This window comes from Myotis myotis, unplaced genomic scaffold, assembly GCF_014108235.1.
Source record: "Myotis myotis isolate mMyoMyo1 unplaced genomic scaffold, mMyoMyo1.p scaffold_m19_p_8, whole genome shotgun sequence".
NCBI classification, from domain to species: domain Eukaryota; kingdom Metazoa; phylum Chordata; class Mammalia; order Chiroptera; family Vespertilionidae; genus Myotis; species Myotis myotis.
Window position 1 is genome coordinate 85783613 of NW_023416390.1, and position 70337 is coordinate 85853949.

At 51.4% G+C, this 70337-nt stretch overlaps 1 protein-coding gene across 2 annotated transcripts; it reads left to right on the forward strand.

Annotated features, from left to right (window-relative positions):
* The first annotated feature begins 728 nt into the window (after window positions 1-728).
* Window positions 729-40506, forward strand: RALB (RAS like proto-oncogene B). Of its 2 annotated transcripts, none has more exons than XM_036319801.1 (5): window positions 729-892; window positions 24452-24616; window positions 32458-32666; window positions 35729-35906; window positions 38980-40506. In XM_036319801.1, exons 2-5 carry the CDS (start codon window positions 24503-24505, stop codon window positions 39097-39099), a joined length of 621 nt encoding a protein of 206 aa, XP_036175694.1. In that variant the 5' UTR covers window positions 729-892; window positions 24452-24502; the 3' UTR covers window positions 39100-40506. The 2 variants fall into 2 exon arrangements, with proteins under 2 accessions (XP_036175694.1, XP_036175695.1); XM_036319802.1 differs by lacking the exon at window positions 729-892 and adding an exon at window positions 1549-1718.
* Window positions 40507-70337: the final 29831 nt, after the last annotated feature.

Consider the following 70337-nt stretch of genomic DNA (forward strand, 5'->3'; position numbering starts at 1 on the left):
AAAATCAACCCGAGGGGAGGCCCTATTGGATAGAAAGTTGCAATTTCCCGGGCTTTGCAGGACGATGACAGGGGCAGGTTGTGGGAGAAAAACCTGTGGCCATGAGCTTTCCCACTGCACTTCCTGCACCAAGGCCAGGGCTGGGGTTCGGATTCTTAACTTGTGACCTGGGTCAAGTACCTTCAGGAATTGGTCAAGCAACTCCATTACTGCTAAAGGGACGTCTCATCAACCAAGCGAGTGGTGGCGGCTGGCGGAGGTCCCTTCTTAGGGGACCCTCCCTCCCCCGCTTTGCCCCCCCCCCACAGCCGCGGGGACCCTCCGACACCCGCGCGCCGCATTGTAACTTCCCTTGGTTTTCTGCCTCGGGACTGCCCTTCCCTTTAGCTTTCCACTACTTTGGCCTTGCCCTCACCTCAGTCCACTAGGGGGGGCACCCTCCGCCCGCCCACGCCCGCACCCCAGACCAGGTCCACACTCTCCACTGCAGCATCGGTCACGTGCAGCGCGCACGGCGACCAGAGGAGGAAATGGAGGGGGCGGGGCCGACGTGCCGAGCCCGCCCCTCCCGCCTGAGGCGGCTCATCATTGGCCAAGCGTAGCCCTCTGCCTCCCGAGGCTTGGCAGATCCTCTTCAGATTGGCTAATAGGCGCCCAGTGGGCGTGGTCTCCAGGAGTGGGGGCGGAAGGGAGGGCGCGCTCCCGAGAGGCGGGGTTGCCGGGGCGACGCCGGGGGCGCGCTCAGGGGTGGGGAAGCGACCCGGCAGCTCAATGACAAATCGGCTGGGGACTGCTGGGGTCCGGCCGGGAAGGAGGCCCAGGAGAGGGCGGGGCGGGCTTAAGAGCGGCGTGCGGGTCGCGCACGGCCGAGGCGGCGCCGGACGTGTCCCAGGTGAGACTGCTCGGCCCGGCGGGACCCCCGCGGGGCGGTCTGGGGCGCGGGCTGAGGAAGTGGGGTGCGCCGCCCGGCGCTCGGTGGCCTCTTGCCCCCGCGCTCCCCGCGCAGGGCTGTGGCGAGCGGTCGGACACGTCGCGCTCGAGGCCGGCGGAGGGCGCCGCGGGAGCCGTGGCCCGGGCAGATCCGCGGAGGAAGCCTGCGGGCCGCCTAGCCCGGCTCGGAGCAAAGGCGATGGGGGCGGCGCCCCGGCCTCTCGCTTTTCGCCGCTCCTTCTCTTTCCCACAAATGGCCTCTGCCTCCACTTCCTGCCCTTCGGGGCCTCCAGCCCGAGGACGTCCACTTCCTCAGTCCCGTGGTTGCCGCCGTGGGCAGGGGAAGAGCTAAAAAGTGTTGCAAAAACTTGTAAGCGTCTTCAGAACTTCCACTTGGACTCAACAGGGGCCACGCTCCAGAAGTTGCTTGGTCTGATTTTGGTCCTGCCTTGAAAATGAGCGTGAAGCTGTTTCTTTGCCCCCGCCCGCCCCTGCCCCTGCCCCTGCCCCTTTAGTTTCTTTCTGATGGGGGCTGGCTCGGAACGTGGCCTCCGATAGGAAGGAGCACCGCGGACTGAGCACCCGCTCCTGCGCTCGGGTGGGTCTGTGAGTCCATCCGCCTGCCTGGTCCGGGACTGCGGCTGGGTCTGTGAGTCCATCCGCCTGCCTGGTCCGGGACTGCGGGTGGGTCTGTGAGTCCATCCGCCTGCCTGGTCCGGGACTGCTGGTGGCCGAGGTAGCCGCCCAGGCTGCTGGCTGGAGCGGCGTCCTTCCTGTGCGAATTTCAGGTGAGTCCGGGAAACGCTGTAGCTGGGATGTTGCTATCAGGAGAGCCCTCGGGAGAAGCTGTGTTTGGCGGACTGACTTAGAATTGCCTGTGGAAGAGGCTTGACTGATGGATTTGAGTCATCTGTGCCTTGATTTCAGCCCCTGTGGAGCTGAACTTGCTACTCTGTCCTGGTTTCCTAACCTCATTTCTCTTTAAGTTTTGGGCGTGGGCGGTGGGCACGGGTGATCTATCAGAGAGGACAGGGTAGGGTATCTTTTAGATGCGTAAGTGAGCCGCGTTCTAAGCCGAGCAGCAAGATTCTTGAATGTCAAAGCGTGCAGCAGGTCAAGAGCAGGTCTGGAGCAGTAGAATTAGAATATCAGAGAGCCCAGAAGCGGGATGGCTGTGAGCGGCAGCATTGACTGTTGGGAAGAATTGGAGGGCAGGGTGTGAAGACCTAGGTTTGGTGCTGGTTCTGAAACTTGGTGAGTGGTGTGAGCGTGAGTATGGCTTTCAGCGGAGTCCACTGCTATAAAAAGGTGGTAATTAAGTTGTCCTACTTGTCAGGGTTCAATGAAGTCAGGACTGTTGCAGGAGTTTGGGGAGTGGGGGTGGGATGGAGGTAGGGATGGGAGTAAGGCCAGCGATGTACTACATCTCGTGTGTGTGGTTTTAGTCCCGTCAGCTCGTCTACTTTCTTCTGACCACCACTGGGCTCTTCCTTCTGTTTCTGTTCACGTTATTTATCTTTGGAAAGTGGGTACTGTTATGTGAGACCTCAGCAAGGGTCCCCTATGCCTGAGAGGTAGAATCTTTCTCGGGATTTCATGTGGAAATAAGTGGGAATATAAGTTACTAGGTATCTTTTGGGAATATGGGACCCAGACACATGAAGATAGGAAAGCAAGAACGGGATCTAAACGGGGCTTGGTAGAAGGTGGAAGAAGTGAGAAAGGGTTAAATCCTTGCCGTAATTCTTCACGGCTCTTGCCTCCGCTGAAGATGGCTTGAGACTGGAAATTTTAAACCAGAGTTGAGATCATCCTTTGTGCCACATCACCCAGCCCTACACATCTTTTTGCATATCGAATTTGGGAACGTCATTGGCAACCTTTTCCGAAAGCTAAATTAGGAGACAATATAACAACTTACAACTAACTACTGTGTTGGAAGAGATCTTGGTGAACGCTTCTGACATTTCCAGTGTATTTGTCTCAAGATGTGCACGAGTCCCACTTTTCACTGGCTCCAAATACTTCTAAACCAGTGGTTCTCAACCTTGGCTGCACATTAGAATCACCTGGGCATCTTTTAAAAATCCTGATTTCTGGGCCTCATCCTCCGGAAATTCTGTTTCTTTGTTATGAGGTGGGGCCACAACATTAGTAACAAAGAAACAGAATTTCCGGAGGACGGGGCCCAGAAATCAGGATTTTAAAAAGATGCCCAGGTGATTCTAATGTGCAGCCAAGGTTGAGAACCACTGTTCTAAATAAACAGCTCCTGCTCTTAGCTATGCAAGACACCTGGATTTGTCTTTTTTTTTTTTTTTTAAAGTGAATTCATGTGGCTGAGAAGTTTGAATCAGAAAGCCAGAGTACTAGAGAAAATGGAAGCCAGGTGGAGGGGGATGGGGTGCGGAAGGAGGAAGAGGGGAGCTGATGTTTATTGAGCATCAGCTCTCTGCTTGGCACAGACCCACAGATCTAACCAATACCAGCTAAATATCTGGCCTTGGAGATAGTATTTGACCTTGAGCCATCTCCTTTAGCTCTTCAGTTCTTTTGGAACCTAGGAATACAAGTATGGGTGTATATGTGTATGTTCTCAGGTGTTTTGAAAGTAGAGGGGCCAGTAGGCCAGAGGGTGTACGAGCCTTTGATTGGGTGAGAGTGGAAGCTGAGTATCAAAACCAAGTATGTGGTTACTACAGCAACTACAAAATGCCAGCCAGGTCTCAAGTCCAAGTTTGTTACTTTTAAAAAGAGTAACTGGTTATAAGTTTCCTGAGTGATCTCTATTATTGTTGTAGACAAATCTTCAAGGATTTCTTGCTTTTTTAGTCATTGAAATCTAAGTTCAGCAAAAGGTGCTATTAATTACTAATATATTATTGTAATTGTTGCTTTTGTTATTGTTTTGTGGGCAACTTATATATAGCATGTTTTAGGTCCACTAGATTAGGAATTGACAGAGAAAATACTAAGGTCTGACCCAAATGAAAATAGTTATGTACTTCTGCTTAGCATGGGGCATGAGTTAAAGGAGATACAGTTGTTTGATCCTTTAAAGCAGTGGTTCTCAACCTTCTGGCCCTTTAAATACAGTTCCTCATGTTGTGACCCAACCATAAAATTATTTTCGTTGCTACTTCATAACTGTAATGTTGCTACTGTTATGAATCGTAATGTAAATATCTGATATGCAGGATGGTCTTAGGCGATCCCTGTGAAAGGGTCATTCAACCACCAAAGGGGTTGCGACCCACAGGTTGAGAACCGCAGCTTTAAAGTTTGTCTTTTGAATGAATCTTCTATTACTGTGTCATAAATTATCCCAAACTTTGTAGCTTAAAACAACAGACATTTATTATCTCACAGTTTCTGAAGTTCTGCAATCTGGGAGGGCTTGGTTGGATGCTTCTGCTCAGGGTCTCTCTAGAGCAGTGGTTCCCAACCTTGGCTGCACATTAGAATCACCTGGGAATCTTTTTAAAATCCTGATTTCTGGGCCTCACCCTCCGGAAATTCTGTTTCTTTGTTGTGAGGTGAGGCCACAACATTAGTAACAAAGAAACAATTTCCGGAGGATGAGGCCCAGAAATCAAGCTTTTTAAAAGATTCCCAGGTGATTCTAAGGTGCAGCCAAGGTTGAGAACCACTGCTCTAGAGGTTGGAGCCATCTGAAGGTTTGACGGTTGGAGAATCGGCTTCCAAGGCGGCTCACTCACATGGCTCTCTGCCGGAGGCCTCAGTTCCTCACCGTTGGGCCTCTCCCCAGGACTCTCCACAACAGGCATGTCACACTCGCGGCCCACAACGAATGTTTTTGCAGCCTAGCCAAAATATCGGTATGTAAGAAACGTTTTAATAAAAATTTTGTAAGTTTTTTACAATATCCTGTTATACATAATTATTTTTTTATTTTTTGGTGAAATTGAACTCTTTTTAAAAAAAATTATATATTTTCTTTATTGATTAAGGTATTACATATGTGTCCTTATCCCCTCATTGCCCCCACACACATCTCTTCCTCCATCCCCCCCTCTCTGCTCATGCCCTCACCCTCCTAGTGTCTGTGTCCATTGGTTAGGCTTATATGCATACATACAAGTCCTTTGGTTGCTCTCTCCCCCTTCCCCTCACCCTCCCTTGCCTTCCCTCTGAGGTTTGACGGTCTGATCGATGCTTCTGTCTCTGGATCTGTTTTTGTTCATCAGTTTATGTTGTTCATTATATTCCACAAATGAGTGAGATCATGTGATATTTATCTTTCCCTGACTGATTTATTTCGCTTAACATAATGCTCTCCATTATACATAATTATTAATGAACTACAATGTTTGCTAATGATCGATTACTATAATTGTGTTGCATTCATTTCTCTTATGTGCCTTATGCGCAGGTGCACCATTTCTCTCCACTAATACTAGCAGCGAATATTTTAGCAGCTGATTGCCATGTCATTACAGTGGGGCCTTGACTTACGAGTTTAATTCATTTCCCTGACAGAGCTCCTTAAGGAGCTCGTTAACTCAAATTACTCTGTCAACTCAAAGCAAAAAATCAGCAGCTGTATCTCGGAAAAACTTGTTAGTTGGGACACTGGTAAGTCAAGGCCCCACTGTAGTCTTGTACTGACTTATTTGGTGTACCAACAGGAAATATTTTGCTTTTGGAGAACAAGAAAAATAGGTTTACTTATGTTATTCTTATTGTGCAGTTAGTCAGTGTCTGGTAAGTTAATGTTCAAGAAAAAATATTAATTTTTATTAAAATGTTCTATTATTTTATGTTAACGATGACTCATTTATTTCAGCCCTTTGTATTCAGCATGTCTCTATCAAAATATACCTACATTTCTATGAAAATTCAAGCTTTTGTTTTTTTGCGGCCACATAAACTTAAACCTTGCTTATTTGGCCCATGTTAGACTTTGAGTTTGACATGCTTGCTGTACAACATGGCAGCTAACTTTTTCCCCAGAGCAAGTGATCAAAGAGCGAGAGAGAGAGAGAGAGAGCAAGAGAGTGAGAAAGAGAGAGAGAGGATAATCAAGATATAAACTTCTGTCTCTTGGTATCTAATCTTGGAAGTTGACGTAACATAACTTTTACTGGCACGTAGACCAAACCTGGTACAGTGTGGGAGGGGAGCCTGAGCACCACTGGCATTCTTGGGTGCTCGCTCCCACAATTTCTTTTTTAAGGTTGTTTAGACCAGATGTTATTGAGAAAATCTTTGTTTCATAAGCTTATTAAAGTATGTGCTGTAGGAGATGAAAATACAGCTGGAACTTTTACTATTCTAGAAACTTTTAATTTTACACAGGAAACCTTGTTATTTCTCTGGTTCTTCACTGTCAGATGGTAGAATTAATTAGCCAAATATGCAGTAAGTTAGGAAATTAGAAATTTAAATCTTGCTCATCCTTTGACCAAATGGAGCAGCTGAGTTTTTTTTTAAATCCTAAAACAAATTGGTAAAAAATTATTGCCACAATGATCTCCTTGATGAGCAGCTTAAACTTAGTCATTAATCATCTGTGCATCTGTGTATTTAAAAAAATATATTTTTATTGATTTCAGAGAGGAAAGGAGAGGGAGAGAGAGACAGAAATATCATGATGAGAGAGAATCATTGATTGGTTGCCTCCTGCACACCCCACACTGGGGTTGGAGCCTGCAGCCCGGGCATGTGCCCGACTGGGAATCGAACTGTGACCTCCTGGTTCATAGGTCGATGCTCAACCGCTGAGCCATGCTGGCTGGGCCATTTGTGTATTTTTGAAAAATAAAACTCACTGGCAAAGTGACTGAAAAAAATCTTGGTGAACCCAAATCAACCCCCCCCCCCCCCGTTATTTTAAATCTTTGGACAGTAAATATTTATTTGCTTAGCAATTCTTAATTTCTCTTTTGAAACCCTGATACATTTTAATTATCCACATGGATAGAAGGGCTTCATTCTTTCAGCTTCTAGATGAACTCTTGCTGAAGTGTCTGTAGGTAGAAAGAAGAGTTTAGGAACCCTGAGCCTGAAGCCTCATTAAATGACCTCTCAGTCTCTTCCATCTCTAAAAATGCTGTGGGTCTAATATTTTCATGTAACAAATATCCTTTGAATCCAGCATGTTTATAACAAGAGCTCATAAATGATGTTAAACTGTAACGTCAGATAATAAAGTCTGAGAATCATTTTTGTTCATCCTGACCCAGTTGAAGACTTGAAATGTCAGCAAAATTGATTTCCTTTCTTCCGGTTTGTGGCCCTTTTCCCATTCACTGCCCTAATTTATGATCTCATATCTTTCTTTTCTTTCATCCTTCCTCTCCCCTCATCCCCTTCCTTCCTCCCCCCTGCCCCCTAAAAAAACCAGGAAAGGGTTGATGGACAGTCATTTATTGTAGACTAGTTGATCCTGTTATTAGGAGAGGGTTTTAGCTAATGTGCTTCTATTTGCATAGTAAGCCTTTAAAAAAAAATCTCAAATTATATTTAGTAAGTTCTGCCACATTTTTAAAAACTTCGAAAAGGGTTTTATATTCAATTTCAATGTGATATGTGTTTATATATGGGGTGGGATTCTCCACACCACCAAGTAATTCTCAGACACCAGCGGGGTGCCTACAATTAAACTCAATCCTGACACTGTCTATCCGGAGACATCATCGTATTCTGCAGGCTGAGGGCTCAGCCCCATAAGACTGCCCTCCACTTCAGATGCCAGTTATACTAGGAATCTCAGGTTGTTACCGTGCTTTTGACCAACTGGCTACTGATTGGAGGTTCCCATGACCCCTTCCTTGGATCTCAGATGCCGGTCTCCAGCTCAGGTTGTTACATGAACTTCCTGACCCATGACTGGCTATAAATCAGAGGTTCTCACAGCTTCTTCCTTGGGTTCCATTAATTTGCTAGAGCAGCTCACAGAAGTCAGGAGACTGGTTTACTCACTAGATTACCGATTTATGGCAAAGGATATTAAGGGACACGAGTCAACAGCCAGAAGAAGAGATGCATAGGGTGAGGTTCCCAAAAAGGGGCTCCGTCCTTGAGGAGCTGGGCCCAGGTGGCGGCCTGAGGAAGCGATCTGGGTCCCCAGCCTGCAAACTCTCCGAAGCTCCTGGGTGCACAGTCCTGACTGAAGGAATCATTGGCCGCTGGTGACTGATTCAACCCCAGCCTCCTGCTCCCCAGGAATCGGGTGGGGCTGAAAGTTCCAGCCCCAGTTCAAGGGCCAACCAGCCCCTCTTAGGTGCTTTCCAAACTTCACTCATTAGCATAGCAAACCCAGTTGTGGGAAAGGGCCTGTTATGAATAATGAGACCATCTCCCCTTTATGACTCAGGCCTTTTCAGGAACTCAGGGAGGAGGAGACACTAAGTATTAGAACCAGAGATGCTCCCACTGCTCTCATCACTCAGGGCGTTCCAGGGGTTTGGGGAGTTGCAAGCAGGAACTATGGCCCAAGATAAAATATATTTCTTATAAATCACACTATTGCAGCCTCCTAAATAGCGTAAAAATCTAGGTAGGTTTCCTGTCCGCTGTCATCCCCGGGCCACCCTTGCCTCTGGCCTGGCCTGCTGCATCTTCCACATCTGCTCGAGGCCTCTCTGTTTTTCACACTATATTTAGAATGGTCTTCTCAACATGCAAGCCTAATTATGCCACTTATTTGCTTGAAACACTTCAGTGGCTCTCCAGTCCTCTCAGTAAAACGCCTAAAACCCCTAAACTACAGGACTTACTGGGCGGTAAATGACCTCGCCATTACTTTCCTCTAGTTTCATCTCATACCATATTCTGCCTTTTTCTTCTGCTCCAGGCAACCACAAAAAACTTTTTTCAGTTTCTTGATGGCACCTTGCTTCCTCTTGCTTCAGGCCTTCCCACAGGCAAGAGAACAGAGCCCGTGAAAGGGATCGGCTCACTTGGCATACCCATGGAGCTGGCAGAAGACAGAGCTGGCTAGAGAATGGTCGCTGTACGGCAAGCACGTCCAACTCAAAGGCTCACATGGGCCAAATAAGCAAGGTTTAAGTGTATGTGGGCCGCAAAAAAATGAAAGCTTCAATTTTCATAGGAATGTAGGTTTATTTCAATAGAGACATGCTGGATACAAAGGGCTGAAATAAAAGTAATCATCAACGTAAAATAATAGAACATTTTAATAAAAATTAATATTTTTTTCTTGAACATTAACTTACCAGACACTGAATAACTGCACAGATTATTAATAAGCGTAATATAAATAAACCTATTTTTCTTGTTCACTGAAAGTGAAATATTTCCTGTTGCGTACACCAAATGAGTCGGTACAAGACTAATGACGTGGCAATCGGCTGCTAGAATATTCGCTGCTGGTATTAGTGGAGAGAAATCGTGCACCTGTGCGTAAGGCGCATAAGGTGAGTAAGGGAAATGAATGCAACACGATTATAGTAGTCAGTCATTATGTATAACAGGATATTGTAAAAATTAAGTTACAAAATTTTTATTAAAACGTTTCTTACTTGCTGTTATATTGGCTGGGCACAAAAATATTCAGTGTGGGCCGCATGTGGCCCGTGGGCCTGGAGCTTGACATGCTTGGTGTAGGGTTTTATAGGCCATGGTGAATAGAGGGTTTGGATTTTACTCATGGTGAGCCATTTACAGGCTTTAAGCACACTTTTTAAAAAATCCTCACCTGAGGAAATGGATTTGAGAGAGAGAGAGAAAGAGAGAGACAGAGACATCAACATCAATGTGAGAAACATCGATTGGTGGCCTCCCCTATCCGTGATTGAGCCCACAACCTAGGTATGCGCCCTGACTGGGAATCAAACCCACAGCTTTTGGTGTATAGGACGATGCTCCAAACACTGAGCCCCCGGCCAGAGCAGCACACTTTTATTTGCATTTTTAGAAAGTTCACAGTCAGGGCTCTGTGAAGAACAGATGGAAGAGAAGCTGATGTGGCACTGAGAAGTCAGTCAGGGAGTTATGGCTGTTCACGGGTTGGTGGCTGCGACTCAGGTGTAGCAGAGGAGATGGATTTAAAAAGTGTTTTGGAGATGGAATCAGTAGAATTGCACTGGAAAGGGACTAGGACCGAGGTGGGTATGCCCCGGCATAGTCTGGAATGTGTGAATTATTGACTGAGTGCAGGAAGGATGTCACTATTCGAGTCCAGGTGATGTTGACACTACGTTTATTAAAGCTGCACAGTAAGACAGAGGAAAGGCTTAAGATAGAAGAGGCAAGATCACAGCAACAGGAGTGATCTTTAGGAAGAAAGTCACAGAGGCAGAAGAAGTGAGCCAGCTGGGCTTCATGGACTCAGGAAACAAGTTACAGGGGCAAAAGGAGGGCCCTTGGAGACAGATTCAGGGGGTTAACCTGGGACAAGCTGCCACTGCCTGTTGCCCACTACACCCCTGGTTTAGTCTAGTAGGAACCCTCAGAGCAGCGGTTCTCAACCTGTGGGTCGTGACCCCTTTGGGGGCCGAACGACCCTTTCACAGGGGTCGCCTAAGACCATCGGAAAACACATATATAATTACATATTGTTTTTGTGATTAATCACTATGCTTTAATTATGTTCAATTTGTAACAATGAAAATACATCCTGCATATCAGATATTTACATTACGATTCATAACAGTAGCAACATTACAGTTATGAAGTAGCAACGAAAATAATTTTATGGTTGGGGGTCACCACAACATGAGGAACTGTATTAAAGGGTCGCGGCGTTAGGAAGGTTGAGAACCACTGCCTTAGAGTTTAGGAGAAAGAAAGCAAAGATACACGCCTGAGGAAATAAGGGGGAGAGGCGCAGGTGTATGAGCACTGGGCCCTTTGTCTTAAGAGTTTTTATCTGTTTTCTAAAGTCAGGAATTTTAGGGGAGATCTCAGGGGAGGATCTCAATAGAATATTCATTGGCTTACCAGGTGTGTCCTTTAATATGCTGATGCATCAAAATAATGGTATCTGGGTTATTCTCTGGTCAGTATCACCTTCAAAGAATGTCAGCTGCAGGGTCTGGAATGTGTAAGCCATTTGCTCTAAGTATCCTCCTTAGGGAAGATAAGATCTTATGCTTTATTATCTGGCTGTAAATTGCTAGGCCATTTAACTACTGTCTCAGTTTCCCCATTCCACTTGCCAAGGAATTTTCCTAGTGTCTTACTATCCTGCCTCAGAATTGGCCATGAATTGAGTTTGGTTAGAGGCAAAGGGAATCAAAGATGACTCCCAGGTTCTTGTCTTTTAGTAACGCCTCCTATGTGACTAGTTACTCTAGTAACTACTGGATGAGGATTAGTGGAGAAGGTGTATATTTAAGGGGGGAAGAATCAAGAGTTCTGCTATAGGAATGGTAAGTGTGAGATTCTTGCCAGAAACCCATGTGGGGAGAGGTGGCGATTAGGCGGCGGGAATGAGTCTGGAGGTCAGAAGAGTGACCTGGGCTGCATTTGAAAACTTTGGGAGCTGCATATAAAATCGCTGGTATGGATGAGACCATTGAGTGGGGGTATATGATGTTAGAAGCCCGGTGGAGGAAGAGACCTGGCAGACGATACAGAGAAAGAGCTGCTGGAGGAAGGGCACTGTGGGGGAATGTGCTACAGAGGCAGACCTGGAGGGAGATGCCCAGAGGGATCTTTGAATTGGCCTGCTAGGGGCCTTAACCTTTCCAGGCAAAGTTTGATCACACTTGCCACCTGCTCTTTTTTAAAAGGAGGAGGGGAAGGGAAGGAGACGGAAAAGGAGAGGGAAGTGTTGTCAATGGCACTTAGAGTTTATTGGCGGTTTGACCAGACCAGTGTCCATGAAGTTACGCTGGGTGAGGAAGCCCGCTTGGTTAGAAGAAGCGGGGGAGGAGTCGGCCTTGCTGTCGAGTGGGGTCTGGGCCAGCAGGAGCGTCTTGGGGCAGGCTGGCAGTGCACAATCTTGGGCTCCACTCCTGACCCACTGAATCAGAATATGCATTTGAACAAGATTCTCAGGCCGTCTTATCTACATTAAAGTTTGAGAAGCCTTGGTATAGATAACCAGGGCTATATAGAAATTGTGTCACCTGCTAGAGCAGCGGATCTCAACCTGTGGGTCGCGACCCCTTTGGGGGTCGAATGACCCTTTCACAGGGGTCACCCAAGACCATTGGAAAACACATATATAATTACATATTGTTTTTGTTATTAATCACTATGCTTTAATTATCTTCATTGTTACAAATTGAACATACATCCTGCATATCAGATATTTACATTACGATTCATAACAGTAGCAACATTACAGTTATGAAGTAGCACTGAAAATAATTTTATGGTTGGGGGGTCACCACAACACGAGGAACTGTATTAAAGGGTCGCGGCATTAGGAAGGTTGAGAACCACTGTGCTAGAGGGACATGCAGGCATTAAAAAGGTGTGTGTGTGTGTGTGTGTGTGTGTGTGTGTGTGTATGTGTTTAGGGTGAAGATTAAATAGCGGAGTCTGTGTGCTGTTGGGGGATGATCCTGTAGAGAGGTAGAGAGTGACTAATGATGCAGGAAGAGGGATAATGGCTAGAATGATGCACTTGGGCTTGGGGGGGGTGGCCGCATAGAGTCCAAAGCCTGTGTGGAGGGCTTGGCGTTTGCTAAGAGCAGGAGCATGCTCTCCATGTGGCCAGAAGCAAGGAGGAGGTGGGCATGGATGTTGGTAGGTTTGTAGATTTGGTGGAGGAGCAATGAGGGAGTTCGTGCTTAAAGGCTTCTGTCTGGGAAAAACGATGTAAGGTCATATATGGAGAGTGAGGGTAGGGAGGGAGTAGGGAGAATCTCAGTAAGATTTCTAAGAAGTGTTGAGTGGATGTTCATTTCTGGTTTATGACCATAAATGCATTTACTGTGAAGTTTCGTAAGGCTGGCTGCATGATTTTCTTTCCCGCTACAGCAGTTGCCTGCCAGGCGCAGGTGCTGAAAAGCATGGGGAAAGGGCAAGCGAGGTGACTGTATTTGCAGGACTGTGGGGTTGAAGCTGCTTAAGGAGAGAAGTCGAGCCCAGAGGGAGCTGGTGCACAGAAAGGTTTGGAGGTGGGTCCTGCAGGTATGAAGAAGGCAGAGAATTGGGATAGGTAGGTATTTGAGCACGTGGCTCAGGCTGGAGGGTTAGGGGTAGAAACTCCCTGATGATGAAGTTCAGGGTATACCCCTAGCAGAGTTAGGTAGAACGAAGGAAAAAGTTTCCGGAGAAGAGAGGGTCAAGGACTTAAGAGAGACCAGGCTTTTAGAACATAGAAGCCACTGAGGAAGATGCCAGGAGTTGGGTAGAAAGGAAGTCTGTGAACCAGAAGCAAATATCAGGAGGTCCACAGATGGTAGCAGCAAGGTGGGGAAAAGGGTATTAACCAAATCCTAAGGCTACAGGGCTTTTGCAAAAGAAAGGAGATGGTTGGACTGAGAAGCACTGAATTGGAAGTGACAGCGGGGAAGGAGGAGGGCTCCCATCGCTCCTGGCAATGGCAGGCGGGGACTAACAGCTTCAGATGTGCACACCTACGCCGCAGGGAAAGCCAGAGTAGAGGACGTTCTTAGAAGAGGTGGAGGGTCTTGAAGGGTTTGCTGGTGTTCCCAAGGACTTAGGGTTGGGCAGCAGTGGGATTAGCCGCCTCGGGTGGAAGCGGTTCTGTGGGTATGGAAATCTCTCTGAATGCGGGGAGAGTGGGATGCCTGCACTCTGGTGATGACTCGGTGGAGGGAGGCGCCAGTGTGCGGCCTCCTAGAGTGGCGGACCCTGACCTAGCCTGTGGGTTCCCAGGTTTGGCTGGGTCGGTGACAGTTTCCTAGCGCTGGCTCCCTAAGGCGCATCCACTGACACAGCGTGAAGAGAATGGAATGAAAGAGTTTCTGTTAGAGAATTTCAGGTCCTGCTGGGGAAATGCCATCAATAATGCCTCAAAGGGCGAGTGATACTGTCTTCGGGGTGAGAGAGAAGAACGGGGGTCTGAAGAACCTCTGCTGCTGCTGCTAATATTCGCTAATACTCCTCTTACTTCTGTACGGAAAATGCTCTCGGGCTCTCAAAGCCTTTCATACTATTAAAGAGGAACGAGATGACTTAATACTTAACCTGACTACAGTTCCAGCCCCTCCCAGGAACGGAATTTTAGACCAATCAATCTGGAATTCCCTGGTCGGCACTAGTGAGGTCATCTGCCCGATAAGACCCCTAATTTTCCCCAAGGGAAGGTGACCTTGGCTGGAATAATCCTCTCTTTTAACTTCTTGCCCACCCGCTTTCTGCCTGTAAAAACCTTCCATGTTGTCCAGTCCCTGCATGTGCCCTTCTAGCTGTTAGATGGGATCTTAATAGAGCCAATTAGGTCTTCACCTTTACTCAGGTGAGTTTGTTCTTAGCAGCACATTTGTTCCTCCCGGGTCCTCTGGGAGACGGGCAGGGCAAGCGTGCCTGTCCTTTGGGTGGAGAATCGAGGCCCCGTGGGCTGAAGTGACCTGCCTCGTCAGTCCAGCGAGCGAGTGGCTGAACGAGGCCCAGCAGCCAGGCCTCTGCCTTCCAGTGTGGTGCTCGGAAGGGGTCACCCCGGCTGTCAGGGCAGAGAAATCTCCCGGCCCGGCGCCTCCCTCCTGCCTTGTTAGCAGAGCCCGGGCTCCGGCTCCTTTCTCGGGACTTTCTAAATATCAGCGTGATGTTCACAAAACAGTAGGTGCCAGGTGTATGATGGGTGTTTTCTTGTTTCTCCTCCACAGTAACCCTGAGGATACAGGTAGCTCTGACTGAGGCTGAGAAAAGCAGCTTAACCAAGGTGTCCCAAGAGCAGACTCCAGACACTGAGTCCCACACTGTAGTTGGTATATAGCTACTTTAAAACATTGTTATAATATACATAACAAAACTTACCATATTTACCCTTTATAAGTATACAGTTAGTTCAGTGGCATTAAGTACATGCACATTGTTCTACAGTCACTCTCCACCTCCAAAACATTTTGTATCATCTCATCCTGAAACTCTGTGCCCATTAAACACTAACTCCACATCCTCCCCTCCCTCTAGCCCTGGGCAATGACTATTCTCCTTTCCATCTCTATGAATTTGACTATAAGACCTCATATAGGTGAGATCACATAGTATTTGTCCCTTTCTGTCTGGCTATTTCACTTAGCATAAGGTCTTCAGGAGTCATTCATGTTAGAGCATGTGTCAACATTTCATTCCTTTTTAAACCGAGTAATGTTCCATGGCATGGGTATACCACATTTTGTTCTCCGCTCATCATCAATGGACACTTGGGTTGTTTCCGCCTTTCTACTGTTGTGAGTAATGCTGTGGTGAACATGGGTGTACCAATATCTATTCAAGTTCCTGTTTCCATATTCTGGGTACATAATAACTGCCTTTTGTTACACATTTCCTCTCAGGTCTTTGCTTTGAAACTTGTGCTCTAGTTGCCTGTGCATTTTTAAAATCTGTAACGAGCTTTCTGATCCATTGATAGAAATTCCAGTATTTCACACCAAGTTTGAAGGTCTTCCCCACCCCACTGCAGTCCACTAAGGGGGCAGCCTGGTGTTGTGGCTCAGAGTGTGGACTCTGGAGCCAGGCTGCTGGGGTTCTGATCCTAGCCCTGCCATTAATGAGTTAAGTGCCCTTGAAGTTATACAAGTTCTGTTTGCGTGCATGCGATATGCTAGTACAGTAGAAATAGTAGTGCATCTCTAAGCCGGATTTTATTTGGATAAATAATTTGGAGCAGGGACATGTATGCTGGTTCCAAATTCAGCCTTCAGCTGTTGAGAGATGAAGTAGCTCTGATGTCCGAGGCTGCTTTGCAGGTGGGAGGAACTGGAGTTGGTATAAGTTGGTAGAGCTCTCTAGGGCCAGTGAGACCCCCAGATCCATTGAGGAGGAGGGCCTGGTGGGAAAGGACGTCACTGCAGAAAAACTGTACATTTGAGAATATCAGAGCTTGCAAATCCCCTCGCACCATTTCTTGTTGCTTGTAGTTGAGGAAAGTCATAAAAGTGAATTAACTTTTCCGAGTTTACCAGTTGTCACCTGTCTCTTGTGGCCTCACAGCCTAGATGGAGAACTCGGGTTTTCTATTCAGCATATACTGGGCACCTCCAAAGTACCAGGCACATTGGGCACTAAAGATGGATGGGCAGCTCCCAGTGTGGTGGGAGAGACAGGCCGCATCTCGGAGGAAGTTCTGCTTCACCTGAGAGCGTCATAGGTGTACTGGTGGGCCTGGGCCTGGAGGGAGAGCCTGGGAGAGGCAGCTGTGCTGGGAAGGTTCGGAAGGTGGTGGGAGAAATACCTGGCTGAGTGTGACATGACGGGGGCCCTTCATCGGGAGGCAGAGCAGCCCTGGCAGAAGGAGTAGCATCCTCCTAGAGGTACAAACCGGAAGCAGGGTGCTTGCAATCAGCAACTCCAGAGCTTTCTGGGTTTTGTCTGTCTTTTGAGTTTGTTAATTTGTTTTTTTCTTTTCTTTTGGTGGGAGAACAGATAAAAGAAATGTTCCTTAGGGAACAGAACTATCAAACAGGTTTCCTTAGGCGCACAGCGTCACTAACTTAAGTTGTTTTGGGAGGAACCTAGATCATGCAACTTCCTTATTGTAATAGGCCTGGAAACTGAGTCACACCTGTACGAGATATGAAAATATTCTGTTCCCCGAAGCTAACAGCAATAGCAGCTGCGAGAGGGGAATAACGGAGTCTCCTCCTCTAAGTTAGTGTGTGGGGAAGGCTGAGTGTACAGAGAGAGAAACTCCGAGAACTGGGATAACTTAAGTATTTCTTGCCTGGACGTTCATTACTGGAATGCCCCAGTCAGTGAAAAGCAGTGAAAATATACCAACTTGCCAAACAGAGCGGTCCCGCAGCGGCCTGCCGCGTGTGTCTGCTAGAGGTGTCGGCCAGCCGGTGGAGAGTCTTCTCGGGTGGCCGCGCAGCAGGAGCTGAGGGGCTGGGCGCCACTTGCCCCTGTTCCTCGCTTCGCCAGGCCGGGTCGGCTCTCCACGCGAGGGCCTGTGCTCTTTATGAGATGGTCAGTGAACTCTGTCCATTGAATAGACATCAGCTGGTCAGAATCCTTATTTAAATCAGTGGAGGAAGTGATAGGTTCTTATAAAAACTAGGTTGCTCTGACTTTTAAAGAGTTTTCTGGTAAAACTGTGGGGACTTTGCATATGTGTTGAGATACCTCACCACTAGGGCTACAGTTTTTTGTTTTCTCTGAGACTTGTTTAATAAATAAACGTAACTTTACTTGATGGTCTGGTAATCTCTGTTTTAAGGGCCTGTGTCATAACTAGTATTGATAACCTCACAGTAAGTTCAAATAAAGATTTAAGTAATAAATATTAAGAGATTCAAATTCTTTAGTGACAAATTTTCAAAGCTAAAAAAAATAAAAATCAGTCCTGGCTGGCGTGTTCAGTGGTTAGAACGTCGGCCCGTGCATCAAAGGGTCATGGGTTCAATTCCTGGTTAAGGGCATGTACTTGGGTTGCAGGTTTGATCCCTGGCTGTGGTTGGGGCACATGTGGGAGGCAACCAATTGATGTGTCTCTCTCACGTCGATGTTTCTCTCTCTCCCTCTCCCTCTCTCCCTCCCACTCTCACTAAAAATCAATGGAAAAAATATCCTTGGGTGAGGACTTATAACAAGAACAACAAAAATTAATGTTATCTACCTATCAAACTTTGCTTTTGAAATAAGATATAGTGCCTTAAACTTTTTATGCTTTTGACTGTGAGTAATGGAAATAAGATATGGATGAATCCAAGTGTTAAATTTATATACTAGATTTTATGATGACCATAGTTAGGGTAGAATTCATGTTATTTAGGTTGCAGCATGATACATATGATCATAAAGGGAAATATTCCTACAGGAAGGAAAAGGTGGACCTGGTGCCTGCCTCATGGAGGTGGAGTGGAAGTAAGTGAAAGCAGAGAAAGGAAGGAATTGCAAGTGATCCGCAGTGAAGGAAGCAGAAGGGCTGAAGTGGCGGCTGGTGCGCAGGGCCTTTCCGAGGTGCCGAGGTCCAGGAAGGCCCTAGGGCAGTGGTTCCCAACCTGTTTTTTGGCCACGCCCCACCTGAGCATCTCTGAAATCCTGATCCCCCCCCCCCCCACATATAATTCTTAATATTCACAAAGTGAACTCCTGTTCATGTGGGGGAAGCCTAAAAGGCCATTAACTTGGTCTAAACAAGCTTCCAAAGAACATGGCATCCATGAAAGAGAAAAATAAATGAAAGGACAGTTGAAGTAGTGAGGAAGAAATCACTCAGAAATTGTTAAAAAATAATATGAAGTGATATGAAAAAATAACAAAGTTTCAAAACATAATAGAGAACTAAAATGCATAAGTGTCACAATATATATTTATATACTGTATATGAGGACCCTAGAACCATAAGAAATGCCAAAAATTCACTGTTAATAACTCATTCTCAAATTGCCACCCTGTGGGGCATGTGCCCCACGTTGGGAACCGCTGCTCTAGGGAGAGTTACACTGAAGTTTGCGAATGTTGATTGCGAAAGGCTTGGGTTGGGAGGTGTAAGAGTAGGTGCCATGAGGTTGGAGGCTTGGGGACTGTGATAGGGAGAGAAAATTGGGTTCTGGAGACATCATTCGTGCCTGACGTAAGCTTTATTATGGGACATGTGGTTATGTGAGCCAATAAGTCACTTTTTTTGCTTAAACTATTTTCAGTTGGGGTTTCTTTCATTGTGGATGAGAGCCCTAACCATACAAGGGGGCAGAATATTTGCATTCTCTGAAAACCCCTTTAGTGGAGTTGGCCATATGTAGAGTTCAAGCTTTATTCATTCAGAAGGAAGTGTTTTGTGTCATATTTTCCCCCAGGCCCTGCCTGGGTCTGGCTCCCTGGACTGAATTGTATGTATACTTTCAAAGCCGTAAGTACAGTCAGTTGGACTCCTTGGTTGGAAGTGATAGAAACGAGGTAAGTGAGCTCATGCCACAAAGGGTGACTTTCGGGGGATAGCAGTGTATGTATGTCATTGGCTCGGAGGAGAAATAAAAACCCAGCCAAGGAGGGGCCGAGGGCCCTGCAACCCGAGTGCTGCCAAGACTATTTGTTGTTTCTCCTCATGTGCTGATGCTGTCCCTCCTCCTCGCTGTCGCTCAGTGTTTACTGTTTGGCCAAGAAAACACCATAGCTGCCAACCTGTAAAAACGAGCGGCCTGTAGACATGCTTTGTCTACCATCTGTGCTTCTGAAATGGATTTGGTTATTAGCTTTTAAAAGGGGAGATTTCACATAAAAATCCAAATTCCTGGCGTCTCTGAAAAAATCAGGAGTCTGGCACTGGTAGATCCCAGCCATGAACTGGGGCCGGGGAGCTGCCCTCCTCTCCGAAGGGGCGTGCGCTGTCTGAAGGCCGCAGCAGTCGGCGGCCGTCTGTCTTCTGCCTGGGGGCTCCCTCTCCCAGCTTAGCCTTCGTGGGCCTGGCCCTCTCTGTGGTGCCCACACCTGATTTGGGTCCAGTGCCCCCTTGGGACCACTCAGTTTCTCCCAGACTGACATGGCATGTCTTACTGCCCTCACCCCTCACCCCTCACCTCTCCTGGGATAATCATGAAGGTGGCGGAGGGGAGCAGTTTCTAGAAGAGGGATGCTGGGCAGACAGTCTCTTAAATTTCCTATTTGGAAAAAATTGTGTTCTCTAGTGAAATCTTTTTTTAAACTCATTTTTACCAGATGTACTTTTGCCCAAATGGCCTATTAATTGTTTTTAATGTGTTATGACTGTAAGTAGGCCTCTGCTTTTTTTATTTTGGAGGAGAGTTGGGAGCATTTTAGAGAAGCTTTAGTGATTTATGGCAAAAAATAAAAAAAGCGTATGGAGTATACGCCTGTTGTTTGACAGTGGTAGAAGTGTGTTTGGACAGCATTGAGCCTGAAGATAGGGAATTTTGCCATAGATACTTCTTCACACAAAATGGAAGATTCAGTGTTCAGGCCAAAGCTCTAACCACTGAGCACACCAGCCAGGGCTGGGATACATTTTAGATGAACATGTCATATCTTTTGAGAGCCATCACCTAGTCACCTCCCCACCGCACCTCATGCTTCAGGACTCTGGTGCCTGGTCCCTCTGATGCTTCCTGCCTTTGTTGCTTTGCCTGTGCTCTCTCTCTCTGATGCGTGGGAAGCTCCCCTCTCTCATACCCACCCACTGAGTGAACTCTTGTTTAATGTTCAAGCCTTTCCTGACTCTTTCCCAGAGTTCCTTATGCTTCACTATGCCTTGTGCGGTCTTAACATTTATCATTGCGAGAAGTTGTATTAAAATGTCTTTCCTTAGGACAGTGGTCGTCAAACTGCGGCTCGCGAGCCACATGCGGCTCTTTGACCCCTTGAGTGTGGCTCTTCCACAAAATACCACGTGTGGGCGCGCACGTACAGTGCGATTGAAACTTCGTGGCCTATGCACAGAAGTCGGTTTTCGGCCTGGGCGAGTCTATTTTGAAGAAGTGGGGGGTGGACATATAGAGGATGAACGAAAGGAGGTAGACGAAACAAGTACACAAGACGAGTGTGGATGGGAGAGTTGGAAGGGGTTGTCCTCAGCGAACGTACCTCAATCAGATTGAGGATGTTTTTAGCGAAGGCCAGCTTAGGAGTACCCTAATTAAGTTCATAACAATGTACCTACCTATATAGTTTAAGTTTAAAAAATTTGGCTCTCAGAAGAAATTTCAGTCGTTGTACTGTTGATATTTGGCTCTGTTGACTAACGAGTTTGCTGACCACTGCCTTAGGAGATTGGGTTTTCCAAGGGCACAGACCCACAGTGTCGTACAAGTAGCACTTAAGTATTTTGGGGACAAAAACGAATCAAGTTACGGAGCTTCTGTGTTGATGAGTAGAACATGTTAAAGGGTGTCTGTTGGTGTGTTTTCTCGAGTCCCCTGCAGAAGGCTTCTCTGACTATCGGAGCCGTGCCAGGACTTGGTCTTATGGGCCCAGGTCTGTGCGTGGCTTTCAAGAACTATTGGCTAAGAATCCAAATAGTTCATTGGAGAGATCAGGAGGTTTGCAAGCCCCTCAGAGAAAGTTCTGAATTTTTTTTAGCAAAGGCAGTGGGGGGGTTAGAATTGCTTTGCAAAAAGTGGTGCATATGCTGAAGTTAGGGATGAAGTGTACTGAGTCTGTAACTTACATGAAATGTGTCAGAATTTAAGGTTGACGGTTAAATAGAGGGATACCAGATGGCTGGGTGTGTGGTAAAGGAAATGGAGCGAAATGTGAATTGTAGCACCCAGGTGGTGGGAAAATGGATTCACTGTGCAGTTCCTTCAACTTTTCTTAAAGTTTGAAACTTTTCATGATAAAATGTTGGGGGAAAGGATACTTGTATTATTTTTAAGAGCACATATATTGGCTAGGCATATCTGTAATAAACAAATCATCAACATGAACTTCCTAAGCCTTAATTATTTTCCTCCCTGGGATTTCTTTGCCTCTCTTTAGTCAAATCTCAGTTCTTATGTTGCTCCCTTAAAATTTCCCTGACCTTCAATGTAATGTAGACGTTTCTCCTGTGTTCCCAGAGCACACCTCGCATACTTCAGCCGTGGGATTTAGTATCCTATGTTCATTTACTAATCTGCCTGAACCACTTGACTTTGAGTTTCTTGAATACAAAGACTGTTTCTGGAATGCTTTTGGTACAAGTAAAAATGAAAACAATAACAATAAGTAGGCTAACAGTAGTTTAAACAAATGAGTTTATTGTCTCCAATAACAGAGGAGTGTGGGGGCAGCACGTCCAGCCCAGGACTGGTTCAGGGCTGGCGCTCTGCCTCTCTCCTGCTTCCCTCACCACGCCAGGTGGACTGAAGCAGTGTGTGGATTGGAAATAGGCACCATGGTCATTCAGTTTCTGAGCTTTCAGCCGACATCTGTGAGTTTGTTGAATAGTCTTCAGTTCGTTTATTATGGTTTCTTCTAGAAAAATTGATTTTTTGTTGAAAATAACAGCTCAGAATTTTATAAACAGCTCACATGTTTATAAAAGCCCCCCACCTGGGAAATCATTTCTTCATTTTCATACAGCTATAGGAGTTCATAGCAGCAAGGTTGCTTCAGAGAAATAGAGTGACAGCTTATGGTCTGGAGGCTCCAGCCTCCTCCCCCAGCCTCAGCTCTGTGGGCCAGAGCAGTTTCACCTCCTAAACCAAGGCCTTTTGGGGAGGCCTGCTCCTTATCCCACTTGTTCTATTTTAGTCACAGCTCAAATGTGCTTAATTACCTAGTTAATTGCTTAAGACACTTATTAAAAAGTGCATAATTAGAAAAGGGGAGTGGAAAGAAGGGAGTAGAGGCAGATAAATGGGGGGTCCAATTGAAGGGGGAGGGCCCCAGGCCTGACCCACTCAGACAGGCTCAGATCACAGTACTGATTTCTGCGGTGATGGCAATCCTTAAATCATCAAGAAAAGGTTTAAGTTCAGTTTAATAAGATGGATAGATAAATATGTGAAAAACGTTAAAAACTACGTAGATATGACCTCAAATAGGTTTAAAATATCTTCTATACTAATAAAAGGGTAATATGCTAATTATGCCGGACATCTTCCGGACGACCTTCCTGAAGCCCTTCCTGGGCTGGGCACGTGGCATTTTTAAATGGAATGTAGTGCTGGCTGCGCGGGAGAGTGGCGGGAGCTTGCACGCCGAGACTTTCCGAGGGTGCCGTTTGCTGGCCATCAGGCTGTCCCCACTGTGGGCTTCCAGCTCAGTCCGAAGCTCGGGCCGGAAGCTGGATAGTGAGCGTCATGCTCTGTCGTAGATTACGAGTTCCCGCCAGGGAACATTGGCTTCTCTCAGCCCGGGCTCTGCTCCCTCATTCACATCCGGGAACAAAGCCGCCTGCTTCTGTTCGTCCTGGAGGCCAGGCCAGGCCAGACTGCGCGGCCACGGGTTCCGGAGCGGATGTCACACGCCCACATACTCACTAGCACTCAGCGCCCTGGCCGCAGAGGACTCTCATCACCCTGCGGGGTTTGTGCCCTCGCTCTGGCTCTGAATGTCCCCAGCACATATGTGCCCGGCCGTCTCTCGGGCTTACAGTTCTGTCCATGTACCAATGCGCTTCTGTTACCTTCAGAAGCGGACTGGAAAGGCGGCCTCTGGCTGCTTTCTGGGGCTGCTCCCCTGCGTGAGGCTCCGCTCCTCTCACTGTGGGCCTGTCGCTGAAAAGCCCCGAGTTTGCATTTGGTTTGTAGCCTGGTGGTGCGGACCCTGATGCAAAACAACTGTCAGCTTCAAGTGCCCGTGCGGTGGGGTGGGGTGGGGGAGCTATATCACCTGGAACCTGTTCAGCTCTGAGGATAGCAGGGTGGCCTGGGCTTTGCACCATGATACCGCAGAAAATCAAAGACCTCTCGGTGGCTTCGTGTCCAATACTTTAACACACTGTGAAATAATTCCGCTCTTTTTCTTCTCTAAACCTAAACAGTCTTTTGTCATTAAAGTGAAGACGTAGGAAGAATGTGTTTATACTAGCTGGGCTCTTGGCCATTAGATTTTCACTAAAAACATGTTGTGTCTGTTTTTAGAATGCATATTCCAAGGGCGTTCCAAAAAAAATGAAAGAGTTCAAGGTTCAGTTCAAGGTTGACCCTCTTGGTTAGGAATGGGGGTGAGGGGCATAATACAGGCGTTTCTCTCCAAGAGCTTACAGTCTTAGTTGGATGGAATAAGACATACAGTATTAAAAAATTTGTTATTTCAAGAGTTAAAAACAGTGCAAGACAAATTCAAGAGATCATACAGTATTAGGCAAGTTTCAGATGAATGGAGGTTCAAAACTTCAAATGGCAGTGGCTGTAAATGTTCAACTTTGTAAATGTGCATCTTACCCAAAGAACTCACCATTGTAATTTGGCCCTATGGCAAACCTTTGACAACTCAGAGGTTGAATCTTAGTAATTGTTCTCTTTTATCCTAAAATTGCTTTGATTTTAAAGGCCTCCTTGGTCCTTTTCCAAACCCCTAAACCTTTACTCCCCTTCCCCCAAGTTTTTAGTGTATGAAAGCTGAGTAAGTTAAGGTTGTTGGTCGAGAAGTAATGCCATCATGATCCTTGAAGTAAATAATTTAGTTCTCCTCCGTGAAGGCTACTTACAGAAAAATACATGTACTTACCCCCTTCAGTGACCTCCGCGTGCTGAGTCTCGAGGGCTGTGTGGGTGTGTGATGGGGGTGGAGTGAGGATACAGAGAGAGCGAGTCCCCAGTGCCAGTGTTCTCTGTGGCTCAAGATGACTTGGGGCAGGTAGGGCACCGGGCTCTGAACATTCCCCCTGGTGGGGCAGTGCTGAGGGTGTGTTGACCTTCATGGCAGGCGGTCTCCCTGCCGTCCTCCTGACAGGCCCAACCCCGTTCTCTCTTGACTTGGCTGCCCTGGCTGCGCTGTGGTGAATGACTGCCAAGGGCTGGGTAGAAACCAAACCGCCTCTCATGTCTGTCTTCTGCATTGGCAGCTCTTCACCTGGGTCTTCGGTCCCCTGTCGCAACCTCAGCAAACCAGCAGGATGGCTGCAAACAAGAGCAAGAGCCAGAGCTCCTTGGCCCTGCACAAGGTGATCATGGTTGGCAGTGGAGGGGTTGGCAAGTCGGCCCTGACGCTTCAGTTCATGTACGATGAGGTAAGCCCGCCTTCTGTCTGCGGTTAGGGTCCCCTCCCCAGCCTGTGCGTGTGCCGTCCACCCACGTGCAGGGAGGGTCGTGGGCCAGATCGTGGTGAGGTGCTTCCCAATAGCTTCACAAGGGGTCTAACCAGCAAACGCTCTGGATTGCTGATTTTTGTTATATTTTGTAGGGATGTGAGGCCCCTGCTCGCATTATTTCCCTTGTTACACTTTGAGCTGTCTTTCTGACAGGAGCAAGGGAGGGGGAGGGACCTTTGTTCAGGGATTTCTGAAGAATGGGTCTGATACTTAGCTTCGTGACAGTTGATTTTGGGAGCTGTTGAAAGGGAAAGCTAAGCTGTCAGAAGACTTAATTTTTTCTCAAATGATAGACAGCAGGTACAGCTTGCACCATCCTGGCCCAGGTTTCCATCCCTAGAGGTGGGTAATGGAACTAATGCTGAGTCGAGCATGACAACACAGTCTTGGTTCCTGTGGCCACAAATGCCCCTGCTTGGTGGCCGTTACTGATTTCACAGGCAGTGTTTGGATTAGAGCTCAACCCAGGGACCTCTCATGTGATCACATTTCACACGGGCACACACTGTACAGAATGTGTGAAAGGAAGCTGTGGGAACCACCGTTCATTAAGATCATCACCCCTTTTCACTAGACTTTCCATCTGTCCAGCCTCCCCTGCTGTTGGGTGGTGTGGGAGTGGCCATGGCCATTCTTGGGACCTAGCTGAGGGAAGAGGAATTGAGGACAGTTTAGTTGGGGATTGGTGGTATATGCTTATGTGGTTTGGAGTCACTTTGGCCTGTGGTTCTCACCAGCCATCCCAGTGTAGGAATGGCTTCCAGGAATATTCCCCGCCCACGGTGCTGACTCACCTGGCACTGGGACTGGAGTGCAGCCCAGGGTTGTATCTTGGTGTGGGCGTGTCCTACGACACCTGGCACTGAGTGAGTGGGTGTTTCCACAAGGGTGGAAACATGGAGCTAGAAACTAGTCTGGAAAGTTCTTCCCTATCTTACAGGAAAGCTCAGTAGAGGGATCCTAAATTTGATAATAGTCCTAGAAGTTTCATTACTGGTAATGTCGAGTAGTTGTGAAGCTGAAAAAAACCTTTCTAAACTATTAATAAAAAAAGAACTTTTGGATCAACTAGGCTATAGGAAAGACTAAATTATATTTTTATTCTTTATAGGAAACATTTCAAAATCATTGACATATGATAAGATACTCAAAGAATACACAGCAACCACAAAAAAATGTAGGAACATATTCCAGTGGTATACCAGGCAGTAAATAGTGTTATTTTGCTGCACTGTGATTGTATTAGATTCTATTGCTGTAACAAATTTCTACAAATTCAGCAGCTTCAAACGACGCATTTGCTACCTCTAGTTCCCAGGGGTCAGGAATATGTCACAGCTTAGCTAGGTGTCCTTCCCAGGCTCTCACAAAGGCTGCCTTGGTGTCAGCTCTGGCTGTGAGCTCAACTGAGACTCGGCTCCTCTCCCAGCCTTCCTGGGTGCTGGAAGATGGAGGATAGGGGTGCACAGCTCCTAGAGGTCCCTGCCACCAGGCCCTTTCCTCAGTGTTCACACCATAGTCCCTACCACCAGGCCCTCCCCACAGGTGTTCACACCATGGTCCCTGCCACCAGGTCACCAGGCCCTCTCCACAGGTGTTCACACCATGGTCCCTGCCACCAGGTCACCAGGCCCTCTCCACAGGTGTTCACACCATGGTCCCTGCCACCAGGCCCTCTCCTCAGTATTCACACCATGGTCCCTGCCACCAGGTCACCAGGCCCTCCCCACAGGTGTTCACACCATGGTCCCTGCCACCAGGTCACCAGACCCTCTCCACAGGTGTTCACACCATGGTCCCTGCCACCAGGCCCTCTTCTCAGTATTCACACCATGGTCCCTGCCATCAGGCCCTCTTCACAGGTGTTCACACCATGGCTGCTGTTTCTTCAAGGCCAGGAGGAAAGTATGTCTGCTTAGCTACTACTGATTCTTACATAAGTACATGTAATCATTGGTAATCTCATTCATGCCCATTGCCATATTCTGTTGGTTAGAAGCCAGTCATTCAAAATTTTTTATAATGGATTTTTTGAAAAAGATTTAAAAAATGTATTTTTTTCAAAATTGATTTCAGAGAGGAAGAGAGAGGGAGAGAGATAAAAACATCAATGACAAAATCATTGATGGGCTGCCTCCTGCATGCCCCACACTGGGGATCAAGCTCGCAACCTGGGCATGTGTCCTGACCAGGAATTGAACCGTGACCTCCTGGTTCATAATTTGACGCTTAACCACTGAGCCACGCAAGCTGGACTGAAAAAGATTTTTTATTGATTTTTAGAGAGAGAGGAAAGGAGAGGAGAGAAAAGAGAAACATCGATTCGAGAGCGATACATCCATCGGCTGCCTTTTGCATACCCCCTACCGGGGATCTCTCCTGGGTCATACTTGGCTGTATCTTATGTGAGAAAGTTTTGTTTCTGATGCCCACTTTTCTCTATCTCATATCTGGCAGAATCTCCTTAATTTACCCACACATTTTTGCATAAAAGAAGAGATGTAGATTTTGAAGTCTGAGTCTGTTTTTGCTTATTAACCTGGTATTCTTAGGAAAAATTCCTTACTTTTCTTTTGTAACAGGGGAAGAACAGAGGGTCAGGAGAGGAATTAAGATGAAGGAGACAGGATTAGAGGTGTAGTTTGTTAATGAGATGAGGGAAGGGGATTTTGCCCCCTAAAGATTTAATAATGGCTTGGCCGGTGTGGCTCAGTGGTTGAGCATTTACCTGAACCAGGAGATCATGGTTTGATTCCCAGTCAGGGCACATGCTTGGGTTGGGGGCTTCACCCCCAGTAGGGGACATGCAGGAGGCAGGCTGTCACTGATTCTCATCATTGATGTTTCTATCTTTCCCTCTCCCTTCCTCTCTCAAATTGATAAAAAAAATATGTTCTTAAAAAAGAATGACTAATTGGCCCTAGCCAGCTTGGCTCAGTGGATAGAGCATCAGCTCTTGGACTGAAGGGTCCCAAGTTCAATTCCGGTCAAGGGATATACCTCAGTTGCAGGCTCGATCCCTGGCCCTGGTCAGGATGTTTCTCTCGCTCTGTCTCTCCCCTTCTCTTCCACTCTTTTTTAAAAAAAGGGAAAAATGTCCTTGGGTGAGGATTAACAACAACAAAAAAGAGTGAATAACTGGCAATGTCCCATGTTTTTGGTTGTCACGTGTGGGGGCAGGTACTACTAGCACGCATGCTCTTAACCTCCTCCAGTGCACAGGAGAGAACTATCTGCCCAGATGTCCGTGGTGCCGCTGTGGAGAAGCCCGGGTCAGAGGCAGAGCTCTGGGGACGGGAGCCCTCTCTCTGCTCTGCACACCCTGGGAGACCAGGAGTCTGGTCTGGATTGTTCATTCCTATGATGTATGTTTGCATGTGTGAAGGGCAAGAGAGAGGGAAATGATGCATGCTAAAAGTCCAGTGTTCTCTTTAGCTTCTTCAGAGAAGCAAAGGAAAGCTATGCTTCATCTTGGGCTATTTTTCTCACAGACTAACATATTTGAGGACTGAGAGGCAGCAGTTATTGAAGAGTTGGTAAAACGAAAGCAGAGCAAGGGAAGACTAGAGTGCAGTGGTGTGTGCTTGGGGAAATCTTTACCGGATTGCTCCATCAGCGTTGTCCAGCAGAGCCTTCTCAGTGACGGAGTGCTCTGTGTCTCTGTGTCCAGTACCAGGGCTCCTGGGCACTGCAGACCTGCCTGGGGGCTGCTGCATTGGACGGTGTAGTTCCAGAATCACAATTTTGGATCTTGAAGAGACCTTAGCGGTGATTCCCAGATCAGCTGATCATAGAATCTCATGGAGGATCTTTTAAAAAATTTCTGAATAGTATTTCTGGAGTTGGGAGCCAGGAATCTTTCTTTTTACAACGCCTCCCCCCGCCCCCCTGCAGTTCTGACATGTGGCCCGGCGTGCAGCTCCTGCCTGAAAGATCAACAAGTTAACCTGATGTCATAGGAAAGGAAATTGCGTCTGTACTTGGAGGCCAGTGGTCTGAAGTGTCATGGGCCGTTCACACTGTTTCTGGTCCAATGTTTTCCCCTTGGTTCAGAAGAAATTCCCGCGTATATGGTGGAATTGCCATGGAAATTGGATTATGGAAGGAGCCACAGTCCCACAGTTCTTTACTTTTGAATTTGAGAAAATCAGAGGGAGATTTTAATCATTTTACCCTTGGCCTAAAATATCGGAAGACTTTTGAAGCTATTTGGGTTTCCAGTGAGGTGAGGTTGATGGTGGGAGACTTCAGACTTGGAGTGGCTAGAAAAGCCGGCCCAGCACAGGGGTGTGCATGAAGTTTGTCTTGGACTTGCGCGTCTTGGGCGTCTGGGACTGAATCGCACACATCCCTGCAAGGCCAGCAGTATGATTCATCTTAACAGATACATGACTTCAGAGATTTCCTATTTCTGTGGAAAAATTTAAGCGTCAAGGTTATGATCTAATGTTCTCATAATAAGCACCTTTCCCCTAGCACAGAGGTACGCATTCACATCGGGACATTCTGACTCCTGGTGTCAGAGGAGTCCGTGCAGCTCTTGCAGGTGTGAACCTTGAAAGCTCAGAAATATGCCCTTGAGATGCTCTGAGGCGTCGGAGATCGCGCTGCGGGGGTGGCGCTGCCGGGTATTTGTCTCTGTGGAGGGAGTTAAAGGAAGGACACTTGAGAGGCATAGGCAAAGCTGCATGCTCTCTATTTTAAGATAATTATTAGGGTGAATAGAAGATACCTAAAACTAAACATCTTTTAGTATTTTTATTTTTAGGTTTAAAAGCATTTGAGCTGGTAGCTTCTAATTGGCAATGCAAGGCTCTTTTCAAGTTTTCTTCGGAGGTCCCTAAGTTCGCGTTGATATTTTCAATTCAACTTTTAAATCTTTAACAATTTAAGTTAGAGTTTTACTAAGATACTAGAGGCCCAGTGCACAAAATTCATGCACGGGAAGTCCCCTCAGCCCAGCCTGCACCCTCTCCAATCCGGAACCCCTCGGGGATGTCAGACTGCTGGTCTAGTCTGGCAGTTGGACTTCCCTCTCACAATCCTGGACCGCTGGCTACTAATCGCTCACCTGCCTGCCTGCCTGGTCACCCCTAATTGCCCCTGCCCCCAGCCTGATCACCCCTCACTGCCTCTGCGTGCTGTCCTGGTTGCCCCTAACTGCCACCCTGTTCACCCCCAACTGCCCCCTCCCTGCCAGCCTGGTCACTCCTAACTGCCCCCAACTGCTGGCCTGGTTACCCTTAACTGCAGCCCGCCAGCCTGGTTGCCCCCAACTATCCCCCTCTGCTGGCCTGGTCACCCCAAATTGCCCTGCCCCACTGGCTTGGTCGCCCCCAAGTGCCCCCCCCCTGCGGGCCTGGTCGCCCCAGGCAGCCTGCTGTTCGGTTGTTTGGTCTACCCTCACTAATCCCCCTGCCAGCCTGGTCGCCCCACGCAGTCTGCTTGTTCAGTCGTTTGGTTGTCCCTCGGGCCAGCCCTGGGTGGCTGGGCAGCTGACATCCAAGGCTTGCCTGCACCTCGGACTGGCCCTGGTGGCTGGGGGACTGAGGGGACTGGGCACTGCCCAGTGGCTGTGGATGCTGTCAGCTTTGTGGGTGGGGCAGTCAATTAGCATATTCCCTCCTTATTGGCTGTGGACGCCTCCATCTTTGCGATGGTGTGAGGGTCAATTAGCATATTCCCTTTTTATTAGATAGATAATTCAAGTACCATGGAACTCCCAATTCAGTGATTTTTAGTGTATTCACACAGGTGTGTGAGCATAACCACTGTATACATTTCATCACTAGTTCTGCCCCAACCCCTGCATACAGCAGCCATTCCTCATTACTTTTCCCCTGCCACCTCGCCCCTGACAGCTGCTCTCTGGTTTTATGGATTTGCCTATTCTGGATGTTTTATAGGAATGGAATCATACAGTATGTGACCTTTATATCTGGCTTCTTTCATGTAGCACAATGTTTTGAAAGTTCATCCATGTTGTAGTAGTATTTCTTTTTTTAAAAAAAATGAGGTAATTCATATACCATAAAATTTACCCTTTTAAAAGTGTAACATTCCATATTTTTTTTAGTATATTCACAAATTTGTACAACCATCACTACTATCTAATTCCAGAATATCACCCCCCCCAAAAACTGCATACCCATTATCAGTCACTCTCCATTTCCCTTCCCAAGGTCCCAGCCACCACTAATCTGCTTTCTGTTTCCACAGATTTGTCTATTCTGGACATTTCATGTAAATACACTCATATAATATGTGATTGTTTGTATTTGGCTTTTACTTACCATAGTTTGTCAAGGTATATCAATGTTGTAGCATGAATCAGTCCTTCATTCCTTTTTAAGATTGAATAGTATTCCGTTTGCCATGTTTTGTTTATCCTTTTGTCTATTTGTATTGTGTCTACTCCTCCCCAGGGTGCCTCCTCCTTATGGCCCCTTCTCCCCAGGGACCCGCCTCCTCAGGGGCCCTCCTCCCCAGGGTCCCTCCTCTCCAGTGCCCCGCCTCCCCTGAGTCCTACCTCCCCAGGGTCCCTCCTCCCCAGGTTTCCTCCTCCCCAGGGCCCCTCCTCCCCAGAGTCCCACCTCCCCAGGGTCCCACTTCCCCAGGGTCCCTCCTCCCCAGAGCCCCTCCTCCCCAGAGTCCCACCTCCCCAGGGCTCCTCCTCCCCAGGTTCCCTCCTCCTCAGGCCCCTCCTCCCCAGAGTGTGTTGTCAGGCAAGTTTGGGGTGCTGGTTGGTAGGTGAAAATGGTATTTCAGTGTAGTTATAATTTTTGTTTTCTTTACTAGTGAGGAGGAACATCTTTTCGTAGGTTTAACATCACAGGCATTTACTTTTCTGTGAATTGTGTATGTCCATTGCTACTTTCCCCATTGGATTGTTGATCTTTTTGTGCAGACTGTTTGTATATAGCTCCTTGTGAAATGGCTTCAAATATTTTTTCCTTGTTTGTCATTTGTCTTTGTTTATAGTGTGTTATGTCAAACAGATTTTACATAGTCTAATTTATCAAATGTTTTTTTTTTACCTGGCTTCTGGATTTTGAGTCATAGTTATTAAAACGGCCTTTCCGACTTAAAGGCAGTAAACGGATTTCACCCAGGGTTCTTCTAGTACTCGATGGTTTATTTTTCACATTGAATCGTGGAGGCATTTGGAGTTTGTCATGTCATGTAGCTATTTAAGCCTCTTGATACTTCTTGTCAGATTACTTTTCAGATGAGTTTTTTACTTCTGCTGATTATGAGTAGGAGCTCCTGTTTCTCACCTTTTTAAAAAAAGTGCTTTTATTGATTTTTAGAGAGAGGAAGAGATCGAGCACGCAACCCGGGCGTGTGCCCTGACTGCGAATCAAACAGTGACTTCTTGTTTCCTGGGTGGGCACCCACACACTGCTCCACTTCGGCTGGGCCGCTCTCACCGCTGCCAGTGTTTGCACTGTAACTTAATACTGACAGTAGCACCGCCCCGTGCTCTGCTCTGTGCTTGGTTCCCTCCTGTGTAAAATGGGAATTCCTGCTCTTGTTGTTCAAAATCAAAATAAAAAATGGTAGAATGGACAGTAAAGAACAGAAGTGTTCTATGGGAAGCTATTTTTAGTCGAGTGTCTTACACACAGTGTCATCATTATAGGCGCCCCGTCATGTGCAGCTGCTCATAGGAAAGCACTCGGTGTTGACGCTTACTTTTTGGCAGATTTTATTTCCCTACAACCTTTGCTGATGGCTGCTGCTGCTGTTTCTGTCCTCAGTTTGTAGAAGACTACGAACCTACCAAAGCTGACAGCTACAGGAAGAAAGTGGTTCTGGATGGGGAGGAAGTGCAGATCGACATCCTGGACACCGCGGGGCAGGAGGACTACGCGGCGATCCGCGACAACTACTTCCGGAGCGGAGAGGGCTTCCTGCTGGTGTTCTCCATCACAGAGCACGAGGCGTTCACAGCCACGGCCGAGTTCAGGTCCGTTTGCCCTCCTTCCCACGCCCTGGGCTGAGAAGGGGCAGTGGGAGGCTGAGCTTGTAGTTAGGAAGGATCTCTCTAAAGAATTCCCGGGCACATTATAGTCCAGTATTTGTTATCATCTCTTTGGACTTCCCTGTTTTATAATAATTTCTAAATATCAATTATCTTCAGAATCTGTTGTCCCTGTGAGGGACAAAGCCACTCTGTACATTCAAGAACCTGCCGTTTGCTTTCATATACATCCTGAGAGACAGTGCTTGATCAGAGTTAAATATCTTTTTTATAACTTTGCTAGAGAAGTAATAAGTTTGCTCTGTTTTGAGGCTTAGGAATCGTGGTCAGCAGAGCGAAGGATGTGAGTCCGAGTGACCGTTTGCTGCTACCGGAAGGACTTAGTGTAGTTGAATAGAAAGAACTGCTTTAGAAGCAGGCAGACCTGGGCTTGAGTTCCTGCCACTCACCAGTTTTTTGACCCCGGCTAGTTTACTCAGCATCGAGATGCTGTTTCTTTATCCGAATCAGTGAAATGAAATGGTGCTTCCGACCATAAATCCCTAAGGGCAGGACCTGTGGCTACCCCAGCCTTTTCTCAGTGTGGTCCTGTGTTCCTTCCCTAGTGAGCAGAACAGTCCCTGCTAGCATCCATTCGAAAACGTGGGACGAGACCATACGTTTATTTTGCTATAAGGAAGTAGTGAGCCATTAGGAGTAATTCTTAGGAATTCCAATGGGAAGGGAATCTTTTTCTTTCCCCCATTCCATCCCATTGTACACAGCTGTGCTTTTTCATCTGTCCTCCTCATAAACACCTGTCGTGATGACTCTTTCCTATAAGAACCAGATCTAGGGTCTGACAGGAAACTAAAAAAGAAAAGCAAGCACAGTAATTTTTTTCATTCTTTAGCAAGTTTGGTCAGAAATTAGGTGAAAATGAGGAAGCTAAATATTCCCCCAAGATTTGGAAGGAAGCCGGGGGCCTTTGGGGTGGCCGAGAGAGTGGGAGGTAATGAGGGATGCCTCAGAGTTGCAAGGCCTCAGGCTGAGCATCTCAGTTCTCTGAAACTAGAGTGTGAGACGTCCTACTCCTTTTTAGACTCCGACACACCTTGAGGTTTCTGAACGTGGCTGTAGCCCATGGGTTCGTGGCTGTGTTTGCAGCTACAGAATCCTGCTTGTATGTCTCCTTGCGGCAAAACAGGACAGACGCACACACTACCTCCTTTTCTTCCCTTTCCTAAGCTTTGATTTCCGATTGCTCTTTGACTCACCACAAAATGAAATGCTGGACAGTTGGAGTCATCTCCGGAGAATAGATGGTGCCACCCTTGCCACCCTTGTCCTGTCTCCCTTGGATTACCCGCCCCCCCCCCCCCCCCCCCCCCCCCGCACACACACACACTTATACTATTCATTTATTCTCAGAGAGTTAGAGCAATCTTGTCTCATCCTAGGAGAAGGGTTTTGGTTGTGATTAGAGAAGAGGGATCCTTAGAAGAAAAAGGACAGATGACTCCCTAAAAGAAAAAGGAAGGGAAGCTAGTTCTCCTGACTTGAACTCTGACAAACCTCAGGCTGTCCACGTTCCTTATGTCATTGGATTCAGGCGATGATCTGGGCTGAGTGGCCACACTCATTCCCTTTACTTTATGCCTGTTAGCAGCTGTAAAATGTAGCATTTCTGTACTTACCTTCCACATTAGAAGACCCAACATAAAATAAAATGTCAATATACTCTATTTTGAAATTTTCCCTGGATATATTCTACAAACTAGAGAAATGGGTTTTGTTACAGGAGACCAGTACTTGGTACTCCCATTTTTGAATCAATATATTTATTAATGTGCTAATTTTACTTGCCTGTGCAAGACTGAGCTAGAAACCTATAAGTTTTTATTGTTCATAGTTTATATTGATCACATAGCTTCTAAATGTAGCAGGCTCTTTGACCCCTGTTGAAATGTAGGGGATAGAATTTTCAAGCTATCTCTAACTTTTCTTCTTTTTCATTTTTCTTAAAATAACTTGATATCTGGTACTTCAGTCGACTGTATGGAAAAATTTTAAATATTTTTATTATGAAATATTATCCTATATCATATACGAATCAATGCAAATCTCCATGAAGTACATTTTTGAAGGGTCTCTGATGTATTGGAATGTAGCAGTGTCCTCGCTAGATCAGAACAGTGCAAGTGGAATATTTAGTTTTTTTAATATTTGGTTTTGATTAGTAACTTTAGACAGCTGTTTATTTTCAGTGGAAGTAAAACTTAATGTGCTATAGGTAGCAGTTCTTTTAGAGAAGATGTTTTTGTAGTACTTTTTCATGGGCCTTGGAGTATTTGCTCCCCCCCCCCCCCCCACACACACTTTGTGTGGAAAACTAATGCACATTAAATACAATTTCTGCCTAACATAGCGGTCCCCATTGTGTGGCCTGTAACTTATTGTGTCTAAATGGACCTGGGCGTGGGTGGGAAGGCAGGTGCACACACACACGCAGACGTAATGCAGCAGAAGCTGCACAGAACCAGGCTCCCTGGGCTTCTAGAGGCTCCTCCGATGCTCTTTTATGTTCTTTTTCACTAAGGGGAAAATTACTGCTGTGACCCCCTCAGTTGATTTCATGACCTAATTGACTGCTACGTTCCATATGAAAAACACTGGATTTCATAGCTTTTATTCCCACAGAGAAATCATGCCATCTTTTTTCAGGGGAATTATTACGCATTTTATGTATGAAGGTACTTCTTTTAGCTTGTTTTTATCCTAGAGGCCCCTGTGTTTTTTTCTTCTTTTTTACCTAAGCATAAATTGGGGAACCTATTGAAATGCAGAATCCTGGGCTCCCATGCAGATACTTACTTCTGTGGGGCCCGGAGTCTGAATCTGCAATGAGCACCCCCAGCCATTCTGAGAACCGGACTTTGAAGACCCTTGGCCAGTTTATGGCAGGCGAGGGGATGCATCTTTGGCACATGGCGTAAGAATGCAATTTCTTCTTCTGCCTTTGGAGAGTGTCTCATTCTGGGTGGCTTTATTGTGATGTGACGCTGTAGGGAGCAGATCCTCCGTGTTAAGGCTGAAGAAGACAAGATCCCATTGCTTGTGGTGGGAAACAAGTCGGACTTGGAGGAGCGGAGGCAGGTGCCGGTGGAGGAGGCGCGGAGCAAAGCAGAGGAGTGGGGCGTGCAGTACGTGGAGACCTCGGCTAAGACTCGGGCCAACGTGGACAAGGTGGGTGCTCTCTGTGAGTTTCTTGGAAACAGACTTGAGAAACAGCAGAATCCAGACCGTCTCATCTGTTTGGTTTTAAGGGACCATTTATGGGAACTAGGGATTTTTCCAGGTCGACGTTGTTGTAATGAGAAGCATTGGGAGGGCTTGACCGTGGGTTTAACACAGCTCAGAGTCCTGTCACTTTGTCATGAGCCTCGTTAGAGTGCTTAGCGAGGGCTCCGCCTCAGAAGGGCGGGGAGAAGATGCTGCAAGGTGGGCACCAGCGCCACAGTCCTCGGATAAGGTCATTTCCTTCCCTTACAGCGCTGAGATGCCGTGGGAACTTAGCTCTTGTTTATATTAATTAATCTACGATGACATTGGTTTCTTCAGCTTGCTTTGAGCCATGAACATAACCCCGGTGTTCAGTGAGGACTAGCTTCCCCATGCTCTCCAGCCCAGGGCCTGGTCTCCAGGCACAGCTTGGGGCGTTCCCCCGAGGAACTCGGCCTGTGGTGATTTTGCCCTCACGGAGTTACTGTTTGGATTTATCCTTTCACCTTACCATCGCAGGCAGAGCCAAGGCCTTCTGTCTTAGAACTGAGCCTCTGAGTAGTGCTTGCCCTCAGGAGTCCGCTCCCCAGGGATTTCTCTTCTCTTCCCTTCCCTCCATCAGCATACTTTCCTTCTCAAACCTCTGAAGCTGATGAGAGGATGCTCTTGATCATGATGAACAGTGACCATTTGGAAACCCACCTACCAGTGATTGCTATCGACAGGCCTTTCAAAAAATACAGAGCTACAGGGGGCAGCCTAAAGATGCGCTCCCGTGCCTCACCTCTGCCCTGCTCCGGGCTCTGCTCCGGGCTCTGCTCCGGGTTCCTGTTCCGGGTGCTCCTGCTCCGGGCTCTGCTCCGGGCTCTGCTCCGGGTTCCTGCCTTGTGAAGCCGCAGCCCAGTGCCCTTCTGCCACAGTGGGCGTGTCTGCTCTGCCTTGTGCAGCACCAGCATCCAATCCCCCACTGGCTTCCTCGGTTTCTCTTTCTTATGGAGATAGTCTCCTTGACTTCCCTCCAGAAGAGGGAGCCATTGGTGAGCCAGCTTTGCTGCGGCTTGAAACCAGCTGGAGGAAGGTGGCCAAGGTTAGAAGGCTGTGTTAGCAGGAGTTCACTTTAGGGCAGTGGTTCTCAACCTTGGCTGCACATTAGAATCACCTGGGAATCTTTTAAAAATCCTGATTTCTGGGCCTCATCCTCTTGAAATTCTATTTCTTTGTCACTAATGTTGTGGCCCCACCCCATAACAAAGAAACAGAATTTCTGGAGCATGAGACCCAGAAATCAGGATTTTAAAGATTCCCAGGTGATTCTAATGTGCAGCCAAGGTTGAGAACCACTGGTTTAGAGGCACTTAGGCAGTGCCACTTAGAGCTCTCCAGGTGTAGTCTGTCTGCACCAGAAGTAGGCTCACCTGTCGGCCACTCTTTTCTTTGTATTATTGCCCCAACTCTTATGTTGATTCCGTGCTATGCCAAATCACTTTCTTTCTATAAAATTGCTTCCTAGCTGTAGAAACCATCCAGGAGATCCAGACATCAACTCTGTTTTTAAGAAATGAGGACGATTTCTCGCACGGGGCTGTTGCCTGCAGTTTTGGATGGGGTGGGGGAGGGGAGGCTGTCGCTCAGCGGCTTGTCATCGCCCCTTCCTCCACGGGACCACTTGACCTGCCAAGCAGGAAGCAGCAGAAGCTTCTGGCTGCGGCATTGTGTTCCTCGGGAGACAATTCGCAGGAAGCGAGGTTGTTGGTAAGATCAGCCCAGGCACAGTTTTGTCATTTTTGAGTTGGACACCCTCCATTCTCCTCCCCCGCCTTTTGTTAGAACAGAAAGGGAAACCAGTAAGTCAGGAGCCCTTCACTGTCGCTGTGTGGGTGGGGTGCTTTCCTGCCGGGTGCTGAAGTCAGCCTGCTCCCGTCTGGGAGAGTCCTCTCCGTGCCTGAGCTGGTGGAAGGCTCAGGTCCCCCCTCAGAAAGCCCGAGCTCGCTTCCTGCGGCGGCGCTGGGCCTGGGAAGATAAGGCAGCTGTGGTCTGTGAACCGCCAAAGACAAGCCTGCCCGCCGCCCCCCACTTTGTCTCATTCTCTAGGAACAATCGCACATGTTTCTTTTTGGGGGCATATTTGTCTGCTTGGGTATAGTCAGTACTTTGGCACAATTGCTGGGAGCAGAGGGCAAAACCCAAACTATTGTGACAAATGATAATCTGTATCCAAACAACATACTGACATTCAAAGAATGAGTCTCGTCTGTTCTTGATAAAGTTCCTTTCAGCTGACGTTGCGAGTTTGCAAGGAACAGCGGAGGGTTGTTCCTCAGAGTTAGGGCAGGGGTATGCGTGGGGAGGGTGGCCTGCCAGCACGTCTCCTTCCCGTTCCCCAGTTCATATGCAGGAGCTTTTGTTTATGACACTCCCCCCCCCCCCCCCCACACACACACACACACACACACACACACACACAACTGTGTTCCTGGGCCTGCTGTTGAGCTCTGTGGGGACTGTCATGCGTAATGACGTTTCCACCTTCTTATGGTCCGTGTAAGGATTAAACAAGAACAGGCACTTACATCATTTCCTTTTCTGGTGGTTGGCCATGATAGCGAGTCTGATTCCTCCTGTCACTCTCAGGATCTGTGACGTCACCACCTGTAGTAGGTCTGTTCTGTGTTGTTTTATCCCTCCTCATCCTGAGAGTGCAAGGGAAGGAGGGAGGGATATGACACATTGATTGGTTGCCTCCTGCACACCCCTGGCCTGGGGCCAGGGATCAAACCTGCAACCCAGGTACACGCCCTTGACTGGGAATCGAACCTGAGACCCTTCAGTGCTTGGGCCGATGCTCTAACCACTGAGCAACAGCCAGGGCAATTAGAATATGTTTTTAATGTTAATCTTATTTACTCTAGGTGGTTTGTTTTTGATGACATATAGTTTATAAGAATGAGTATGATTTTATCCTTAGTTTAATTGCTTCCTAAAATCATTAAATGGCTTTTTCCTTCCTGTTCTTTTCACTCTTTCCTCCTCACCCCAGGTGTTCTTTGATCTAATGAGAGAAATCAGAGCAAAGAAGATGTCAGAAAACAAGGACAAGAATGGCAAGAAAAGCAGCAAGAACAAGAAGAGTTTTAAGGAGAGATGTTGCTTGCTGTGAAGAGATGTTGCCATGATGGCGGACGGAGTCCATTGCCACTGAGGACATAGGGCTGTCGTTGAGGGAAGACTGGTCTACTTGTGTGCTCCCTGCTCGCCCACCCTCTCCACGCGGACTTCTTCAATGGGGAAAATATTGGTGAGTCTGTGGCCGGCAGAAGAAACAAGCCCTGACCTTGCATGGACCGGCCACGCTGTCAGGAGGTTTTGCAGCTCCCTCCTCCCTCCCTTCCTCCCTCCTTCTCTCCCTGAAGTTTAACCAAGTATGAGTGCGAGAGGTAGGAAATAGTCCAACGTTAATTAAAATGGAAGCGGTCTGTCATAGTGTCTTATTCCCCCCAATTTCATAACATTAGCACCTTTTGTTTTGAAATAAAATTGTCTTATTTTATTAGGTTTTGGGAGAAGGGGTGGGATATGACTCCCCCAACCCTTGTCAGCTTAACAGTAGTACTCAGAAAAATCCATGAAACTCTAATGACGCTGAAAAACCCAGATTTGGGGGGATATATTTCTTGGAAATCTGAGTGGATTTGAAGTAACAAAAAAAGAAATTTGAGTTCTCCCACAGAGGTCAATACGAAGCTCATAACTCCTCTCCCGTATGAGAGATGGAAGCTGTGTCTTTGCATTTAAGTACCGGCCAGGGGTTGTCTGTGTCGGCTGATCCTTCCTGTGGCATCTGGGTTTGGCAGGAGCTTCTCTTTAATGGACTGAGTGAAGAGTCAGCAGTGGGACGCTTTCTAAATGATGCACTTTGCTCATCAGGTTTTAAAACTTCTTTGGCTAAATCCTCTTGTAATTGCCGGTCCAGTGGTTCGGCTCCTTGTCTCCATGGCAGTCAGCACATCCTGTCTTCCAGGTCGCTGCTCTGCACATGAGGAGGCCTCCCGCAGGGCACAGTCCGGGGGCTGCCAGAGCAGCACTGCCTTCAGCTCAGGAAGCCAGCCCGTGCCAGGCTCCTGCGCCCCTCCTGGCGCTGCCAAGCGATTCTGAATTTAGAATTGGAATTAGTTGGGAAGGTTAAGCCATTGCTCTTTTACCTCTGAGAACTGGCTGCTGTTCCTAATTTTTTTTCTGAGACAGCGCTATTCTTAGTTAGAAAAATTTTTTTATTGGTGAGATATTGCTAATCTTTCTTGACTCAATATTCTAAATTCAGCAATCAGAAAATTTTTCATGAGGAAAGGAGAACTGTGATAAAAGCCCAGTATTCACATTTTCCCCATCTTTCAGAAGTGACATTTCACACCCAGGTGCCCAAAGTGAATTGGGGTGGGGGAGCAGGAATCTTTCAAACTCATGGTTATATAGAATTCATGGAAATTATGGTCTGACTGGAAAACAATCTTGTATAACTTCCCAAAGAATCATGGACTTTTGAATAAAAAAAGCAGACAAATACACATTTTCAGGATTTCAGCCTTCTTATTGTACCCTTTCGTCATACATGTGAAATGCAGGTATTAAAGAAACTGAGAGTAAGTTATTCATTATTCTTGTGTGATTTTCTGCAACATCAGACAAACTTTATTTCAATTCATCCTTTGAACTAGACTGTGGGAAATAAATACAAACAGTATATTTTAGCAATCTTTCCTTTGGGAGAGATGACTACTCTTTCTTCTTAAAAATTAAAAAAGGAGAAGGTACTCACAATCTTGAAACAACCTGGTTTTTTTCAACCTAGTGCCACCTGTTGGCTATCACTTCCCATCACGAGTAGTTGGATTTTAATAAGCACAAGAAATAAAAGATGGTATGAGTTGTTTCATGCTGTGGAGTGTCACCTTTGCCCTTAGTTGCGGGTCTGGCTTGGAATAGAATTCCAGGTTCAAGATACTTCTCCCTTAGCTCTGGGAGGCTTCGCTTCGTTGCCCTCAGCATCTCTGGCTGCTGTTAAGCTGCTGTTACTCCCATTGCCGTCCGTCTGGAGTGATGGAGGACACTGTCCACAGTGTCAGACGCTCCAGGATGGTCCAGATGTGCGGTCTCTCAGGGAGGCTCTGTGCCTGCAGCTCCAGGAGGCGTGGCTGGAGTCTGTGATGAGTTCCCTCTGCTTGCTGGTCTTTCCTTCCAGAGCTCCTGTGAGCAGCTTTTGCACTTCCTAGTGTTATATCTGTGTGTGTGTTTGAGAACAAAATCTTGCTTTGTCTCTAATTGTTCCTTTTTCCTAGCAACTGGTTTTGGCCGTACGGATTTTATATCTTTACGGATTTAATCTTTACTTCTGAGGATTTTAAGTCTTTGTAAAGTTCAATTCCCAGAGTTATCTTTGCTTAATTTTTGTTTTTTCTCTTATTCTGTTCTTTATTTTTTAAGATGTAATTTCCCTCAAACATCCAGTGACCTCATTGTCCAGCCATAAACTTACAGAATAGAAAGCTCCATGGACCAAGTGAGGCTGTGAAATAGCAGGCGGGACGGGGGTGACCGGTGGGAAGCCAGCCCTGGGGCTGGGGACCCCTAGTGCCCAAACCGGGAAGGTGCACTCCGGGCCTGCTGCTAGGCAGCTCCTGTCCTCTGGACACTTTCTTTAAGACAGTGATTCCCAACCTTTCTCTGGCCATGCCCCACCTCAGCTTCTCTAAAATTCTGATCTTCCCCTCACCCCGTGGGATATAATTCTTATTATTAAAAAAGTGAACTCTTATCCACGTGGAGGAAGCCTAAAAGTCTATTAACTTGGTCTAAATAAGCTTCCAAAGAACATGGCATCCACGAAAGAGAAAAATAAAAGAATGAAAGGACAGTTGAAGTAGTGAGGAAGGAATCACTAAGAAATTGTTAAAAAATAATAGTATGAAGTGATATGAAAAAAATAGCAAAGTTTCAAAACATATAAGAGAACTGAAATGCATAAATATGTCACAATATATATTTATATACTGTATATGAGGCCCCTGGAACCATAAGAAATGCAAAAAATTCTCTGTTGATAACTCATTCTCAAATTGCCCCCTTAAAAATCAAGTTGCGCCCCTGTGGGCGTGCCCACATTGGCAACCACTGCTTTAAGAGCCCTGGTGGAGGAGGGACGGTTCCTAGACAGACCTCTGTGCACGGTCACTGTTCCGCCACGCTCCACGCCCCTGCTGCTCAGTCGGCTGATAGGGGACCCCGGTGGGCGGATCACCCCCTTACAGCCCCTTCTTTCCTTCTCATCTGCCAGTTCCCGTCGGGACCTCGGCGTTCATAAGCCTGTCGCACTCGCGGGTTGACTGGTGGCCCCCATCCGTCTCACATCGATGTTTGTCCCTCTCTCCCTCTCCCTTCCCATCTCTCTCACATTAATTAAAACATATTTTTTAAAATAAAAAAAATAAAAAAGCAAGGGTGTCCTGGGTTTTCCCCGAGGCTGGTTTGATTCCGTTAAATGTTTTTGTTTTTTATCTCTTGGGCGATGAGTTTATTACTTGCTATGAGAAGTAATGATTTCTTGCTTATCCTTTTTTGAAATGTGTTTGACTTTGGCTGCTCTAGCTTTAGTGTGGCCAAGCAATCCAAGCTGACTTGCCTGTGCTGTTAGTGATTTTAGGTTGTTTTTTGTCACGAGGTTTAGGAAAATCCGTTTGCCAATGGAGTTGGTCATCTGCCTTGCTCCCCAGCAAGGCTGTTCCTAAAAATGCATGTTGCGAATATAGACCACCTACTGCTACGTGTTAACTACTGAAGTCTCACTTCTCGCCGCCTTTTGGAGATGATGCAGTGAAAAGTTGAAAGCTAACGTGGGCTCCTGGGTCTGTGGCTCGTCTCCTCCGTGGAGAGAGCTGCCTCCAGTGACACCTCCACTCCTGTCTTTGCCCAGTGAGGTGCTCGCTCCTCATTCAGTCATTCCGTCTGTGCCACGGAGCCAGGTGCGCGGGTGCACGGACGGGACGGTGGGAAGCGTTGCCGGAGTGACCACGGCCACACTTGGGATCACAGAGGCGGAGCACGCTGGTGTCTGTGCGGCTGGGACTGAGGTGAGCTGAGCAGCCCTCCTGGCCGGGCAGAGGCTGCTGCCCTGCACAGGGGCGAGGCCCAGCTGCTGTAAGTAGCCCTTCTCCTCTGAGAGATCACCAGGCATCGGAGAGCCAGGGGTCTGAGTGGTTTCAAGTTCCAAAATCCTTAGGAAAGTTAGTGTCTATCAATTTATATTTTACAATAAGCAAATATTAAAACAAGTATTTCTCAAGGCCAGTGTAGCACCAGGAACCAAAAGGATAAATTGGTAAATGCACTTGTCTATTTTCAGTGGTTACAACTGGAAAAGCTTTCTAAAATCTGATTTACCCGTGAAAACAAATGTGTGGCATTATTATGGTAAAAGTAGGCCGTGGTGGCTTCTCTGCAGCACCTGGACGCTGGCCCGTCGCTCAGTCTGCTGGGGGCGGGGGGGGGGAGGGTGCCCTCAGGGAAGGGCTGGGCTGGCCTGGTGGGGGCCTCACAGGGTGGGTGGCTTCCTTAGGGGTGCTGAGCGCTGGCTGCACTTCCTCAAAGCCATTGGCCATCTCAGCCACCCACGCTGTGCAAACAGTGTTCTTTATTAGGGACGCATTCGTTTCGGTATCCGTATAGGTGGCTTTTCCCTACAGAGATGCTTGAATTGTGTATGTGTAGGAAAATATTACCCCCTTTCCCCTCTTTGTCTTTAATGGTTAAAACATTTTGTTTACCCAAGGCCCAGCACGTGACCAGGGCCCACTGCCGGCTCCCTGTCTGTCCTGGCTGTCTGGGCAGTCACCCCGGACTTCCTGCTGCAGAACCCTTGGGCCTTTCAGCCTTCATAGCGGCTGCGGATGTTTCCCGATGTACCTTTCGTCTGGTTCTCCTTTTACCTCTGTCTGGTCTCATTTGTTTATTGGCTTCACTTTTACCTGCTCAGTTTTAAAAAAATCAGGTTTATTGAAGGATAAAATACAAACAATAACGTACCATTCTAAGCCCAGATCTGGTAGCTTCTTCACCACAATGTCCTGTAGCTACAGAATACCACCCGACCTGGCGAGCGGCTGCCCTCGCCGCCCATCTTTCCCGCCCTCCCCGCTCTCCCTGCGTCCTCACTGCCCTCCCCGCTCTCCCTGCGTCCTCACTGCCCTCCCCGCTCTCCCTGCGTCCTCACTGCCCTCCCCGCTCTCCATGTGTCCTCACTGCCCTCCCAGCTCTCCCTGCGTCCTCACTGCCCTCCCCGCTCTCCATGCGTCCTCACTGCCCTCCCCGCTCTCCCTGTGTCCTCACTGCCCTCCCCGCTCTCCATGTGTCCTCACTGCCCTCCCCGCTCTCCCTGCGTCCTCACTGCCCTCCCCGCTCTCCCTGCGTCCTCACTGCCCTCCCCGCTCTCCATGCGTCCTCACTGCCCTCCCCGCTCTCCCTGTGTCCTCACTGCCCTCCCCGCTCTCCCTGCGTCCTCACTGCCCTCCCCGCTCTCCCTGCGTCCTCACTGCCCTCCCCGCTCTCCCTGTGTCCTCACTGCCCTCCCCGCTCTCCCTGCGTCCTCACTGCCCTCCCTGCTCTCCCTGTGTCCTCACTGCCCTCCCCGCTCTCCCTGCGTCCTCACTGCCCTCCCCGCTCTCCATGCGTCCTCACTGCCCTCCCCGCTCTCCCTGCGTCCTCACTGCCCTCCCCGCTCTCCCTGCGTCCTCACTGCCCTCCCCGCTCTCCATGCGTCCTCACTGACAGCTGGTCCCGCCGCTTGCCAGGGGCTTCCCACTTACTCCACTTCCTTGGGCTTTCTGGGGGATCCACATCAGCCCCCCAGGACCCGCTGCGCTGTGTGTGCCTCGCCCTCGCCCCCGTCCGGCTGCGGCACCTCCCCTTCGCTGTGGCCTTAGAGCCTGCCTGCTTGTTGTAAGGCCCCTAGTGTTGCTAAACTGCATTAAATAGTTCAAATGTAAAATTACGCAGCCTCGAGGAAGCACCTCAAGTGTCTCCCAGAAAGCTGCTGCCTTTTAAGGACCAGATCCAGGAGGCAGCGTGACCAGAGCTGCAGCCTCTCAGGGTGTCTGGGGCCTTCCCCAGCCCCAGCCTCCTGCCCTGGGAGCAGACGTTTGCTCCGGCTGACACCCCACTGGGCTGTGGCTGAGCTGCCTCCCCATTCTCTCTGCCCTATTCTTTCCAGCGATGTTTGCTGGCTCTGCTCCCCCGCACTCCCCAGAACCCACCAAAGGGTACCATTTCAGTTTTTACCTTGAACTCTTCTCTCGTCCTTCCCTCCAATTCTTTCTTTCCTGTCCTCACACACTTGGGGATACCCAGTCTTTGGTGGCCTGGTGGTCCCGGTGGTCTTCCCACTTGGTCTCTCCCCGTTTCCATCCACTGTGTGCACCCCCACCTTAGCAGCTGGCTTAGGGCACCCCCCAGAGTGTGCCCTGCCCGTTGTCTACAGAAGTAAGTGCAAATGATTTAGCCAGCACGCGAGGCAATTGGTGGAGCTGCCCAGATAAGCATTCAACCTCCAGACAGTCACGGTCATCGATGCTGTGAAAACGCAGCTTTAAGATAAGCCCTATCCGTGCCCTACCCAGCCTTTCCCCCACACCTGCGCTCTGGGAATTGTGGAGCACTCTCAGAGCCCGGGACCTCACCGCCTGACACCCCAGTCCTCTCACCCCGCCCTGCGTTCAGCACTCATCCCTCCGGAGCAGTCGGCTTGGGACCTGACAGGCCTGCATTTGAACATTGGCTCTGCGCATGCTGGCTTGGTGACCGGGTGCATCTGGGAGCTGAGGATGGTCATGGCCGCTCGGAGGGGCCAGTGGAGACTTTGCAAAGTGCTCCCCCGTCTCTCTGCGCCCTTCCTCATGCAGTTCATCCTGCCTGGAATCTTTCTCTTTAATTTCCAACCAAGTTCACCCCTTTCAGGGCCACCAGCCCTGAAAGATGTTCCTCTCTCCGAGCGGACATTGCCCCACACTGAGCGAGCAGCAGCCCTGACCCGCCGCAGCCGTCTGCCCGTCTTATGGGGGAAGGAAGCTGATTACCAAAGCGGTGGGAGCCCACCAGCTGTGCTTGTTTTCTAAGTCCTTTCTTGAGCAGCACGTGTAATGTTCGCATCAACGAGGCGACTGGCAGCGGCTGCCAGTCCGGGTGTGAGACAGATGTGTTGGAACCTGAAACCCCCGTAGTTACCCATGCACGGCCTGCTTTATCGCTTTGTGTGCTGACCCTGTGGACTTTGGAGGGGTCGGAACTCGGGGAGGGGCTTGCTGCCCCTGGATTGCAGCCCTCGGCCAGCAGAACCCCTTCCCTAAGGTGTCCCTGTGGGGGGTCTGGGGTTCATCTCAGGCTGAGCATGGGGCAGGCCAGCACGGGCCAGGCCGCATGTCAGGCAGGTATCGAAAGTGGGTCTCGGCATGCGCAGAGAACATTTCAGAGGCCCTGGGTTTACAAGCTGCAGTCCAGAAAACACTCAAAGGGACAGACGTGCATTTGAATGTCGCCTGCGCGATTGTTATGAACTTGGTTTCTGAGCCACGTCAGGGAGGAGGTAATCTGGTAGAAATGCTGTTTAGCAAAAGGAACTAAACTTGTTTTCTTCTCTACCTGTTCATCCGAAAACCAAGTGCCATCCTACACACATGAACACACACACACACACACACACACACACACACACGCACACACACACAACCCCCCAAAACAGAAAGACAAAACAATAATAAATAAAAACAACAATCAAATCAGAAAACGCACAGAAGACTAATGTGATCAGTTCTGAATTTACAATATGACAAATGGCATGATGTAATGTGAAGGTTTATATGTAGAGAGGGTGCTGCCGTGTACAACCCATCCGCATGCTTTCTGTGGGATCGCAGCCCGGTGGTGTGTCTGCTTGTCCTCCAGCTCCCATGAGCCTCAGCTTCTGACGTGGCTGTCTGTAGATTGGTACCTTATACTTCTCCCCTGACCCTGGTTTTAATAGACACGTCTTTCAAATTCTCTTATTGAAGAACAGTAGTGGTTATTTGTGGGGGAGGAGGTTTTAAAAGATTAAGAGTCATTTTAAAATGTGCCTTTAAGAACGACGCCCTGCTGTCCCCGTTGTCTGCATTTACATTCTCTGGAACGATCATCAGAGCTTGTTAGAGCATTTTTTGGATTGAAAGTTCCATAGAGTTTAAACACGTTTACAAAATATACCTTATTTGCTGTGACACGAGGTGGGTATTTTTACCAATAATAAGGAGGGACAGTTAGCATTTACTCTGCAGTTGTGGCCGGTTATTCTGTTGTGGGTGACAGAATCCTCATATATTAGCAACTGCTCTTTCTAGACAGTGGAATCTTGGAATTTGCGGCATCTTTTCCCACCGAAATGCTCCTCCCTGGACGGACAATGCCGGCAAGGGCCACTAGAGGTCACCCTGCTGCCTCTGTTGGGTGCACTTGGCCGCTGGGCAGGCTTGTCCATATGGGGCCTCTCCATGCCCACTTGGTGCAGCCCCACAGTGCGGGGATTGGGGGGGAGGGGCGGGGAGGGGGGCAGGAAAGGGGTCGGGGGGTTAGGGGGATGTGAGCCTAGCAAACTCCTTGGTGGGCTAAGGAGAGCCACTGTGCAGCAAGTGTATATCCAGCGGCTATTTGTGGCAACTCCTGTGCCAGGTGAGTGCTGAAGTGGTGATGGGGGAGCTTCCATGACAAACAGGTGTTGCTGGCCTTCATCGGCTTACAGCCCTGCTGCTGCGCAGTGAGTGATGCCGCCTGGGGTCGCTCCTGCGCCCCCCCCCCCCCAGCCCTGGGTGTGGCACTGGGGTGGCCTGGCCATGGCCTGAAGGAGCTTCGGGTTGTTGGGGGACAGGCACGTATGCTGAGAGTCATGTGGCACATGCGGGGGGCACAGCTGTGCCGTGGGCAGCAGCACGCTGTGCTGGCAGGCGCCCTCGCACCGTGTGGAATGGCGGGGGTGGATGGAAAGGGAAGGGCGGCTTGGAGGAGGTGATCCTAAGGTGAGTCTTGAAGGTGGAAAGGAGAGAAGTGGGCAAAGGACAGATGAGGGCAGCGATGCACAGGGAGCCGCGAAGGCCCGCCTTCCCTTCCCGAGGGGCGTGGGCTGCGGCTGCTGTGAGCGCTGGAGGCCGCACGGGGCATGGGACTCAGTCAGTGCTCCAAGTGCCTTCGGGGAGTCACCCGCAGGTCAGGTTCCGGGTGGACCTCCCGGGGCCATGGTGATGCCTGGTGCAGGGCAAGGTGCCCAAGGAAACTGGCCAACCCCTTCACCCCCTGCTGCCCACAGGACCCCTTCCTCACGGGGACCAGCACCCGCAGGACCCCTTCCTCGTGGGGGCGCAGCGCCCACAGGACCCCTTCCTCACGGGGACTAGCACCCTCAGGACCCCTTCCTCACGGGGACCAGCACCCTCAGGACCTCTTCCTCGTGGGGGCGCAGCGCCCACAGGACCCCTTCCTCATGGGGGCGCAGTTCCCGCAGGACCCCTTCCTCACGGGACCAGCACCCGCAGGACCGCTTCCTCACGGGGACCAGCACCCGCAGGACCTCTTCCTCATGGGGCGCAGCACCCGCAGGACCTCTTCCTCACGGGGACCAGCACCCGCAGGCTGGCTGCACAGCTGTTGTGTGCAGGGGAAGCTGGGAGGAGGAGTGTGGGGCGTGAATAGAGCACCTCAGGCCTTGGCTTAGCCACAGGCTGTGTGCCTTCTGAGGAGCTGCTAAATCTCTCGAAACATCACTTTTCAGCTCTAAAACGGGGATGAGGGACTTTTCTTTTTCGTGTCTTTGGAAAGATTTAGTGAGTGTCTGTGTATAAATACATGAACAGAGCCTGCTTAGCCTGTGAGTAAAAGGGTGCATGATGGTACTCACCTCCATCAGCAATATTTGAAAGGAGCACAGATTGGAGAGGGTGAGCTCAGGTGGCCTCTTACCGTTGACTAGTTGGGATACTTAGAGACGAGGGCTCGAAGGAGGGCGAGGGCTGAGGAGAAACAGGGCTTTGGAGTTGAGTTATTTAAGAGGTAAAATCAGAAAGACTTTGTGAGGGGTGGGGGGAGGGACCCACAGTGCCATCTGGGTTCCTGTTGTGGGTGACCGGACGGCCATCCTCTGAGACACTACAGGGAGACCAGCACTTTCGGGGAGAAGATCTGGAATCTCGCCGCAATGCCTCACTGTGGTGGCCCGGCTGTTGGAGTGCTGCCCTCCTGCTGGCAGCTCCCCGCTGTGCCATGCGGCCCCCTGCTGTGCCACACAGCACCCCCGCTATGTCCATGCGCCCCCCGCTGTGCCCCCTCGCCCCCCCGCTGTACCCACACACCCCTTGCTGTGCCCCTGCACCCCTGTTGCACCCATGCGCGCCCCACTGTGCCCACGCACCTCTACTGTGCCACACAGCATCCTCCTGTGTCCCCGCTGTACCCACATGCCCTCCCGCTGTGCCCACACCCCCACTGTGCCATGCAGCACCCCCACTGTGTCCAAGACCCCGCTGTGCCCATGCGCCCCCCACTGTGCCCATGTGCCCCCCTGCTGTACCCACGCAACCCCGCTGTGCCACACAGCGTCCCCCTCTGTCCACGTGCCCCCTGGTGTGCCCCCGCTGTACACATGTGCCCCCCACTGTGCCCACACACCCCTACTGTGCCCACACGCCCCCCCCGCTGTGCCCACACGCCCCCTGCTGTGCCATGCAGCGCCCCCACTGTGTCCAAGCCCCCCCGCTGTGCCCATGAATCTCCCACTGTGCCCACACTCCCCCTGCTGTGCCACGTAGCGCCCCCACTGTGTCCAAGCCCCCCGCTGTGCCCACGTGCTGCATGGGCTCTGCTGCTGTCAGCACTGGCTGCTTCCTTAGGCATCTCAGGGGCAGCCTCTGACATTGGACACCCTTGAGATATGGGTGTATTAGTTACCTGCTGCTGCACAACTGCAGACTTAAAAAGCATACATTTATTATCTCACACATCTTGTGGGTCGCGGTCCTGGCACGGCTGAGCCCATCTGGGCTGCGGCCAGGGCACCGGTGGGCTGTGCTCCCACCTGAAGGCTTGAGGCGGAGGCACCGCTTCCAGCTCCGCAGTGGCTGGCAGAACCCCTTTCCTTGGGTGTGGAAGTGAGGGTTCCAGTGTTTGGCTGGCTGTGGATGGCAGGGCCTTGCCGTGGCTCCCTGACGTGGCCTCCCACAGGCAGCTCTGCCATGACAGCTGCCAGTCATAAGGTGACGCACCTGCCAATGCAACGCCCTGACCAGTGTGACATCCATCACGCTGCCCGTGTTCTATTGGTCAGAGGCAAGTCACAGCTCCCGTCTCCACACAGAGGCAGGTGTGGCCACCAGGCGGCAAGGATCACAGGGCTACCTTACCTCTGTTCCCACAGAAGGCTAGTCACCCTCCAGGGCAGGGAAGGCCTCAGGGGCCCGGACAGCTTCCTTTTGGGGTGTTTGGCCTCAGTTCTCAGCCAGCCTGCTGTGGCCAGAAGTGGGTGAGGCCGCCCCTGTAGAGCGTGTGACTTTCCACACCCCTTGCCTCTGGGGCAGACACCCTGGCCGTAGCTGAGACTCAGAGGAGACCAGGATTTTGCTAGAGCTCCTCGAGGTAGCACCTGGTAGCTTCTGTGAGAGCCCTCCTTCTAGGGCAGCGGTTCTCAACCTGTGGGTCGCGACCCCTTTGGCGGTCGAACGACCCTTTCACAGGGGTCGCCTAAGACCATCCTGCATATCAGATATTAACATTATGATTCATAACCGTAGCAACATTACAGTTATGAAGTAGCAACGAAAATAATTTTATGGTTGAGTCACAACATGAGGAACTGTATTTAAAGGGCCAGAAGGTTGAGAACCACTGCTCTAGGAGGTAGACCAGAAGACCTAGTTGTCTCTGTCCAATCCTGACGAGGGCGCGTCCCGTCTGCCGGCAGAGAGGTTTTCTGAGGACGGGTACAAATGGAAGGTGTTATAGACAGAAACTGGGCCGGACCAGGGCGTTATTATCAAAAGAAAAGGAAGGGTCATTTCAAGCAGGGCCCCCTCTCTTCCGGGAAGGGCAGAGGCCTCTTCTCAGGCAGATGGCCTCCCGCTGTCACCGGGAATCCGGGCTGGCTGCCTCCGGGCTCTGCTCCGGGGGAGGCTCACCCTGAAGCTGGGCCAGGGGTGAAGTCTTGATGGTGCCTCACAAAGGTGACTCCACTGGGGTCTGTTCTTAAACACTGGCTTTAACACACTGAATCTAATTTTCAGTCTGAAGCTATAAAAGTTTTGACATATGTAATTAACAGTCGTTTGACAGAATAATGAACACAGTGCATATGAGAACTTTGCCTCATTGAAAGGGAAAAGCCCTTTGTCTTCTGTGCTTTGCTTTCCTCAGGGAGGCAGGACGCCTGTTTCTGGGGCTCTGCGCTCTGGCTGCCCCCCCCCCCCCCGACCCCCCGGCTGCGGTGAGGACCACAGAGCTGGAGTACAAGGCGTGGCGGCCGCGGCAGACACAGACCTGGTGGCGAGGCTGTGGCTCCTCGTCCCTTCTTCTCTGTGCTCTGGACTTATTGTGTATAACGCCTCAACTTACACGTGACTCTTCAGAAACCTTTCCTGAAGTGGGATTTAACGTCACTCACTACACCTAGAACAGGAGCCCAGCGTGACCGTGAAAATGTTTGAGAACAAATCTGGGGTCTTTGGTTTCTGACGGCACGCTGCGAGTGAGCATGCGCACACCGTTCCTCTCCCATCGTGTCTCTCGTCACCCCACCCTTTCAAACTCACTCTAATGGGCATTTTTACTCAAGTGCCATCCGCACTGGCCTGGACGTTCCATTCAACTGGGGTAATGTTCCTCAGAAGATCGTGCGCCAGGCATTGCCTTGGATCTGGGCACCGTCGCCCGCAGGCGCCTGCCTCGGCCTGGGCGGGCCTCTCTGAGCACTGGCCACCCTATGGCTCGGTGACCCCCTTCTAACGCCCCTGGCCATGGTCTATTTTTTAAAGTTACCAGGAAAGAACTTTGACCAAAGAGAATGTATGTTAAAAAGCATCAGATGGTGTAAGTTTGGAAAACGACGCATCTTGCACCGCCAATGCCCTATGTCCCCCTTTTCAGTTTACTGGTCTCTTTTGTGATAATAAATAACAAAGTACTGTTATATGTTTGAAGGATGTTTTATCTTTTCAGAACACGTTCCCATTCGTGGGCTGTGGGCTCCTGGCAGCCTGCGCGGCAGGCGGGTGGTATCGGCAGCAGTCCGTGCCCGAGGGTGCGTGCGCGCGTGGCCCTGGCTGGTGGTGAAGCTGGTGGTGGGGCTCAAACTGTGCAGGCTCCCGATTCCCAGAAACGCTCGGCCCAGGGGGAGCTAAAGGAAACCAGGACCGAGGGGCAGGCGAGGGTCTGCCAGGGCCCCTCCCCTCCCCTGTCTCCTCAGGGAAAGTGAGGATGGACTCCGTTCCGACCAACCCTGGGGCTTCCTCCAGCATAGCCCCCCCAGTTGTATTTATGGGCACAGAAGGCTGGCTCGTGCTAAGTCCTGATGGCACGAGGCCCCACTGCCCCCGCTGTAAACATCGCCTCCACCTGGTGGCCGCAGGGCGTCCACTCCGCTGAGGAAGCTGAGGCCGTGGTGGAGGCAGCCTCTGAGCTCCTGCCTGAGTCACTCCCTTGACTGAGGTCCAAGCGCAGTTGTTGCGTTTAACGATGGGCATTATTACAGGCCTGGGATCCTGTGCGAGTGCCAAGGCAGAGGGCGAACAATGCACAAACTCTTCAGGGAAATGCGCCTTCAGAGAGCGGAGCAGACAACATAAGCCCCACTGTTGTAAGGGCCGGCGGTTTCAGCCGCATTTTTAGGGCATTAATCAATTTGTATTGTAACTTATAGGACTGCTCTTCCCACACTGAGTCCTGTTTACTGAGAAAAGACCTGGAGAGTAAAGAGGAGCCGAAGCCCTTCCCCAGCCTTGCCCGCCCTCGTCCCTGCCGTGTGGGCAGGAGGGGCCACGGCGAGGCGAGGCGAGGCGAGGGCGCGCTGGCCCTGGGCACCGCAGCTCTCGGCTGCTCCGACAGCGCCAGACCTTGACTCCAATCGCAGGCTGCAGTGTCAGCAGCGCCGCCCGGGCCCTGGGCTGTGATCAAATGCGATGGCCTTTACTTCAAGGCCTGCTCTCTTAGACCAAACAAGCTGGCCTCCGAGGTCTGCGGCGGTGCGCCCGGCACGTTCCGCCCCGTGAGCTAGACCCACGGTGCCTCTTGTGCCTCCGCCCGGGAGCGGGAGTCACGGGGACCATGGTGCACCATGTGCGTCTGTTCTTGTCAGTGTGAGCCACGTGGGGCCGACCTACAGACCTACAGCCCCGCGTGGGACGCCAGCCCGAGCCGGGGGCTGACCCCAACGGCTGCTCTGCCTGCGGCGTCAGGACTTAGCTGCAGCAGCAGCCTCCTAGCACATGAGGAAGCTGTGACCATGTGCTGCTTTAAATTGCCGAGCAGACTTTTAATAGCAGCCTCGTGCTCCCAGCTAAAAGTAGCTGCGTGCGTCTTGCTGTATCCTTCCACACCTCTTCCCCCTGGCGCCCGGACCGCTCCTCTGCGCCTCCCGAATCACAGATCCTGGCTGGGTTTGGGCATCGAAAGACATCTCTTGGGTAATCCTGTTCATTTGGTGCTTATGTCAGAGCCGCCTGCCGGGCCCCTGCCCGGCCCCTGCCCGGCCCCTTCCCGGCCCCCTGCCCGGCCCCTTCCCGGCCCCCTGCCCGGCCCCCTGCCCGGCCCCTTCCCGGCCCCTGCCCGGCCCCGGCCCTGCCCGGCCCCTTCCCGGCCCCCTGCCCGGCCCCTGCCCGGCCCCTTCCCGGCCCCCTGCCCGGCCCCTTCCCGGCCCCCTGCCCGGCCCCTGCCCGGCCCCTCCCCTGCTCAGGCATCTCCGCGGCCTCTCCCTCCCACCTGAGCGCAGGCTCCTCTGGACCAGCCTCAGGCTCTTTCTTTCATCCCTCGGTTGGGGTTTTATTTTTAAGAAGAAAGCCAAGCACTTTTTTAAGAGCCACACCAGACATAGCACGATCTTCTGAGACAACAGAAAGGTAATAAAGCAGCAGGCCGCTGGGCTACCCAGTGAAGGATCCTGGGGCCTGAGCCAGCTCCCGCTGACCTGGGAGAATGCCTCGGTTGTGTAGGAGGCAAATAACCCAGGGCGGTGTTTGCCTAACTCCTCTGTCCTTAAGCAGCTGACCACGTCCTCACCTTCCATATCCCCAAGGCTTTCCACCGTGCAGGGCATTCTTCACGCCGCAGGCTTCTTGGTCATTCTCTCTTCCCGGTGTTCCTCCTTCCCAGCACCTGCTTCCTGCCCCGCAAAGCTCACGGTGTGCACGTCATGGCCCCGCTTGCTGCTCCATCATTATGTCACTTCCTTTGAACCATAATCCTTTCCTTCCTGTCCCCCAGCCGCCGGCTTCTGCAACGGACTCTCTCCTTCTCCCTGCTGCTATCTTACAGCAGCCTCTGGCCCTCATGGCCCCGCAGACACAGGGCTGGCCCTCGGGTGGACGCTGTCCCGCTTCCCCCTGAGTCTGCCCTGAGTCAGCTGTCTTTCCTTTTTCCTTAGCATCTCAAGTGCATTACTGCTCAGTGGTCTCCACTGCCCTCGGTCAGTCTCCCTGGCTGCTGGCCTGTGGTTCTTTGCCCTGTGGGTGCCCCCCCCCCCCGCCCCAAGGACACACGAGCTCCTCTATGATCTTCAGAGACAAGACCACAGGGCCCACCCACCACGGCCATGCCGGCCCTCTCCCCCAGCACGTGTCTCCTGCTTCCCTGGGTGCCCTCCGCATGGCATCGTCTCTGAGTCCACGATGGGAAGTGTGGGAGGAGCCCTCACAGCCCTGCCTCGTGGCCATCAGCTGGGGGCGGGGGGCGGGGGGGGCACGTGAGCAGTGCTCTTCTCGGGCTTGCTGGCCGCTGTGCTTGGTGGGAGCACTTCTCTCTCCTGGGCAGGATCAGACTCTGGCTCCTCTGCCAGCACAGGCTGGGAAGTGCCCCTCCAGGGCCCTGTGGCAGGTCCCCACACCCGGGTCCTGCAGGCGCCTCTGTGCTCCGTGAACAGGGCACTGGCACAGGAGGAGTGCCGTGCAGGCGGAGGAGGAGGAGGAGGAGGAGGAGGAGGAGGAGGAGGAGGAGGAGGAGGAGGAGGAGGGGGAGGAGGAGGAGGAGGAGGAGGAGGAGGAGGAGGAGGAGGAGGAGGAGGAGGAGGAGGAGGAGGAGGAGGAGGAGGAGGAGGAGGAGGAGGAGGAGGAGGAGGAGGAGGAGGAGGAGGAGGAGGAGGAGGAGGAGGAGGAGGAGGAGGAGGAGGAGGAGGAGGAGGAGGAGGAGAGGAGGAGGAGGAGGAGGGGGAGGGCTTCGAGATCACGGCAGTGTTTCCGGGCCCAGGGCTTGTTACACAGCATTTCCCTCAGCCCGGGAGCAGCCTGGCCTGCACGGTCCCGTTTAGAGATGAGGGAATCCTTGGGAGGCTGCATTTGCTTGAGTTCACACAGCCACTGGGGGCAGAGCCAGGCCTTGACCCCAAGCCTCCACATTGAATATTCTGCAGAATGTGGGGTGGGTGGATGCGAAGGGGCCAAGGCTGAGGCGCTGAGTTTGGTGAGTGAACCCGGAGGAGCCGCTGGTTTAGCAGAGCTGCTAGTTGGGTCAGAGGGGGCACTGGCTGGAGTCCCCACGGTCTGCACTCTGGACGAAGCTGGGGGAGTGTGTGTGCAGTAGCCCGGGGGCCTCGCAGAGCGATTTAACTGTGAGGTGGGCGGGGGGGGGGGGGTGGGCAGGAGAGGCATCAGGGTGCCAGTGTTTCTGGCTTGGGTGATGGGATAGATGGGGTCCATGACCAGAACGGGGAGCAGGAACAGGAGACAAACTCTGTCTGGGGTGGAGGCGGGGGAGGGGGGGCAGGGACCGAGGGGCCCAGCAGGTTTGCTGGGTTTGAGGGACCAAGGCCATCCCGATGGATTGGTGAGATGGCAGCAGCGGGAGCTGCAGTTCTGTCCAGGTGCTGGGCCCACCTGTGGCTGGGGACCCAGGCCCTGTAAGGTTGTGAGCAGCGAGCCAGGGCACTGGGCACGGGCAGGTCCTGCAGTGGGGGTTGGCGGGGGGAGCCCTTGGGCCGAGGACAGGCCGGCTCCCATGGTGCTCTTTCCACTCATCCTTTCCGATGGAAATGCTGTCCCTTTTCCTTTTTTAAAAGCCTAAACTCACGGCCTTCCTCTTTCAGGAGGTCTCCCTGCCTCGGCTGCCAGGGTCCCTCTGTGTGCGTGCGTGCGTGCGTGCGTGCGTGTGTGTGTGTGTGTGTGTGTGTGTGTGTGTTTGTGTGTGGCGGGGGCGGGGGGGGGGGGCGGGTGTAACCACAAAGGCCCCTCACGCCAGCTGTCTTCTCCCTGTTCCTGCTCCTCGGCCCTTTCTGGGCCAGGGGTCCCCACGAATGTCTGTATCACCCTCACTGGCTTGATTTAGAGCTGCCTGGGCCCCACTTTCAGAAACAGGGGCTTGGCCGGTCGCGCTCCCTGCTCACGGAGGGGCACGAGGGCAAGAGGCCCCCACCTCTGACTTCTCTGAACCAGGCCAGCAGCTGCTTCTGGGAGGCCAGAGAGCAAACAGCCTGTTCTCTGCAGGCCACACGGTCTCTGCCGCGACTTCTTTAAGGGCGAAAGCGTTAGCCCACATGGAAAGGAATGAGTGTGGCTGTATTTCAATAAAACTTTATTTAAACGTGGGCATAGTTTGCTGACCTTGCTCCAAACCATTCTCACCCTCATACAGGATAATAACCAAACGGTTTAGGACCACCAAGGCCGGGAGAGGGGAGGGGAAGGCCGTGGGGGGAGGGGAGGGGAGAGTGGCCTCACTCGTTCTCTTCTCGCAGGAAGTGGGCCTAGTGTCCTCCCCCATCACTGCGTGGTCCTAATCCAGAACTGTTAGCTCCACATCAGACCTTGGTTTACCCTTGAACTGAAATCGGTCTCCCAGCCCCCTCCCTTCGGTTAGTTCGGCATTCTTTTCCAACTTTCCCCTTGACAACACATGAGACAGGTGTCCTCCCTCACCCTCCTCTACCAAGGAAATAGTCTTACGTTACAACAGGAGGCTAGGAAAGCTGTGCCCGCAGCCCACGGTTCTGTAAATCCGTGGTGAGCTGGACGCTGTGCCTGACGCCGGCGGTACCAGGAAGACTGTTCCTCAGCCCTGTCCTCAGGTGCTGGCTGGAGGTCAAGGCCTGTGGCCCTCCCTTCCCCGGACTTGGGGCTTTGAGGCCCAGCTTGGGACTTCCATCAGCAGCTCTCCTCCTTTCCCCTTCCCTCTGTGTAAAACCAAATGCATGCGACCCCTGCTCCTTCTCCGCGAGTGCGAACACTCCTCCCCTCGCAGCACCCAGAGCTTCGGGCTCTACCAGGCCAGACCGCCCGGCAGGTGGCCACTTCCAGGGGGTGAAGGGCTCCTCCCAGCCCCATCACCAAGGCATCTTCCCTGTTGACCCTGACAAGGGAGTTGACATTTCCTCTCAGTGCTGTTGAACTTGCCTCCCGATGCCCTCTGGCAAACGCAATAAAAATACCTACTAAGTGTCAACCACCGAGAGCATCACCCATTTACTTCTTGGCCGCCTCTGTGAAGTCAGGAGCTGAGACCGAAGCTCACGGTGTTAAATGACAAGCATGGAATTTGAACCCAGGTCTTTTGAGTCTGAGCACAGTCCTTTCTGATGCCTGGCCACTGGCCCCACCCACGAAGTGTGGCCTGCCTTCTGGGGTTCCATGGCTATGCCCCTCAGGGGCGAAATGGGAGTGCCAGCCAGGTGACGCCATCAGGTGGATGGTGTGTGTGGTGGTGGGAGGGGTGGCTAAGACATTCCAGTACAAGAGGCAGTTCTCAGGCAAGCGGGGGGGTCCGCTGCAGGGGTCTGTGAGCGTCCCCAGCTCACTTGGGGCTCCTGGGGGCTGGGGATGGGGGTCATGAGCAGTGGAGTGTGTGGGGGGGGGAGGATCGGGGAGACGTCTGGCTCCTCGGCCTCCTCCTCTGCCATCCCTCCGACCTCTCGCCCAGTAACCAGGCCTGAAAGGCATGGGCTCCATGCCAAACCCCAGTCTTGGCACATCCCCTCCTCTCTGCCCTGGAGGAGCTTATTATTACTGTGCTTAAGAGGAGGCTGAGAAATCAGCGCAAAGATGGGAAACTTTGTTTTCCAATGTGATGGGAGGGGTGTGTGGAAACAGAACTGGCAAAACAAAGGCTGACTGCTTCTCTGTTTCTCATGGAAGCGGAGAGGGATGGGAGCAGGTGTGGGTATGTGGGGTGGGGCGCGGCTTCTTAAAGGGGGCAGAGTGTGGGTCTCAGGAACCAGTTCCGATGTGGATGTGGGCCCTGTGTGCCTCTCAGGCCCCCCTCCCTCCCGGGGAGAGGTCTCCCCACCCTCTCGTGGCCGTGGACATGGGCTCCCTGCTCCTTCTGAGCCCGAGGCCGGAGTTCTCCACTCTGGTCCGTTCCTGGAGACCAGGGCGCAGCGCGGAGAGGGGCACATGGAGTGAACAGGAGGGGCTCGGACAGATGAGAGCGATGGCGCGGGCTCGGCTTGCTGCCCCCAGTCCCGTGTTCGGCCTCCCCGGGTGACGCCGGGAGCCCTGGCCCGGCAGGTGCTTTCCCTGCCGCCTCACCTCGCTGGGTCCGAGGCACTGCTTCCCATGAGCGGACAAGGAAACGGAGCCACAGGAAAGAAGTCACGGAGCCCCAGAGACACTGAGTGGCCGAGCCAGGCTGGGGGCTGGCGACCACGTGGCCCAGCGGGACGCCTCCTCCTTCGCGGCCGCCTAGTGGCCTGGGGGCTGGCTCCCACGGGTGCGAGGCGAGTGTTCACCCACTTTGGCAGTGCCCGCAGGCCAGCAGCCTTTCCTACAGCCTTCATAGGTTGTGGTGAAATAGGGCGTTAGTGGGTCAGGACTGTGTGACGGCTTCGAGCAGGCCCACGGAGTCCAGGCCATCAGGGAATGGCTGACCAGTTTCTGGCCCACCTCGGCCTGCCATTTACACTCATCAGGTCCCCTGGGCCTGCCGACCTCAGGCGGCGACTCTGCAGCTTGGACCCGTCCCCCCGATTGTCCCTTCTGGGGCCTTTGCTTGGGCTGTAGGAATGGAGGGTGGGACGTCTGTGGTTGGACTTCGCAGACCGCTATCAGAGAGGGCTGAGATGAGGCAGGAAGGAGGGCTCTGGGAGTGTCTTCAGGGCCCCATCTTCTCTGTCCCGGGGCAAAGGTGCCTACACAAAAGGGGTCAGTGCTACAGCCCTCCGCTTTGTGCCCCTTGCTGAGGAGCAGCACTAACTCCGGGGAAATGAAGGAAAAGGGTGAGGCTTTGGGGCAAATCGGGAATGAATGGGCTTCTGTTCTCTAACCTGACCACATGTGTTGGAGGCAGGTAGACACCTCGCTCTCCTCCTGTAAACACACCTCGTGCAGGCACACACTTGTCTGCCCACCCCTCTCCCAGGGGGAGATGCCCTTCTCATGCCCTGGCTTCGCGGGCTCTGCTGCTCAAAGGACACAGCAACCTTGAACCAGCTCCGCGGTTCCTCCCAGCAGGACGAGATGAGCCATCACAGAGCCTGGCAAGGCCCCTGAGAAGGCAGGTCACCATTGAGCAACACCCAGACAGTCCCGCATTCACTTCCAGCTGCCTCCGGGCCTCTCTTGTTTTCTTCCTCTCTCCCCACCCTCTCTCCCCATAGTTACAGATTTTGCAAGATCCGTACAACACACGCACACGGGGCCATCTCTCCCGGGCCATTTAGACCTATCAGCCCGTGCTCCTTTTGCTGTCTTTATGCTGATGGTTTTCAGCAGCCGTGTCTGACAAAGCTGCCGGATTAAAGCAGCAGGCTATTGCCAGCCCCCTGGCGGCCGCCCCTGTGGGCAAACAGGGCCCGGGTTTTCTCAGAGTGGGGTAAGATGGAGCCGCACAGCCTTCTGGGGCAGGCCAGGGACGCTCTTTTTTTTTTTTTTTTTTTTTAACGAAGGACAAGATCCTCGTTTGTAATGAAAGGAAGGTGTGGGGAACTTGGGGTTCCTGCTCAAAAAGCCAATTCTTAGACAAGAATCAAAGGGGAAAGATTGCAATCTCCCTGAGATGTACTGCTCTTCCGTCGGCCTTCTTCACACGGATCTTTCAGAGCTGTTTTGGGCGGAATGGCAGCAGGCTCCTCTCGATGTGCCTGGTGGGGTGAAGGTGGGGTGCCCAGTGATGACTGCGGAACTCAGCTCGGAGCGGACACCTGAAACGCCTGTGGAGGGCTTCGCTCCTTTGACTCATGTCAGACATTTTGCTGCAACTACCGCAGGAGCTGGGCAGAGCTGGGCCCGGTGCTGCATGGGCAAGGCTCGGTCCACGTGGAGAAGCAGAGGGCAGGCGAGGGAGACGATGCACTCAATGTCTTCCAAGTTTTTGCAAGAGATTAGCTGAGAAAATCCACGCATTAGGCAATGCATTTCCATCACCTATGACTATACACCCAGGTCAGTGGGACCTTCTCTTCTTTATGTGAGCCCTCACCCCTCAACACCTGCTTCCTCTCCCCTGAGCATCCACTAGGCTCCCCGCGCTAGCCTCCTGCTGTGAGGGCTCTGCGAGGCCTGACTGGGAGGTGGTCCGGCGGCAGGCCTGCCCAGGCTCCCGAACACTCGTGCTCGTCCCTCCAGTGCAGGGAGCTGGGCCTGGATGTCGGTGTGGAGCAGCCACATGGTCTCGGATGTCGAATGAGTGTGAAGTGAGCTGTCAGTCCCGGCAGGCTGGCATCCCCTGCCGCCCTGCATTCCGCGGGGCTGTTGCTTCTTGCTTTTAGTGCTGCTTGGTGTCATCTCGGGGTCAGCCCCTCACCTTCGTGCTCCTGCATTGCAAGCTCCCTTCTCTCCTGTCTCAGAGGATGCGGCGTCTTCCCTTTCAAACCTAGTGAGCTGTGCCCTCCACTCTGACCCCACAATCCCACTTTGCCCCCCCAATACTTTCTTCCTACAGTTTCCATCTTTGTCTTTCACTGGCTCCAATCCTGGCCTGTGAATATGTTTAAATAGTGCCCATCTCTCTCTTTTTTAAAAAAAAACATATTTTATTGATTTTTTATTTTATTTTATGGAGAGGGATAGAGAGTTAGAAACATCGATGAGAGAGAAACATGGATCAGCTGCTTCCTGCACACCCCCTACTGGGGATGTGCCCACAACCAAGGTACATGCCCTTGACCGGAATCGAACCTGGGACCCTTCAGTCCGCAGGCCAACACTCTATCCATGAGCCAAACTGGCCAGGGCAATAGTGCCCATCTCTAACGAAAAGTGCCCCTCCATCTTCTCACTCAGGCATCTCTTTCTGTCAGTCTCAGAACTGGTGAGAAATCCACTCCCTCTGCTTCCTCCCCTCCTCTTCCTCCCCTCCTCCTGCTGGGCTGTGGCCCCCTCACGTCCCCTGACAGTCCTCAGTGACCAGCTCAGAGGCCCCAGCATCTCCTCAGTTCCCACGCTCGTCCTTTCTGTGGCCTGCTCCTGCCCAGGCCGCCCTCTGCCAGGTGCTCTGGGTGCTGGCCCCCTGAGAGCGCCTCCCTCCCACTGCTGCTGGTCTCCAGGCTGCGAGGAAGCCCGTCCTGTTGTCTTTGCCTAATTAGACTTATTTCTCTCAGGGCCCACCCACCGCCTCCCTGCTCCTCACCTCCCTCCCTCCCACCCCACCTCCCTCCTGCCAGCCTGGCAGTGCAGCCAATCGGCCGGCGGTGAGCGTGCAGGCACGTGGGCTCCTGGACCGGCTCCGGAGTGGGAAGAGCGTGGGCTGTGGGCTTGGGCAGACCCGGATTCCTGTCTTGGCCCTGCCACCTCGGAGCTGTTGTCCTTGGCAAGGACTTAATCTTTCTGAGGCTCAGTTTTTACATGTAAAATGGTGATAACACCTGCCTTCATCGGGTTGTTGTGAAGGTTAAGTAAAGAAGGTACTGGAAGCCCGCAGGGCACACAGCAGGTGTCCACTGGCCCTCCCCTCTCCCTTGGAGCTCAGGGGCTGTGGAGGGGCCAGCCTGCGGGCGCTCTGTGCTGAGCCAGGCTTCTGGAAGCTTCGGGCCTTCAGCAGTCCCCGGTGGGCTGTGGCCTCTACTCCAGGGCCTCGCTGACCTGGCAGAGAGCCTCAAGGTGCTAGCTGCTTTTTTATGCTCCCCTTTTAAGCTCTTTTATCTCTAGAACATTTACAAATAGTCAAGTCTCCCTCCAGACCTTACTCGTAGTCCCTGGGAGGAAATCAGGCCACTGGAAGCTCATTTCATCTGCTGTGGAGGTGGAGGCGGGCGGGAGCTTTGATGAGCAAGATGCGCCTCTCCAGGGATGCTGTTGGCACTGGGGACACTGCCAGGGGTCACACGGGGGACGTGGTACCTTAGGATGGCTGTCTGCCCAGAGCTGTGTCCAGATCCCAGACGGGAGAGGGAAGTCCCACAGCTTTTAGGTCTGCCCGCCTGGGTCTGGGAGGTGAGCCCCTAGGGCCTCTGGGAGGCCGCGCCGGCCCAATCCTCACTCTGCCACTAGTGTGGACGCAGTTAGGAGGTCAGTGGGCCATGTGCTTCCAGTGCTGAGTGAAGGCCTAAACTCTGGCTCCAGATCCACTGAAAATTCACAAATAGCAAACAGGAGAGATCACGGAGGTGCCTCCTGAGGGAGGGAGCGGCTTTTGCAGAAAGGCCTCCACCTGCCCCCGGGCCCTGGCCCACGACACCATGTGCCCGGCCTCCAGCCAGGCCACGCCTCCTCTGCCCAGCTGTTGGACGGTCTGGCTGGGGCAGCACATGCTGAAGTGCTACTCTGGGCACCGCCATAGCTGCTGGGCCCAGCCCACGGAGCCCAGGGAGGCTCCATCAGAGCTCACGCTGGTGGGAGTGCGGCCGCTTCGCCATCTGAGTGTAGTGCAGGCAGAAGGGCTAATGCCACCCTTGATGTGCGGGTGGGCAAACTGAGGCCCAATCGGGCCCGGAGGGCTCCGTAGTGCTGACTGGGGCAGGCCCTGGGGCTGCATCCTCAGCTCCCCACTCCTCCCGTCTCTCTGAGGCTGGGTGAGGCTGCACGATGTAGCTGATTTAATCCCGGCCGAGAGGACGCAGCCCTGCCTGCCACACACACTCCGTTCTTCCCAGCTTTGGATTCCTATGGAGAACTTTTAAAAATCCCGAACACCCCAACCCACTGACAGAACTCAGACCAGGTTTGCTCCTCCTTCAGTTCTCCCCTCCCCTCCCGGGAGCGAAGTGCTTTTACCCTCGTCCCCCTTCTCTTGCACTCTGGGCTTGGAGACCTGCCACCTGGTGGGCACATCCTGAACTCAGAACCGGCCGCAGGTGCAGGTAGCAGACGCACGCATCTCCATGACGAGGACAAGAGCCGCGAGGGAGGCTCGGGGGAAGTGGGGCGCCGGCCTGAGAGCTGCTTGGTCCCAGGAGGAGGCTCTGCGCAGGCAGGGGCGCCTGTCTACACCTCCTTTAATAACCGGCTCTAAAACTCTTTAAGGCTGTGGCACCCGTGGCCGAGCTCCTGCCACTCCACTGTCAGCCGCCACCTCTGCCGAGGCCGGCCCCGGGAGACAGGCGGGTGCCGCGAGCCTCCCCGAGGCCGCCGCAGCCCCTGGAATGCTCGGCAGCAGCACGAAGCAGAAGCTACACCTTCATACTTTCTCCATGTGAGCTTGTTTGAAAAGCGTTTTGCGAACGGGCGTATTAGAGCGGTGGGTGTGGTCACGCTCCATCAGGGACAAGTCTGAACACAGGCTCCGTCATGGGTTTGGGTCTCGCTTCTCATTTGATGTCAGGACAGCGTGAAGTCAGGGCCTCATGTTAAATCGCCTGGAAATGAGTTGGGTCAGGCTGGTGTCGTCATGGGAACTCCTGGCAGCCATGTCCCCTGTGGGTTTCCTAGGGTGCAGCCACAGGTCTCCCTGTGGGGCCTGGGGTCCCGTGAGAAATAGGGTTCCCCACACGAGGGTCTCCTGAGGCCGAGGTGCACCCAACACTCTCACGGTCATGGGGCCTCTGGACTCTGGGTCTCAGCTGCTGGCTGATCCTTGTTGTGGGAGGAGGGCAGGACAGGAGGGGGAGCACCTGGGAGTGGCGGCAGCTAACACAAGCCGGGCGCTGGTTCAGCAGGCAGGGCCCGTGCAGCCTGCATGCCCGACCCCAGGCAGGGCACCCACCGAGGGCTGCCACGTGGGACAGCGTGCGGGCGGGGAAGCGTGGGCTTTGCGGCTGGCGGTGGGGCCTCGCGCTCTGGCGCTGAGCAGTGAATTGGGCAGGGACCTGGCCATGCTAGCCAGCTCCCCTGCTTCTCCTCGCCCGGGCACTCACAGGGATGCAGTGTTCCCGGAGGGGTGTCCTTGTGTGGGTCCTGGCACGAAGCAATGAACGTTTGCTCCACTGTTATGATGGCAGCCCCGTCCTCACCCGAGGCACCCCTAACTGGGGGGAGGGTGGCAACGCAGACGGGTCCAGAGGAGATGGAGAAAGGACACAGCCTGAGCTTGGCAATCAAAAGGAAATATATCGGGAGGGAAGGGCGTGCAGGTAGAGAGGCCACAGAAGCTTGAGGGTCTGGAATTCTGCGCGTGTTTGGGACCAGCGGGACTGCGGTGTGGCTGGATGCCAGGTGAGTCCACCGGGAGCACGGTGGGCCCTCGGGCAGGTGGCCCCACAGACTTAGGCTGAGAAGTGGAGGGGCTGGGGAGACACACACACAGCCTGGCTAGCTCTCACCATGCTCACAGGCAGGGTTTCCTCGGCTGAGTTTCTATACGTAGCCCATATGTGCAAAGTCCAGAAATACCCTCCCTGGAGGACGGGACCCTCAGGGTCAGAGGAGGGGTTTATGGTTTTGGTTCTGCCGGTGTTGTGAGAGAAAGTCTCAAGCACGTAGAAAAACAGCTGCCACCTTGGCCCCGAGTTTCCGGGCAGGAGCATGCGGTAGGAGGGGAGCTGACGGAGGCACCAGGGCCCCGTGCGAGGAGCGGGCTAGAGATGAGAGAGGTGGCCGGGCTCACAGATGAGAGGAGGCGTGACAGTGAGGACCAAACCAAGGCAGAAAGGAGAGGAGGGAGCAGAGAGTTGGGAGAGAGTTTGAAGTAGAGCCAATGGATTTGATGGACAACAGAATATTCCGATGACTCCATTACCCATGGGTGAGTATAGAGGAAGGAAAGGTTTGGGGCAGGGCACAAGTCCACCCACAGTCCTTGAAGCCCTGTGTGGCCTCCCTCGGGGACCGTGATCACCATCTCCACCCTCCTGGGCTGTCTTCTGGTCCCGTGACTGCAGCAAGCACTTTTTACCCCAGGCTCTTTGCACCTCTGGGCGCCTCCGTCCTCACAGCTCGCCTCCACAGCCCCCTCTCCTCCTTTCAGTCTCAGCTCGAGTGGCACCTCCACCGGGAGAGAAACTTACTCTTTTTAAAAACTTATCTTTATTGTTGAAAGTATTACAGATGTCCCCTTCGTTTTTGTTTTTCCCTCATTGATCCCCTCTACCCTGCACCTGCCCCTCTGAGGCCTCCACCATCCCATTGTCTGTGTCCCTGGGTTATGCACAGATGCACACAAGTTCTTCGGCTAATCTCTCCTCACCCACCCCCAGGGCCCCCTTGAGATTCGTCTGTTCCATGTTTCTATGTCTCTGGATCTATTTTGTTCATCAGTTAGTTGATTTTGTTCATCAGTTGATTCCACATATGAGTGAGATCATGTACTTGTCTTTCCCTCACTGGCTTTTTTCTCTTAGCGTAATACTCTCCAGGTCTCTCCATGCTGTCTCAAAGGGTAAGAGATCCCTCTTTGAGAGTAACTTAGTCTCTCTTGTTTGTTTCCTTACTAACTGATCACTACATGCACTGCTTTTGCTTATTTGATTACTTTCATGTTTATTTTCCCTGGTGAGACTCAACAGCCGCCTGCACAGGGATGGATGAGCGGCTCTGGGTGGAGGCTTCGGCAGAGCAGCTGGGCGAGGGGCTGCAGTGAGCAGGGAGCCATGGAAGTTTCTGAGCAGAGGAGGGACACGACGGAAGGCATGCAGCATAGGTCAGAGGCCAGAGTCAGTCACAGGGAACCAGGTCAGCTGAGTCTGTTTTGCTCAAACCCCCAGTGCATTGTGGGAAGAGGTTTGAAAGAATCCGCTCATTCAATTATTAATCATGGATACAGAGGCCTTTCTGAGAGGCTTAGAAGCATAGATTTTAAACATATGCTTTTAACTAAACTGAAGTCGATTTATACAGTCTTGTGTCTGCCATTCAATATGTGTATGTGAGACCGTGTGTGCTAAGAACGTGCTGAAATTCCTAGGAGCTAAGTACCCTGAGAGCTGAGGGGTTCTGAGGGCTCCACTTGGGGACCCCCATGCTGAGGCGCATGGGAACCTATGCAGAGGTTGGCAGCATCAGAGGAGCCCGCCAGCTTCCCTCTGGGCGCTGCCAGGCAGGTCAGTGTGGGCACACGGCCTGCAAGCCTGCTCTGTGCTCGGGCGGTGGCACCGCTGTGGGTCTGCGTGCAGCAGTCATTTCAGAAATGCTCTCAGCAGTTTCTCGTCTGAGCAGAAACTCCCATAGCTCCCCACTCACCGGACACTGGGCCCTGCTCCTCTCTATAGCTTTGGAGGACGCCCCCCCCCCCCGGCCCCAGCCCCAGGTCTGTGTCCCACAGGGACCCTCAGCACTTGGCCTGGGTGGTATCTCCCTGCCCGTGGCTCTGCCACACCCTTGCTTGTGTTTCACTTGGCCTGAACGTCTCCTGTCTCCAGCACTTGTAAATTCAAGCCTCCTGCAGGGGCTCCCACACGCCCCTCGTCCATAGAGCTGCCCCGACTGCCCAGCCGCAAGGCATCTACCTCCTCGGAGGCCCAGTGGCCTCCAGCCCTTCACTGTGCGGCTCACCTCACCTGCGGTTGTTTCTCTTGTGTTCATCTTGTGCTCCCCACACCAAGCTCTTTGAAGAAAGGAATTGTTTCTTCCACATCGATTCCCCCATAGCTCAAACGTCTATCCTCGAACAACGCATGGGGTTGATTAGTTGGTTGATGGATCCATAAGATGAGTGGGTGATTGGTAAAGTGAACTTTAAAAAGCCATCTGATTTCAGAGGTGGCTACAACAAACAAGTTGCTTAGACTGACGCTCATCCCCTGGGTTTAGGGAACTTTGATGTGACCTCGACTATGGTAGTGTTTCTTGTCTTTCTCTGTGCGATCCAGGGGTCCCCCCAGCCCTTTGCTACTTAGAGCTAAAGCTAAAGACACACAACTCGTGGTTGGAGCTGTGATTCTTACCAGGCTTTTTGTGACCTGAGGGGAGAGACCTCCCAAGCACCTTCCACCACGAATGAATACACTCTGTGTGTGTGTCTGCGACACTTGGGTGGACACACACCCACATCGTGCTACTGTTTCCTCTCAGGCTGAGCAGTCCCATCCACTTCTCGCTCTGTCAGGTGGGTAATCCTGGCAGCCGCCAGACTTGTTGCTATTTGCAATTCTACCAGTTGGTTCGCTCCAGGTGGGATTGCCCAGACCGGGCCACCCTGTTACTGCTGGCTTCGGGCCATTGGGATCTCTCAGCTACTGTCATTCCCTAGGAGTTAGCATCTGCCTGAAATTCCAGGGCAGGAAGGGACCCAAAAGGTCATCTGGTTCACCCTCCGGCCTTCAGGCAAGACCACACCTGAATGGGTCCAGATCATTGAGGATGAGGCCTGCGGGTAAACCTGCAGGGCGGTCTTCCCGTGTAACTGGTGCTGGTGTTAACAAGCCTCCCATCAGGAAGCACCTGGAGCTTCTTTCTCCCAGTCCTGTGCTGCTGGGCCCCAGCGGACTTTGGGTGCCACCTCTTGAGCATCAGCTGGTGAGCTGGAAGCCCCGTGTCTGCTGTTCTGGCTGCAAGGCAGAGAGAGCCAGCAGCTCAGAGTGTTGCTGGGGATTGGCGGTTTTGCTGCTGAGCTGTCTGACCCTCTGGGGCAGTCCAGCTCCATAGAGCCCTGTCCATGCTGGTAGATGGTGGCTCTGGCCCAGAAGTCTAGTCAAGTTTCAGCAGGAAAGAAATGAGGGCAGCCCAGGAGGACCCAATCAGTCAGAACTTGCATTTCATTCACTCATTCAGGACCTTCTTGCTGGACCCACACTACATGCTCTGCAGGGTGCGGGGAGAAATTAGAAGCAGAGCCCCCGGTTCCTTCGGCCGCTGAAAGTGGTGCCAGCCTGAGGTTGCGGCGCCCCGGGAGGGCCTGGGAAGTCTGTGCTCCCTGGGATGGTTCAGTGGGTGCTCCTCTGTCACTGTTCTTTCCCACCACATGCTCCTCACACAGGCGCATTCAGGGCCATCTCACACCTACCGCAGCCTGACACGCAGCGGACACTCAGCAAAGCCCTGGGATGGTTCTGAGAGCTGCCCACCATCCCACCGCTGCCCCTGAGTGAGCCCAGCACGGGCCACCCGTTGCCTCAGGCACTTTACCCAGACCCCACCTCTGTTATGGGCTCAGTTGTGTCCTCCCCAAATCCATGCTGAAGTTCTAACCCCGGCACCTCTGAATGTGACTGTATCTGGATAGCGTCTTTCTTTAAAGAGAAAATTAAGGCAACACGAAGTCATAGGGGTGGGCCGTAATCCAATATCCTTATAAGAAGAGGAGATTAGGACACAGACACACACAGAACAACCATGTGAAGACACAAGGGAGGGGCCATCTACAAGCCAAAGAGACAGGCCTCAGAAGGTGTCAGTCCGGCCGACACCTTGCTCTCGGATTTCCAGCCTCTGGAACTATGAAACAATGCATTTCTGTTGCTGAAGCCACCTGGTCGGTGGTACTCTGTCATGGCAGCCCTCGCAAACAATGCACCTCTGTGGAGTGGCTGTTATTCCCATCTGGAGAGGAGGCCCATGGCTCCATCAGCTCCTCACCTGCAACCCTGGGCCGATTCCTGAAACTCCGAACTCTGTCTCCTCATTTGTAAGACAGGAATGATAATAGATTTGCGGTGAGGATTCAATGAGATATGACACAATGAATGTTTGTCCCCAGCATGCCTCAGCCTGATTTGACTGAGGAGCCCATGGGCCTGGGGCAGAGGCTGGCTCTGAGTTCTACAGGTTGATAACAGATATGTAAAGAAACACTCCCCCGTCCCCCATCAAACAAAAACCTGGAGTGGGAAGGGCTCAGACTCCACTGGTGGGCAGAGTTCTCTGACTTGGGAACTTGAATGGACCACTTTGCACTGGCTTCTCCCACGGTGGACGGTGCCTGCACAGGAAGGCGGGCCTTTCAGAGCTGCTGCTCTGTGGACGGGGAGTTGGGATGCAAGATCACAAGTCACATGACCAAGGAAACACAGAGACTGACTGTTGGCCCTGGGACCTGTGATTTGGTAAAATTTATTTTTAAATTATAGTTGACATACAATATTACATTAGTTTCAGGTGTACAACATAGTGATTAGGCATTTATATTCCTTAGACCTGTGACTTTGTCAACATTCTTCTACATCAGCCTCTGACCTGGTTGGGAGGCAGGGGGCACTCTCCCAGGCACTGCCAGCCTGGCATGAGCCTGTGAAGGTGTAAGGGAGCCAGAGTCTGGGCACCACACCTTCCAAGCTAGGGGGCAGGGCCAGCATGAGCCTGGGAGCTGTGGGCCTACGCCATGGGTGCAAAGAGTGTCAACCAGGTGGGCTGTCCTTTTACAGCCAGTATCCTGCTCAGCTCAGCTTGGTGTGGGGCCAGCCTGTTGTCTGTCTATGGATGCCAAGGGTGTCCTGTCGTCTGTCTGTGGATGCCACGGGTGTCGAGGGCCATGTGCAGAGGGCTGCCTGCACAACTTCCCTTTTATTTGGAAGTTGTCTTTCAAGTGAAGTAGCCTTTGAACCTTCCTGACCTTCCTCCACTCTTTGAACAGCGACCTCCTGGAGGGCCATTGGAATCCTCAATGTCATTCTGTGGGAAGCTGGGTCTGGGAGGGGCTCCTGGGGTGTGGCAGGCAGGGGATGATCATTCTGGAACCTTCTTTGTGTTGGTCCAGGGACCTGCTCTGCACCCCTCAATTATATTTTAATATCTATCTATACTCTTTCACACCACAATTACTAAAACATTGTTAAGTAGGTCACACACACTGACACACACACCCAGCTTAGCAATGATAGAAAATGCCGAATTCCAGCTGTCAAGCAGCCAGCAGCCCAGCCTTCACTCTGGCTGAACAGAGGGCCCCATTATGCCGGAATATTATTTT

Coding starts and splice junctions, on each gene's coding strand:
- RALB (XM_036319801.1), top strand. CDS start 24,503: ATGGCTGCAAACAAGAGCAAGAGCCAGAGCTCCTTGGCCCTGCACAAG. Junction 24,617..32,457: donor TTCAGTTCATGTACGATGAG/GTAAGCCCGCCT, acceptor TTCTGTCCTCAG/TTTGTAGAAGACTACGAACC. Junction 35,907..38,979: donor CTCGGGCCAACGTGGACAAG/GTGGGTGCTCTC, acceptor TCCTCACCCCAG/GTGTTCTTTGATCTAATGAG.